Here is a 72,089-nt window from a genome sequence, read left to right as displayed (position 1 = left end):
AAACAAATAAGTGACCAAGAGACAAGCTTGTACAAGAAGCCAGGGATTGTGACATCATCAAACCACAAGGTGTGGACAAGTGGGAGCATTATGACATGTGCAAGGTGACATAAGCATGACATGGGAAGGAAGGAGGTGTGGTGGCTTTGTAACCACACAAATTCAAGGGCAAGAAGGTAATTGACTAAAGCAAGCACAAAAACCAAGCAACCAAGCCAAGCAAATCATTTTTCATCAAAATCAAAAAGAAACCAAGGCATTGTTCTTCATGCTCTCGGCCAAAACAGAATCAGAACACTAAAACTGCTGTATCTCCTTCATTTCTCACTCAAATATTGTGTTCTATAGCTCATTGGAAAGGTATTGAGATGGCCTACAACTCTTGTTCACAAGTCTCGTCCAAATAATCATGGTAAGACCCTCATTTTTACAGTTCTTTAAATCGAACTTTTAGAAACTTCAAAGCCTAACTTTGTGTTCTTGATTTCTTTGGAAAGATCAAGCTTGTAGGAGGCTCCCTAAGGCTTCCTAGCAACTTAACACCTCCCAAGGAAGGTATAAACTTCAAACCCTAGCCTTTACTTTATTTGTTAGTAAGTTTAATGGTTGGTGTTGTGAAATGAGAAGCATGGATTGTGATTATTAGTAGTTTGGTTTGATTTGGAAGTGTTTTGGTAATTGAAGCTTGATTATAGTTCATAGGTCTTGATTGTGGTTGTTTGAGTTGAAAACCTTGGAGATTATGGACTGATGTGGTATGGTTTAGGTGAAGTTTTGTTGTATTGATGGTTATGAGTTGGTTGGTGGTTAATTGGAGTAGTTTAAACATTGGTAATCGCGTAAACATAGCCGTCGTAACGTCCGATTTTCTTTGGACTGTTTTTGTGCATAACATTAGGACCCGAGAAACCCCTGCTAGATTATGACCACTGCGATGTTTAGATAGCTCATGTTACGAGCTTCGTTTTGATATGTAGTTCGTTCGATTCCGATGCACGGTTTAGGAGAAACGACCGTTTCAAGTAACGGCGTTTCGCGAACGAAACTTTTCCCCTCGCCTTACTTTGAAACATAGGTTAAAGACCAAAAAGGGTTAATTAATGTATGAAACATTTATGGTAAGTGTGTTAGGCAGTTGGTAAGACACTCGCGAAGGAATCGCTTTAAAACTCGTAAAGGTTAAATTATTAAAAATGGTGTAGCCGAGGGTACCCGAGCGACTTAAGCAAATCAGTGAGCGCAAAACAAGCGTTAGAGTCTAAGTTAGTTAAAGTATAGAATTACAAGTGATTTTGGTTTAATTCCAACTTACTTGTTGTTTATAGGTTACCAGACTCGTCCCGAGCCATTCGTAACCCCCAGTCGCTCAGGCAAGTATTCTATCCGTTATACTGTTGTTGTGATGTATACATTTGTATATGCATGATCTTGCGATAAATGCATATTGGTTATTTAGCAAATTCTTGCAATATATTGTAGCATGTGATATGGTATATATGCATGTCTGTTTCATATTCTTGAAATATATCTGTTGGTTCAGTTGATAATACCTATGCTAGAGGATAGCGGTAACTTGCATATACCCTTAGTATAGGGACCCAAAGGTGAAAATATTTTCTAAAACCGGGAGTCGAGGATCCCGAGTAGATTTTGTGTATATGGATATGGATATATATATATATATATTTATATATATATATATATGGTTATAGTTTTCCAAACTATTAATCGAATAAGGTTTATTCGATAACTTTAACTTTATTTTATTATTGAATATTATTTCGAAAATTATTCGAAGGCGTATGACTCCTTTTATTTATTTATTTGAATATTATTTGAATATTCATTTGAGGGCTTATGACTCTTTATATTATTTATTGAATATTATTTGAATATTCATTCGAGGGCTTATGACTCTTTTATATTATTTATTGAATATTATTTGAATATTCATTCGAAGGCTTATGACTCAGTTTATGTTATTTAATGAATATTATTTGAATATTCATTTGAGGATCTATGACTCCGATTATTTGCTGAAATATATTCTTTATTTTATTAAAGAATAAGGTGTTAATAATCAAACTTATTTTCGATTATTCAAATAAAGATAATACTTTCATATAAGTATATCTTTGGTTATTTAATACTCGTTTCAAGTATAAGTTTTAATACTTCTACTTCAATTATTTTTATAAAGATTATTCTTTATGGGAATATTATTTAAATAATAATATTCAGTCATTTTCTAAATATTCTGGGGACTGATTTACTTCATTAAATCAGCTTTACTCCAAACACTCTATAAAGTGTTTTCGAGTCTTCAAAATGATTTTTAAAGTCAGAGCGGATTCCAAAACTCATTTTTATATTTAAGATCTTCCTTTTTAAGGGGATTTAAATACTCGCTCAAAACCTGGGGAATCCGGCTCTGTGGTGTATTTTATATTCGCAACGAGGTTGCAGTTTTGGTAAATGAATTGATTACTTGCCCAACGTTCGGGAAGTAAGCCCATCTAATTGAGTCGGCATAAGCGACAGGCCGGGGTACGGTCTATGAAAGTGTAAGTGGCTGGGTGGCAGTCCATCAACGCGTGAGGGGCCGGGTAACGGTCTAGCGCGAGGTCCTAATGCGGCCAGGGTGATGACCGGTGAGGAATTCATCCATCTACAGTAGAAAAGGTTACTTATTGGTATCTTTGCCTGATCAGCAAGATATCTGGTTTATGCCAAAATTCTTTTCCTTTCCAAAATTCATTGGATGTTTCAAACTCTGTTCATACTTTACATAACAGAGGTTCCAGGAAATGTTTAAGAGATATATATATGTGGATATATATATATCGGGACTAAATAAAGTATCTCGTAACTTTATTTCATTCAATAATATTTCAAAGATTGAATCTATTCAAATCTTGTCTTGTAGTCTCATCTATGTGATGAACTTTTGAAACTGATTATAACTTGAACGGTGGTAGTTCAAGTAGTATTGGGAAAGATATAAGTATATTGGGGTATTTGGTAACCTCATCTTTTAAACTTATATCTAATTAATAATTGTCTTATGTATGACAAAGATTTTCAGAAAAACGTTGAGACAAGGTTAGATATATGAGATCACCTTGCAACGATATTTTTTTCATACAGTTACACACTAGGACTTTGTGTATATTATGCATGGAAGAGGACTTCCAATATTTTGAAAAGTATATATGTATATATACTGAATATTTTGCGACTTCATCGCATTAAGTTATCAACTTGGTTCATTTCTTTTGACCAAGACTTTCATGAGTATTATGAGTAGGCTCATATATTGTAAATCATTATACATATTATTTTGGTGGGCTTGCTGCTCACCCTTGCTTTCTTCTTTCATCACACAACAACAGTTAGGAAAGATGGCCAGACTCCAGCAGACCCAGCGCAAGCGCGTGGGAAGCGTCCCGCGTCTTCCCGTTGATGTTGTAGCTGCTATAGCTGCAGAGGTAGATCTATTGTAGATCAGACCATCTACTTTTGAGAATCAATTATGTATAATTATAACTTGTGGCAGATAATGGCAATTAACTGTAAATTTATCAAGTAATCATTTTGGGTTGTAATAACTTTTAAATTGTGGATTCAAAGACTTGTACTTATTTAAATTTCATCTCTGAGACTATAACGGGTTGTGGTGTGTGTTAGTGTGGGGTCACAGCATAAGGTTATTTATTATTAATTAAGTGAAGTGATATTATGGAAAGAAAGACCGTGACGACCCGGATCCCCGACCCCGGATCTGGGGGTGTTACAGAAAATGATTAAGAATGGTATTAACCTGCTATCGGTGCTTTGATTGAAACTCTTCTGCAATTTTATATGCTTCATGTCATGTAAGTATGTCAGGATCAGGAGTGTACTCCATGAATCATGAATGGTGATTATGTTACCTCCTTAGAAGGATTTGATACGACATGTATAGACTCCGTATGGTTAGATATTAAGATTTTATGGAAAAGTGAATGACGACAGTAGGTCAGTGGTGGACCATAGTAAGGCAGCAATGATTCTGCGAGTAGTGAGCTGATTACAACCATGAGAGTTGTATTGGAATGGGTGTTGAGATTGAGTACCACTAATCGGGTCGTGGTAGTGTATAAGTTATCATTGATAGACTAATTAAGTAGAGTATCTACCTAGTGAATAATTATTCTTTCTTATCAATAGAGAGTCGTATTATTATACGAGGAAGGTTGCGGTGCGAGCATAGAATCCTAGTAACGGTGATATATAGAATGAGATCCCAGATTCGATTTTCGATGTCGAGGGAGTTTCAAAGGTGATTGTGTATAAGCTCGAGGAAGAGCATGGGTCCATAGAATGATGGACGGAATAGAAATATTTAGGCATGGGAAATACGAGGCTATAATGCTTAATGTTGATTTATATACGTATATGATTTGTTCTCCTATGACAAACCTCTATAGTTCAGAGGTAGGTTCCAAGCCAGATATTTTATGGCAATAATTGTTTTTTATGAATATACAATTCTCTTCAATTTGTTCTTTTCTCTTCTTTTTATTTCATGTAAGCTGAGAAGAACAACCCTTCCAGAAGGGGAGGTATTGCCGAATGACTATCTATCTGTGTGATAGAAGCCGAGTAGGATACCAGCTATTGTTTAATTGCTTGTCAAGTACTAAAAGCTGGCCACCTTCTGTACTAACTATGCGATATAACAAGTGTTCATGATCTTAGTGATCTCTCAACAAATTCCTTTACTTCTATTTGATTGATCAAATTTTGGAAAATAGAAACAACTGAAAAAGGAGTAATAAAGTGGTGGTAGTATGCGGAATGGGAACACATTCGTGATACTAAGGTTGACGTGGTTATTAAAAGGTTATAGAACGCTAACGAGCAAAAGTATAACTAGTATAATATTAGGAACGGAAGGTTGTAGCGATTACGAACTAGAAAAGAATGGGTATTAAGAAGCAAAAGCTCTAATGCTAAACGCTATAATGAGAGTCTGTGCAATAGACTTGAAAGAATTTGGAATGATCACTTAACGCGGATTTAGTTATATCACAACAATAGATCATATGTCATTATCGAGGTGTCACCTTATGAGATCCTTGAGGGAAGATAATGTCGATCTCCCTTATGTTAGGATGAAGTTGTAGAGCGCAAGATGCTCGGACCCGCAGTAGTCCAAAGGACCAGGGATATAATAGATCTAATCAGAGGACGGCTGGTAGTAACCCAAGATGGACATAAGAGGTATGCTGATTTGACTCAAAAAAGGACAAAGAGTATGAAATAGGGGGCCTAGTAATGTTATAGGTATCCCCTTGGAAACCCTTGAAAAGGATTGATGAGGTTCGGAAAGAAAGGAAAGCTAAGTCTACAATTTGTTGGACCCTTGGATATATTAAGACGTTTGGGAAGTTAGCATAGGAGCTAGCCCTACCCCCGAACCTGTAGCAAGTTCATAACGTGTTCCACGTATCAATGTTATGGAAGTGTAATTCGGATGCCAGACAAATAGGGGCATATGAGCGCATAGACATGCAACGAGACGTAACCTATATGGAGCAACTAGGAAGGGTATAGAGTAAAAAGGAACGAGTGCTTAGGAGAAGGGTTATCAAACTAGTAAGAGTTTGATGGTAGAACCACAATGTGGGAAAATTTACTCGAGAGTTAGAAAGTGCAATGCTAAGAGAGTATCCCTATTCACTTTCTATCTGATTCCGGGACGGAATCCTTTTAAGGAGGGGAGACTGTAATAACCCCAATTTTTGGGAAATTTTTGAAACCCTTATGAATAGTGTTTTTGCTGAATGAGAAAACTTTTCATGCCACACTATGTAGGGGTTCTGATATGGATATTCTGAGATTTTATTAGTACTTTATATGGGATATAAGTGTATGTAAAGATCGTCAGAATCCAAATCCGAACACTTTGATTTTTCCCGGAAATTCACAAGATACATAGAGAATTGAGTATAAGGTAACAGGATAAAAAGGATTTAAATTAAAGGATTATAGGAGAGGATCATAAAAGGAATATAATATATTGAGAAAGATTAAGGGAACCTAAGTAATAAGATCCCGGGTATGATCCCTCAAACGATAAACGAGAACGAAAGATAAGCGAACCGTAAAACAAATAAGTGACCAAGAGACAAGCTTGTACAAGAAGCCAGGGATTGTGACATCATCAAACCACAAGGTGTGGACAAGTGGGAGCATTATGACATGTGCAAGGTGACATAAGCATGACATGGGAAGGAAGGAGGTGTGGTGGCTTTGTAACCACACAAATTCAAGGGCAAGAAGGTAATTGACTAAAGCAAGCACAAAAACCAAGCAACCAAGCCAAGCAAATCATTTTTCATCAAAATCAAAAAGAAACCAAGGCATTGTTCTTCATGCTCTCGGCCAAAACAGAATCAGAACACTAAAACTGCTGTATCTCCTTCATTTCTCACTCAAATATTGTGTTCTATAGCTCATTGGAAAGGTATTGAGATGGCCTACAACTCTTGTTCACAAGTCTCGTCCAAATAATCATGGTAAGACCCTCATTTTTACAGTTCTTTAAATCGGACTTTTAGAAACTTCAAAGCCTAACTTTGTGTTCTTGATTTCTTTGGAAAGATCAAGCTTGTAGGAGGCTCCCTAAGGCTTCCTAGCAACTTAACACCTCCCAAGGAAGGTATAAACTTCAAACCCTAGCCTTTACTTTATTTGTTAGTAAGTTTAATGGTTGGTGTTGTGAAATGAGAAGCATGGATTGTGATTATTAGTAGTTTGGTTTGATTTGGAAGTGTTTTGGTAATTGAAGCTTGATTATAGTTCATAGGTCTTGATTGTGGTTGTTTGAGTTGAAAACCTTGGAGATTATGGACTGATGTGGTATGGTTTAGGTGAAGTTTTGTTGTATTGATGGTTATGAGTTGGTTGGTGGTTAATTGGAGTAGTTTAAATATTGGTAATCGCGTAAACATAGCCGTCGTAACGTCCGATTTTCTTTGGACTGTTTTTGTGCATAACATTAGGACCCGAGAACCCCCTGCTAGATTATGACCACTGCGATGTTTAGATAGCTCATGTTACGAGCTTCGTTTTGATATGTAGTTCGTTCGATTCCGATGCACGGTTTAGGAGAAACGACCGTTTCAAGTAACGGCGTTTCACGAACGAAACTTTTCCCCTCGCCTTACTTTGAAACATAGGTTAAAGACCAAAAAGGGTTAATTAATGTATGAAACATTTATGGTAAGTGTGTTAGGCAGTTGGTAAGACACTCGCGAAGGAATCGCTTTAAAACTCGTAAAGGTTAAATTATTAAAAATGGTGGAGCCGAGGGTACCCGAGCGACTTAAGCAAATCAGTGAGCGCAAAACAAGCGTTAGAGTCTAAGTTAGTTAAAGTATAGAATTACAAGTGATTTTGGTTTAATTCCAACTTACTTGTTGTTTATAGGTTACCAGACTTGTCCCGAGCCATTCGTAACCCCCAGTCGCTCAGGCAAGTATTCTATCCGTTATACTGTTGTTGTGATGTATACATTTGTATATGCATGATCTTGCGATAAATGCATATTGGTTATTTAGCAAATTCTTGTAATATATTGTAGCATGTGATATGGTATATATGCATGCCTGTTTCATATTCTTGAAATATATCTGTTGGTTCAGTTGATAATACCTATGCTAGAGGATAGCGGTAACTTGCATATACCCTTAGTATAGGGACCCAAAGGTGAAAATATTTTCTAAAACCGGGAGTCGAGGATCCCGAGTAGATTTTGTGTATATGGATATGGATATATATATATATATATATATATATATATTTATATATATATATATGGTTATAGTTTTCCAAACTATTAATCGAATAAGGTTTATTCGATAACTTTAACTTTATTTTATTATTGAATATTATTTCGAAAATTATTCGAAGGCGTATGACTCCTTTTATTTATTTATTTGAATATTATTTGAATATTCATTCGAGGGCTTATGACTCTTTATATTATTTATTGAATATTATTTGAATATTCATTCGAGGGCTTATGACTCTTTTATATTATTTATTGAATATTATTTGAATATTCATTCGAAGGCTTATGACTCAGTTTATGTTATTTAATGAATATTATTTGAATATTCATTTGAGGATCTATGACTCCGATTATTTGCTGAAATATATTCTTTATTTTATTAAAGAATAAGGTGTTAATAATCAAACTTATTTTCGATTATTCAAATAAAGATAATACTTTCATATAAGTATATCTTTGGTTATTTAATACTCGTTTCAAGTATAAGTTTTAATACTTCTACTTCAATTATTTTTATAAAGATTATTCTTTATGGGAATATTATTTAAATAATAATATTTAGTCATTTTCTAAATATTCTGGGGACTGATTTACTTCATTAAATCAGCTTTACTCCAAACACTCTATAAAGTGTTTTCGAGTCTTCAAAATGATTTTTAAAGTCAGAGCGGATTCCAAAACTCATTTTTATATTTAAGATCTTCCTTTTTAAGGGGATTTAAATACTCGCTCAAAACCTGGGGAATCCGGCTCTGTGGTGTATTTTATATTCGCAACGAGGTTGCAGTTTTGGTAAATGAATTGATTACTTGCCCAACGTTCGGGAAGTAAGCCCATCTAATTGAGTCGGCATAAGCGACAGGCCGGGGTACGGTCTATAAAAGTGTAAGTGGCTGGGTGGCAGTCCATCAACGCGTGAGGGGCCGGGTAACGGTCTAGCGCGAGGTCCTAATGCGGCCAGGGTGATGACCGGTGAGGAATTCATCCATCTACAGTAGAAAAGGTTACTTATTGGTATCTTTGCCTGATCAGCAAGATATCTGGTTTATGCCAAAATTCTTTTCCTTTCCAAAATTCATTGGATGTTTCAAACTCTGTTCATACTTTACATAACAGAGGTTCCAGGATATGTTTAAGAGATATATATGTATATATACTGAATATTTTGCGACTTCATCGCATTAAGTTATCAACTTGGTTCATTTCTTTTGACCAAGACTTTCATGAGTATTATGAGTAGGCTCATATATTGTAAATCATTATACATATTATTTTGGTGGGCTTGTTGCTCACCCTTGCTTTCTTCTTTCATCACACAACAACAGTTAGGAAAGATGGCCAGACTCCAGCAGACCCAGCGCAAGCGCGTGGGAAGCGTCCCGCGTCTTCCCGTTGATGTTGTAGCTGCTATAGCTGCAGAGGTAGATCTATTGTAGATCAGACCATCTACTTTTGAGAATCAATTATGTATAATTATAACTTGTGGCAGATAATGGCAATTAACTGTAAATTTATCAAGTAATCATTTTGGGTTGTAATAACTTTTAAATTGTGGATTCAAAGACTTGTACTTATTTAAATTTCATCTCTGAGACTATAACGGGTTGTGGTGTGTGTTAGTGTGGGGTCACAGCATAAGGTTATTTATTATTAATTAAGTGAAGTGATATTATGGAAAGAAAGACCGTGACGACCCGGATCCCCGACCCCGGATCTGGGGGTGTTACAAATTAGATACCTATGCAGGAGTTGTACAGAAGGCCATGATTGCAGAGACAGAGAGCGAGATGTCACAGAAGGAAAAGGAAAGTAAGAAGAGGAAGTTTGAAGGGAATGAAGGTCAGTCACAACCAGGGAAGTTTCCAAATTTTAAGAAGGGCAAGTTTCATCCAGGGAGAAATTTTAATTTCAAAAAGCAAAATACAGACGAGAGAGGTCAAGGTAACCGTCCAGTCAATGTGAATCAGCCAAATTAGTTGAGGTTAACTTTTCCAGATTGTCAGGTATGTGGGAAGAAACATGGAGGAGTCTGTAATAAGTTGAATGTGGTTTGTTTCAAGTGTAATCAAAAAGTGCACTATTTGAGGGAGTGCCACAATCAGCCAGCGAGAGAGCCAGCAAACAAGGATCAGCCTATCAGAAATCCAGCGGTTAAGGTTCCAGCTATTGGATTTACATGCTTTAAGTGTGGGAAGCCAGGATATATAGCCAGGGATTGCAAGACACCAGCCCCAGTCAGTAATGCATTGAGAATTATGGGATCTTCCCCAGCAGTAAATGAAACTCCAAGGGCTAGATTTTTTGATATGTCTGTGAAGGACGCTATCCAGGATACTGATGTCGTGGAAAGTACGCTTAATTTGAATTCTTTATATGCCAAAGTGTTAATAGATTCGGGAGCAACTCGATCATTTATTTCACAAGATTTTTTTAGTAAGTTAAAATTGTCCAGTTGAGTATTTAAATGAAATAATGATTGTGGAATTAGCAAATCAAGAGCGTGTATCTGTTAATCAAGTTTGTGGGAATTATGAGATTGAGATTTCTGGTTGTAAGTTTTGTGTAGATTTGATACCATTTAAGCTAGGAGAGTTTGACGTTATCTTAGGAGTAGATTTGTAACGTTTAAGGGTCAGAAGCAAGTAAAGAAGTTTTTAACAATGATTCAAGCTAAAAAGTTACTACGGCAAGGATGCGAGCATTTCGTTGCTTATGTGATTGATAGAAGTCAGGAGCCAGCAAAATTTGAAGATATTCCAGTAGTCAATGAATTTCCAGACGTGTTTCCCGATGAGTTACCAGCACTTCCTCCAGACAGAGAAATTGAGTTTACAATCGACTTAGCACCTGGAACGGAACTGGTATCCAAGGCCCCGTACAGAATGACGCCCATTGAGATGAAGAAACTAGCAAAGCAATTGCAAGAGTGATTAGAGAAAAGAGTAATCAGACCCAGTATATCCCCGTGGGGTGCACTGGTACTATTTATCAAGAAGAAGGATGGAAGCATGAGACTGTGCATCGACTATCGGGAACTCAATAAGCTTACAATCAAGAAAAAGTATCCATTACCCAGAATTGATGATTTGTTTGACCAATTGAAAGGAGCCAAGTACTTCTCCAAGATCGATTTGAGATCGGGATATCATCAACTAAAGATTAAAGCAGAGGATATACCAAAGACAACTTTCAAAACAAGGTATGGACATTATGAATTTTTAGTGATGTCTTTTGGATTGACCAATGCCCCGATAGCATTCATGGACCTGATGAACAGAATTTTCAAGGAATACTTGGACAAGTTTGTTATTGTGTTTATAGATGATATTTTGATTTATTCAAAGACAGAAGAGGATCATGCAGAACATTTGAGGATAGCTTTGGAGATTTTAAGGAAGGAACAGTTATATGCTAAATTCTCGAAGTGTGAGTTTTGGTTATAGGAAGTTCAGTTCTTAGGACACATAGTCAGTAATGAAGGGATCAAAGTGGACCTAACAAAGATTGAAGCAATTACAAATTGGGAAAGACCGAGAACACCAACAGAGGTAAGAAGTTTCTTGGGATTAGCAGGATATTATCGCCGGTTTGTTCAAAATTTCTCAAGGATTAAAACACCATTGACGAAGCTTACACGGAAGAATGAAAAATTTATATGGAACGATAAATATGAAGAAATTTTTCGGGAATTGAAGTAAAGATTAATTACAACACCTATTTTGTCACTTCCAGAGGATCAAGGAAATTTTATGATCTATAGCGATGTTTCTCATGAAGGACTCGGATGCGTTCTGATTCAACATGATAAGGTGATTGCGTATGCGTCAAGGAAATTGAAACCACATGAACAAAAGTATCCTAGTCATGACTTGGAGCTAGTAGCCATAGTATTCGCTTTGAAGATTTGGAGACATTATCTATATGGAGAAAAATGCAAGATTTATACGGATCATAAAACCTTGAAGTACATATTCACGCAGAAGGAACTTAATATGAGACATAAGAGGTGGTTAGAGTTGATCAAGGATTACGACTTCATGATTAACTATCATCCCGGTAAAGCAAATGTCGTGGCGGATGCGTTAAGTCGGAAAGAAAAGTTGAATGTGTTGTCAATAACCGAAGAGATATACAAGGAATTTCAGAAACTGGAATTGGAAATTAGAATTTGCAAGCCTGATGAAGCAAAAGTGTATAGTATGACTTTCCAGCCGGAGTTATTAGAGAAGATAAGGAAGTGTCAAGCAGAGATGATGGATCAAGACATTAATCGTTTGGTAGGAGAGGAATTGTGCACGCAGAAGGACGATCAAGGTATTCTTAGGTTTTCTTCTAAAATTTGGATTCCACCAGTAACGGAGTTGAAGAATGAAATTTTTTAGGAAGCTTATAATTCAAGGTATTCAATCCATCCAGGAAGTACCAAGATGTATAGAGATTTAAAGGAAAATTATTGGTGGCCAGATATGAAGAGGGAAATTGCGGAATGGCTTAGCAGATGTTATACATGTCAAAGTGTTAAAGTAGAGCATCAGAGACCAAGTGGATTGTTGCAGCCATTGGAGATTCCAGAATGGAAGTGGGAACATATTGCCATGGATTTCATAGTTGGATTACCAAGGACGAAAGCCAATCATGATGCCATTTGGGTTATAGTGGACAGACTTACCAAGTCAGCTCATTTTCTGCCTATAAATGAAAGATTTTCACTAGACAAGTTAGTCCATATGTACCTGAAAGAAATCGTAGTTCGTCATGGAGTCCCTGTGTCTCTCGTATCCGATCGAGATCCGAGATTTAATTTGAGATTTTGGAAAAAATTTCAAGAATGTTTGGGAACGAGACTGAATATGAGTATGGCTTACTATCCACAGACGGATGGCCAAAGCGAAAGGATATTCCAGACGATCGAAGACATGTTACGTGTTTGTTCCATTGATTTCAAAGGAGGTTGGGACGAGCATTTACCCTTGGTAGAATTTGCTTACAACAACAGTTATCATGCCAGTATTGGGATGCCACCCTATGCAGCTCTTTATGGACGCAAATGTCGATCTCCCGTATATTAGGATGAAGTAGGAGAACGCAAAATAATTGGACCTGAATTGGTGCAACAAACGAAGGAAGTTGTTGAAGTGATCCGGAAGAGATTAATAACAGCACAAGAACATCAAAGGAAGTATGCAGATCAATCAAGGAAAGATATGGAATTCGAAGAAGGAAATCTGGTATTACTGAAAGTATCGCCGTGGAAAGGATTGACACGATTTGGAAAGAAAGGAAAACTGAGCCCAAGATATGTCGGACCTTTTGAGATTTTAAAGCGCATTGGAAAAGTAGCTTACGAGTTGGCGTTACCTCCGCACATGGAGCACATTCACAATATTTTTCACGTATCGATGCTTAAGAAGTATAATCCAGACTCCAGGCATGTAATCGAATACGAGCTAATAGAGCTTCAAGCAGATTTGTCATATGTAGAGAGTCCGATAGAGATTCTAGAGGGAAGAGAGAAAGTATTAAGAAATAAAGTGGTAAAGTTAGTAAGAGTATTGTGGAGAAATCCAAAGAATGAAGAGTAAACTTGGGAGTTAGAAAGTGATATGAGAGAAAAGTACCCTCATTTGTTTTCTTAGGAGATTCTGAGGACAGAATCCTTTTAAGGGGGGAAGGATGTAATATCTGGGATATATTGTGTAATTATTTTTTGCTAAAAAATAAATATTATGCATGTTTCGTGTTTATTCTGTAAAGTATATGTTAGGTGATATATGTGTTTGGATGTTTAAAAATAATATCAATTGAGTATTTTAATTTTTATATGTCCAAAATAAAATATAGTTAATCGTCATATCTTCCTACTTATTTTTATGTTCATTTATGATTTTATAGTAATATATGGATTTTATAAATTCTTTTTCCGAAGTATTTATAAACTATTTTATACAATTGGGAACCAACCGACGTCACCCGTTTTTACGTTTTTATAACCCCAAAACTCTTCCGAGAACTCATTCCTAACCTAATTGCAATACTCCGAGCATCTTCCATGTTTCGACATTTTCGATCCGGCGTACGGTTTGTCCTGCGCGGGTCCCGGCGCAATATTTTCGATACATTATTCGTTTCGGCAAATCAATAAAACTCGTATTTTCGATAAACGGGATTTTTTATTAAACTATTACAATTATCACATCGTAATACGTGTAACCAGGCGCTGCGACCAAGACCGCAGTATAAATTGTACTGATTTGGATAGTTATCCCGAAAACCGGTACCGTTTGGATCTGTTTTTATAAATAAACGTACCATTTTATATCCCGAATGATCCAACGGGATACTAATTTTCCGTAATTATAAATAGCCTTTACCGTAATTTATTTCATATCAAAAAAAATTTGCAAACAGTAATTATAGAATTTTCCAGAGAAAAACCCTAATTTCATAAAACCTACCGAGAATCAAACCTCAATTTCAACGTGTTACCCGAATCCGTTGGTGAAGCTCGAGTACTCAAATCAAAGCTCTTGAAGTATACTATCAGAATCTGTGTTTCATATCACTGCAGAATCAAAGGTTTATTTTATGTAATTTTATTTATTTTCAAATTATTTTGATTAAAAATATGAATTTTTGTTCGGATGATTGTTTGAATGATTTGATGCTTGCATGTTGTAGAGCTTGTTTTCTTGATGATTTTCATATGTCATATGACTGATTTGGAGTTCAATAACATGTTCACAATTGAGTTTAATTTTCGAATTTTAAAATTAGGGTTTATAACCCGTATGAATGTTCTTAATTGAAATTTAAGGCTTTTTGTTCGAGGGGTTATTAGGTGTTGAAATATAGTGGGTTGTGTTCCTTATAAAATTTGCAATCGATTGGTGTATAGCTCGTTAACAGAGGATTCCTGAATCGAAGGGAGTTGTGTTTTAAAGTTTACGTCGGGTCACCGGAAACCGGTGAGTTTCTTGGCCATTTTCCGGCTAACTCAGGGGTTATTAGAATGATTCGATTGCATGGTTGTGTTCCTGGTGTTGTGTAGATTAAATCTAGAGCTTGTGGAGGTGTGAGGATTCCGGGAACGCCGTCTTCGGCGAGACAGGACATTTTCCGGCGACGGGGGGGGGGGGGGGGGTGCAAAATTGCACTATAGTCCCTATTGTTTTGAAAACGATGAAGTTCAATCCCTGAACTTTCCAGAACTTGCAAATTTAGGATTCCTGTTTTAAAATTATTTAAAAATTATATTTTCTATTTATTTTAATTTTAAAAATTCATTTTTAAATTCTGGAAATGCCAAAAATTATTATTTTAATTCCAAAAGTTATTTTTAATTCAAAAATAAATCTGGATTAATTATTTAATTGATTTTAGTTAATAATTAATTGATTAATTGGTCAATTAATTCAAAAATTAATTGATTAATTGATTTAATTAATTATTAATTGATTTTAATTAATTATTTAATTATTTAAAAATGATTTAAAAATTCCAAAAAATAGTTTCAAGCTTTAAAATATTACTTTAAATTGTTTTCAAGGCTCGATAATTATTAGAAAATTATTTTGAAGCCAGATGTGGCCAACCGAACCCTGTTTATTGCTTAAAATTGATCCAACGACCCGTTTTAATTCCGAAAAATGTTTTAAAAATCATATTAAATAACCGAAAGCTTGTTTATGACCCGAGACTCCTTTATAAATGATATATCATTGATTGTTTGATGTGTTACATGTTATATGTGACTTGTTGTTTGACTGTCGATCTATATGTTCGGTGTTTACCTGTTTATAGCGTAACTTTAAATCCGTTAGTCGGATTTGGGTAAAACGAAGGGTAGATAGAAGTGTATACCGACTAGAATCGTATAAGTTGAGTATTGATTGATGCTTATGATATGTGAGCAGAAGAGGCAAGGCTTAGGAAAGGAAAACAGATAGTCGAGGAGTAAGACGGTTGTGATTGGAAGTTAGTGTAGTATAGCAAGCTAGTACCAGGCAAGTGTTCTGAACTTTCTCAAGATATATTGTAATTGATTGATAGTCCTGTTTTATATTGCAAGTGCTTTGAAGCACTGAACCCTAAACCTTGATTCCAGTTGTTGATCTTTGAGCCATAAATCTTATTCTTTCTGAACCATTGATTGTTGAATACCCGAGTACAAACCACAAATATACGATACTACTTTATAAATACATAAAAACTAAATACCAACCACTGAATCAAATGACTTACATATTCAAATCTTGTACCCTATGCTTTGAAGAAAAACCAAGTCCTATTAACCTTGAAACGTTGATTCCTTTGTTATCCAATTCTTTCATTACCTAACAACCATTCTTTGAAATTGCCATATTATTCCTTTGTGAAGATTGAAACCATTTCGTTATTGAACATCCAACATTGTTTGTGATTTTGTTTATTGCTTTACATTGATTATTCTGTTATTATGTTAGAATTGGATTGTTTTATAAAATTATGGACCAGATTCATGGTCAGACCCTGATTGGTGGTCAAGTTAGGCCAATGTGTGCCTTGGATCCAGTAATTAGAGCAGAGCTGTGTGCCTTGCTCGGGGTTAGTGCGTGACTGATCAGCAGCCTAACCTTGGTTTTTTAAAATGAAAATATAATATCCAATTCTAAATCATTAATAATTGTTCACTTAACACCTTAACCCTTTTCACTTGATGATCATTATTCTCAGTCTTGTCATTGTGACTTGCTGAGCTAGTTAGCTCATTTGTGCGATGTTGTTTATGTTCTTTTCCAGTTAAGAAGGAACCAGTTGGATCCCCAATCCAGTGCGAGAGCTAGGGGTCCAGGTTGATCAAGTTAAGCTAGCTAACAACTTTTGAGATAGTTTAAGTTTGTAAAAGTTTGTAATAATGTTTAATGTTCAGTTCTAAGTTTCAATAGTTGGGATTTAGATGTTTGTAATATAAATGTGTATATGTGGCTTGTGTACATACTTTAACCTGTTACGTTCCGTGGTAGTTGGTAAGTAGGGTCACTGCATATTATTATTATCTTTATTTTTGCTATAAACATGTTATAAATAAGGTGTGTGTGTGTGTGTGGACCCCAAACTTCTGACCCGGGTTTGGAAGGCGTCACATATAGTACCAGAATATGTGAGTTCGGAAGCTCAGCGAGCGAAGCGGTTTCAACAAGGGTTGAAGCCAGAAATAAGGAGTGGATTTGTAGCTTTACAACTCAAGACATATATACTTCGGTAGTTCAGGCTGCCTTAGTGAGAAGAAAAGGAAGTTTGAAAGTGGACCTGCTAGGTCAGAATCAGGTATAGCAAGTCAGAAGTTCCAGCGCTGGTCTGGAAAGAATAAGAATAAGAATTTCAGAAGACAGAATTTTCCCAGGCTAAGCCCAGTACCACTTCAGTTAGTTCTACCCTGACAAGGTTTAGCAAGCCAGTGATTGATTGTAAGACATGCGGGAAGAAGCAAAGTGGGCAATACCGAGAAAATATCAACTGCTTCAAGTGTGTCCAGAAGGGTCATTATTCCACGGAGTGTAAGTCTGAGACTCAAGGAGTAACTTATTTTAATTACGGAAAAGTGGGGCATATTGCTAGGAATTGCAAGTCAGTGACCCAAGGTAGTGTTGGAAGGAGCGTGTCCCAAGGATCAGCAACTAGTACTGTTAGAGCTAGAACCTTTAAGATGACCAAGAAATCTCCAACTCATGATTCCGATGTAGTTGCAGGTACGCTTTCTCTTAATTCTAAACCCTGTTAACATTTTTTTGATTCGGGGTGTCTAAATCTTTTATATATATGGACTGTGTAAATAAAATGCAATAGATGTTGGAAGAGTTAGATGAACCGTTGACTATAGAGGTGGCTAACAAAAATAAAGTACCCGTAATTCAATTCTGTCCTAAGTGTTCCATAGAGATTTTAGGATATACTATCCCTGCCGACCTGATACCTTTTGAGTTAGGAGACTTCGATGTTATTCTAGGCATGGATTGTTTATTTCTGAATAAGGCAACTATTGACTGTAAGAAAAAAGAGTTGTTATGTACACCCCAGATAATAAAAGGATCAGTTATCAAGGATAGAGGCAGGATAAAAAGTTCCTTTGAGTATTGCAAGCAAAGAAACTGTTGCGGCAAGGGTGTGAAGCGTATTTGGATCATGTGGTGGATACGAAGAAAGAGACCCCTACCTTAGATGAGATTCCCATAGTAAGAGAATTCCCTGACGTTTTTCCAGAAGAATTACCAGGATTACCACCTGAACGAGAAATAGAGTTCTCTATTGATCAGATGCCCGGAGCTGAACCAGTCTCCAAAGCTCCATATAAAATGGCCTCAATGGAAATGAAAAAATTGGCCAAACAACTTCAGGAACTATTGGATAAGGGAGTTATTCGACCCAGTGTTTCTCCGTGGGGTGCTCCAATGTTATTCGTAAAGAAGAAAGATGGAAGTATGAGATTGTGCATTGACTACAGAGAGCTGAACAAATTGATAATAAAGAACAAGTATCCTTTATCACGCATCGACGATTTATTTGATCAACTTTAGGGGGCATGTTATTTTTCAAAGATTGATTTAAGGTCTGGCTACAACCAACTAAAGATAAAGCCTAAAGATATTCCCAAGACTACATTCAGAACAAGGTATGACCATTATGAGTTCTTAGTGATGTCGTTTGGATTGACAAATGCACCAGCGGCTTTTATGGATTTAATGAATAGGGTGTATAAGGAGTACTTGGATAAGTTTGTTATTGTATTTATTGATGACATCCTCATATATTCAAAGACTCCAGAAGATCACGCAACAAGTTTCTTGGACATGTTGTGAGTAAGGAATGTATCAAGGTAGAACCAGTGAAGATTGAAGCCGTATCAAAGTGGGAGCAACCGAAGACTCCGACGGAAATAAGAAGTTATCTTGGATTATATGGATATTATCGAAGGTTTGTAAAGGATTTCTCGAAGATTGCATCCCCATTAACCAAGCTAACCAGAAAGAGTGAGAAGTTCATTTGGACGAAAAAGTGTGAAGAAAGTTTCCAGGAATTGAAAAGAAGGTTAGTGACAGCTCCAGTATTATAATTGCCAGATGAGACGGGAAACTTTGTGATCTACAGTGATGCTTCTTTGAAAGGATTGGGTTGTGTACTAATGGAGCATGACAAAGTTATCGCCTATGCTTCCAGACAACTAAAGCCTCACGAGCAGAAATATCCAGTTCATGACCTTGAGTTGGCTACTATAGTGTTTGCTCTAAAGTTATGGTGTCATTACTTATATGGAGAGAAGTGCGATATTTATACGGATCACAAGAGCCTGAAGTACATATTCACGCATAAGGATTTGAACATGAGACATAGAAGGTGGTTGGAACTGATTAAGGACTACGATTGTTCGATTAACTATCACCCAGGTAAAGCCAATATGGTGGCTGATGCCTTGAGCATAAAAGAGAAATTGAATATGGTTCGGATTGCGGACGAACTAGCACGAGACTTAGAAAAGATGGAGATTGAAGTTCAGGTACCAAGTGAAAGTCAGGAGCAACTATATGAAGTTACCTTCCAGCCATCATTGATGGAGAAGATCAAAAGGTGTCAAGAAGGAGTTATGGAGCACAAATAGATAATTTGACTGGAGAAGAATTGTGTACTCAAAAGGATAACCAAGGTTTGTTTAAATTTTCTTCCAGAATTTGGATTCCTAATGTAACGGAACTGAAGAATGAAGTATTATATGAAACACACAACTCTAGGTTTTCTATCCACCTTGATAGCACTAAGATGTACCAAGATTTGAAGAGAAACTTTTGGTAGCCAGGAATGAAGAAGGATATTTCCAATTGGGTTAGTAAATATCACGTGTGCCAGACGGTAAAAGCGGAACATCAACGACCAAGTAGATTGTTACAACCTTTGGAGATTCTTCAGTGGAAGTGGGAAGAGATTGCCATGGATTTTGTAGTGGGATTGCCAAAAATGAGAGCAAATCATGACTCTATTTGGGTAATCATTGATAGGTTGACCAAGTCAGCGCATTTTCTTCCAATCAATGAAAGGTATTCTTTGGAAAAGTTATTTAAGTTGTATTTGGTTGAGATAGTGACCAAACATGGGGTTCCTGTGTCCATTGTGTCAGATCGAGAGCCGGGATTCAATTCTAGATTTTGGATCAAATTCTAAGAGTGTTTAGGAACTAAGTTGAATATGAGCACCGCCTATCATCCTCAGACAGACGGTCAAAGTGAGAGAACGATTCAGACCATAGATGATATGTTGAGAGTTTGTATTTTGGATTTTAAGGGAAATTGGGACTAACACTTACCTTGGATTGAGTTCTCGTACAATAATAGCTACCATTCCAGCATTGGAATGCCGCCTTACGAAGCTTTGTATGGACGTAAATGTAAATCACCATTGTATTTGGATGAAGTAGGAGAGAAGAAAGTGTTAGGCCTTGAGTTGGTTCAGCAAACCAGAGATGTGGTAGCATTAATTCGAAAAAGGTTAAAAGCAGCCCAGGATAGGCAGAGAAAGAATGCAGATTTACATAGGAAGGATGTGAACTTCGAAATAGGAGCACTGGTGTTACTAAAGGTATCACCATGGAAAGGGTTAGTACGATTTGATCAGAAAGGTAAACTTAGCCCCAGATTTATAGGACCATTTGAGGTTTTGAAGAAAGTAGGGAAGGTTGCTACGAGATAGCGTTACCACCATAGTGGCAGCACATTTATAATGTGTTCCACGTATCTATGTTGAAGCCCTATGCTCCTGATTCGAATCAAATCATAGAATATGGAGCGATTGAGCTTCAGCCATATTTGACCTATGTGGAACAACCGATTCAAATCTTAGACCGTAAAGAACGAGTCCTTAGGAATAAGTCGATCCTCATAGTGAAGGTTTTGTGGAGAAATCCTCGAGTAGAAGAATCTACTTGGGAATTTGAGTCAGACATGCTTCATAAATATCGTCATTTGTTTAGCTAAGTCAGATTCTGGGGACAGAATCTTTTTAAGGGGGAAAGGATATAACGACTCGTGTATTTTCTTTATTTTAATATTTTAAAGGTGTAGTAATTGAATAAATAATTAAATAAAATATGTGAATTGAATTTTGGCAGCAGTGTGTTTATTTTTACTATTTATCTTTGATCTGTTGGTATAGGGGATTTAATTTTTGTGGTTATTATTGAGTTATGTGGTTCTGTTATGCTTTTAAAAGTGATTTTTTTACAGTTTTAATTCCATAAATATTTGGACTGTCTCTAAATTTTTTTTATAATTTTATAATTTCAATAATTATTTTTAGGACTTTATAAAATTGAGAAATCAATATTTCACTAATTATTTATCTCTGAATGATTTTCTGAGTGTGTTTATTTCTAAATTTCATATCTAATTCCAGAATTTTTCAAAAATCACGAAACTCATATTTTATTAAGTCTGTATTATTCTGAGAATTTTAAAATTATTTTGGAAATTTTCGGGATTAATTTCACCTGTGCGTTGTTTCGTTTAATTGTTAAAGTTGGTATAAAATTACGTTTCAAAAATTATCTTAAAATTTTGAAATTTATGTTTTTGTTAACTTCAGGATATTTATATCATTTTAAGACTATTTTGGCGATTTTTTGAAACTATTTTAAGGACGACTTGGTTCGTTAATTTCAGATTTTGGGACGAATTTTGAGTTTTCGGGTATGTAGGGGATACGTGTCAAAATCTTATAAAAGAAATTGACAAATATCCAATAAAATTGATACGTGTCCACAGCCCACAAAACATACACTCGCAACATCACACGCAGTCTCTCTCTCCCCCTGTTTTCTCTTTATACTCTCTCTATTTTTTCTGTTCTATCTTATTTCCCCTCTTCCTCGTCGGTTTCATGCTCCCATTCCGTTGCCGTGTTTATTCCGGTGGCTTGGTCTCGGTTCCGGTTCCACTTTCCTGGTATATATATATACATACAACAGTGTATATATTATGTAAGCAATTTGGTGTGTCTGTGTGTTAGTGTGTGGTGTGTGCGGCGTGGCCGTGTTTGGTAGCCATGTTTTTCTGGCCGTGTTCTGTGTTCCCTGTTTTGCTCGGTTGGGATTTGTTTTCGGCCTGTTCATTCGGACCTTGTTATTATTATTGGGCCTCTCGACAGTGAGGCTGGTTGTGTGCAGTTGGGCTGATTATTTAATTCTGATTCGATTCTTTTAATTGCAGGAATTATTTGAATAAACATTCGTGATATTAAAATTCGTGTGGGAATTTTTTTTTTAATCAGTGAAATTTTTGCGCTGAAATTCGAGTAATCGAGTGCCCCGAGAATTTCGCCGCCGTCCGCGATGAATTTTTATGAGCGCTAGCGGACGGTGGACGTGATGACTTTGTTCTAAGTCCTAATTTTTATAAATAATAAAACAAATTTGTATAAAATATTTTCAAATTTTAATACTTATTTATATTTCGAGTTGTATTGAAATTTGAGTTGTATGGAATTATGAATTGTTTTGTGATTGTTGAGAATGACGTCGATTGTAATCGGCGGGTAGGCTTATAAACAAAAGAGTTGCTACCAAAATTTTCAAAAATCTATTTGAAATACGATAAAAATGTACTTATTTATATTAAACATTTTACTACTATTTATATACAGACTATGTGATTACGTGATTACAAGTATAATTGCTATACGAGTCAGGTTGTCAGATTAGGTTGTTAGAGTTTGAGGATATCAAGCATATTGATATAACTGATTAAGGTATTCTGTATTTGTAGATCCCAGTCGAGTTTCGCCAGGACTGAAGTCAGAATAAAAGCTACTTAGGGTTTCCGAAAGCGTTGCAAGGAAAGTACCCTAACCATTCTTTTATGGTTCAGTACATATGAATAGCTAATGTTTTAATCTAGAAATAGAACAGAAACATTTTAAGTTACGTATCCCCTGTAGTTATAAATCATTATTTTCAATCTGTTTTGGGGAAAAGTAACTTCGAAAGGTACCTATCTCGAATGAAATGATTGGCGAACTAGATTTTATATGTGTGATGTTAAAATGAAGGGTTTTGAAATGAGATAGGTACAAGTGATTTTGAAAACTGGATAAAACGATCAGATATGGGATACATAGGGGCCATAATAGGCCTATTGAGGTGGCGTAAGAGGCTAATTCGGTTGCGCGCATTATTAACCGATTAGTCCAGCAGGTCAGAGACCTATCTAGTCTCTGAGTTCCGGAACAGGTAAATGGGATGGCAGTTAGAGCCGTCTGGTGTTGATAGCTTGATCAGCTATCTTCACATATCCGTTACGTATCTGATTTGGCTTTGTGATTCCCGTAAGGGTATAAGTACTTGATACAGTGGTTTTATAAATGTGAATAGCATGCTTAAGTTGGACTCAGGTACTGACACAACACACTACTACGTTTGTTTTGTTAAAAGCATGCTAGTCAGCGATATCCAGTTATTCCAGCTTTTCATTATATAATGTTGTTCATATGATTACAGCTCTGTTCCTATCATTGTTTACATTACTGTTTTTATTTTGTTATTCATATGTTGGTACTGCTGAGCGACTATGCTCACCCTTGCAACCTGTTATATATATGTATCGCAGATGCCTAGAATACTAATCAGACCTTGGCAGAACCGTGTTTCAGCCCCTTCAAGACCCGGCTTCTTAGAGGTAGTTAGTATCAGACCACGTGCGGTCTGATGAGTTGTTGAATAAGTTAGTTTGTATCAGACTTTTGAATAAATGGTTTGTAATAATGTGTAGCTTGGATCATACTTGAACCTAGATCGGATCTTGGTTCGGGGTCGAGTTAGTTATTTTAATAATAATCTTGTTATTTATATTTCTGGTATTTGTGTTAAGTGACGTTAACTCCTTACCCCGGGGTTGAGGCCGTCATAATTACCATATGTTGTTGCATCAGATGGAACATTTGGTTCATAGTTTCATTAGCCTGTCCCTCAGAGTTGCTGTTGGAGGTTTCAGTTCTGGTCTTTCTTTTTGGTGCCATTTTTCTAATAATAAAACAAATGATTCTTTTTAATGATTTATTAAACAATTGATAATAGATAAAGAAACAATTTGTCTGGTATTAAAATAAGAAATTTAAATGATTTAAAATTTACACAATTAATTGAAATGATTTTAAAGTTTTAAATGATAATGATTATACATTGTTTTAAATTAAACAGAATTTAAAATATGGAAAACTGTAAAACAATAAATTAAATGTAAATGCTGTAAAGACTGGAATATAAATAAACAAAAAGAAAAGTTGAAAAAGTTTATTTTATTTATGACACCAACCTCAGGTGTAAGTGCTTGGTACAAAAGTCTACGTCAGATCTGTCATGGCTACTGCTGATACTTGTCAAAACTAGATACTACACACATACATATATAAACATACCATACCATGCTGCCTCTATCTACATATGTCACATATAATACAACAACTAGTCTCCAACTGTCAAATATCAAAACCCTGGCGGAATGCGCCTCAATTTATCATGAAGTATCTCAATAACCGACTGTGCCAAACGGGTAGCTCTCTGATACTCTGCATAAGAATGGGGCCCATCATACATAAAAGCATCTAACTCAAGAGTGGCACTATACACTGTCGACTGAAGTCTCTGCCTCATCATGTAATCCGGCTGAAGTGCAGCTAACGGTCATCTATCTCTCTGGTCAAACAAACCCATAATCTCTCTACACTGAGATCTCCAATACTCAACATCCTCCCTCACAACACTATACTCATGATACGGTACCATATGTGGCTCTACAACCTGTCCCACAGACTCCTGCGATGGAACTCTAGGTATCCCTGCCATCCTACTTGTGGCAAACCCATCTATAATCCCACGTCGTACTCATCCATCCCCTCAACTGGGGCCATCTAAAACACCTCTGGCTCTGGAGCGTGTACATGAAATGGAGGTAATACTGCTAATGGATTCTTTGGCTCAATCTCTGGAATGAACTGATACTCTATCGGAAGTGGAGGTGGAAGCATCAGCTCAAAGAACTCTAAAGGATCAAACATCTCCATGGGATCTGGTATCTGCTTTAGAGCTGTTGGTGCTGGCTCCCGAGGTAGTGATGGTGGTGGTGGAAGTGGTGGATACATCTGTGGTGACACTGATGGTATAGCTGGTGCAGCTGGTCCAGTAACAATCCTATCGGAAGACGCTTACGATGCCATCTGATAATATAACAAGGAAAGAAAAAGGGTCACTTAGCAATCCAAGAACTTATACATTCCTAATCTAAGACTATCTAAATCCTAACATTCCTATTCCTATCTTATGTGATCTTCCTATTTTATCTTAATCCTAATGTTCTTGTTTTCAGGGACCAAACCTACAGCTCTGATGCCAAACTGTAACGCCCTCCAAACCCGGGGTATAAGTCTGGGGGTTACCAGCTAATTACCTAACCGGTACAACCTGTATAATAATTAAGCAGATGTATATCTAAACCCCTTTAATACCAACCATGATCTTTTTAGGTTGAAGTATGAAAAAAAGAACCAAAATCTACTTTTATTACAATACCATTTAAAATTCTCACATAAACTCTCTTTATTACAAGCCATTGTCTAACAAGTTTTAACTACAACTTTTCTTTATTCAAACACACCCATTAACTATCTACACTACACCTGTTCAGGCAAATCAATGTCCAGGCTCTACGGCCCAACACAAGGATCCTGTTAATTCCCGGTCCTTAGGATCAAGTCTGTATCTGATCCCAATCGTCACTATCCAGTCCCTAGAGGAGCAACCGAAATAATCGGTATGCTTTGATATATTCCAACACCAGAATATATCAAGATATATGTATATATATGTATAACTATTGGAATATGAATAGAGGATTCAACAAATTGGGAGAAATCAGGAATCGAAATGGAATATGAATTAAGGAATAATAATTGTGTGTCAGTGTTTGTGAACCGGAGTTAGAAGTGTGCAATAGTAATAAGAATCTGAAGTAATTGCACTATTCTGAAATTAGAATAGGGAATAAACTTACCTTTTACGCGATCTACTCCAAGTACTTCACCGTCTCCTATCACTGACTTGACTCGCCTTGTTGGCTTCGCTTCTATCAAAGAAATAGACTTATTTAGTCATCCCGAATTTCAATCGCGTCTCAAACCGACTTCACATAGCCCTTATCATTTACCCGAACGTGTATTACTAACTCATATAATAATTATAAAAGATAAGACTAGATTAAGCACATAATTCACATAACACATAAGTCTCACAGGCATTCTAGGTTTAAAATATATTTTTTTAGAATCGAAATCGACTTGCTATTCGCTTTACTAAAAAATATCTGACTCATTTTCCTATTTTTCGGAATTTATTGGGCTCGTCTCTATATGTAATAAGGCTTACAAGTAAATAAATATCAAAAGTCGACTCACTTGTAAAAGAAATTAAGATTTAAAACTATTTTTAATGAAAACATATCATTTTCCTGAGTCGAAGGGCTTTCGTTTCGCTCAAATCGGATAAACGATTCAAATATTATTCAATAAATACAGATAAATCAATTTATTATTCAATATAAATAATTATTCCTAATTATTGAACCCTAAAAATATTTTTAATTAATTATTTGGGAAAAATCAGAATGAAAAATGATTTTGCATAATTTTTGGAATTAAAATGAATTTACTATGATTTATTGAAAATAATTTGATTAATTGTCAAAATAATTTTTAAATAATTAATAAATAATAAATAATTAAAGAAATAAATAATTTCAAATTTTAGAAAATATTTCAGAATTATTCATAACATAAATCAATCAATTAAATAATTAATTAATTAATTTATAAAATAAATAAAACTGATTTTTATAAATAATAAAAATAAAAATAAACTAAAATTGCCAGAAATATATGTTAGAATTGAATCTTCTGAAAAAATGGATCAAAGGCGGGTCAAAGTCGGGTAAAAAATCGGGTCACCAAGAATAAATTCGGGTCTGCAAGAACCCAGAATCCGACGACAATCCAGCCACCGGAAAAACTTTCCGGCCACCCTATTCAGGCTAATCCATATATGGTTTGGTTAGTTTTTCAACTAGATCGATCCCAAACCAGTTCAACAACTTCAATCAATCATTTAATCACCAAAATCATCTCGTAATCTTGACCTCCGATCAAACCGACTCCAATTCCAGCCAAACTTCGAAATCACAAAATCGTACATGAAATCTCGAGATTAATAGCTTAAAATAAAGCCTGAAACATGTAAAATCAAACCCATATATCCATATATACCTCAGCTATCTCTAAAATAAAAAACGATTAATTGAAAATTAGCTATAAACCCTAGAAATCAAATTCATCTATTCAAGTATTGTTTGTTAAATTAAATACCATGAATCAACTGTATACATCAAAAGGAAGCTATATCAATCATCAAATCATCCTAATAACCCTGGAATCAAAAAGACCCAATTCGAACATAAACCCTAGAAATTGAAAATCAAAATACGATTTAAAACATGAAATTGATAGTATAAACAGAAAGAACAGATCAAAACCTTTGATTTGAGTACTTGAATCACTCGATTTGGTGCATAAATCAGCTTGAAATCACAGTTTGATTCTTCGACCCGATTGCAAAGATCCGACCCGAATTTCATAGAATTATCTGATTTTTCTGATATTTAATTATTAATTATAATTAATTAAATAAAAAATTAGGCTATTTATAATAGTAATATTAATACTCCTAATTAAAATTAAGGCCCTAATTATACATCTTTTAAAATTAATTGGCCCCTAATTTTGTAATTTTTGAGTATTAAATTTTAATTTTTAAATATTTTATATATACAATATATATGCCAAAAATTCCCAAAAATTGTGAATAATTCAAAATTGAAAAGAAATGTAATAAATGTAAGTCCTATAATTTTATAAAAATAAAAATGTGATTTTTGTGGGGTTTTAAACACCCAATGGAGTCCGGAAAATTCATTTTTTGCGAAACAAAAAAATTTATAAAATATCTAGATGTTCAGAATAACGCGACAGTACAAGACATTCTAAGGAAAATAAGGCCAATTATTTTATTTGAAATATCAGCTATTAAAACATAGTTCGACTTGTATAACTTTTGATACGAAGGCTTTAAATAAGAAATAAAATATCCAAAAAATACCTTGAAAATACCCGGACAATATAGAATACATATAACACGTAACAATTAGGGTTTTATAACTAATTACATATAAATGACATAATAAAACACATAATTTATTTTTATTACGATAAAATACAAGCGTAATTTCCTAGTCGTTACAAGTGGCCATGGGAGTTTTTGCAGATGTGCAATCCATTAAGTCAAACTTCTTTAAAAGATCATAAATATATTTAGTTTGACTAATGAATATTTCATCACTAACTTGCTTAACTTGTAAACCAAGAAAGTAAGTTAGTTCTTCCATCATGCTCATTTCATATTTACTTTGCATTAATTTGACAAACTTTTTGCAAAGTTTCTCATCTGTAGAGCCAAATATAATATCATCTACATAAATTTGAAAAAATATACTAGAGCCAATAACATTTCTAAATAATAAAGTTTTATCAACAGTATCTCTTGTGAAATGATTTTCTAAGAGAAACTTTGACAAAGTGTCATACTAGGCTCTAGATGCTTGATTCAATCCAAAAAGTGCTTTCAAAAGATAGTAGACATATTATGGAAAGTTGGGGTCTTCAAAACCAGGAGGCTGACTAACATTGACCTCCTCCTCCAAATCTCCATTCAGAAATGCACTTTTAACATCCATTTGATAGACCTTGAAATTGGAATGGGATGTATAGGCTAGAAAGATTCTGATGGCTTTAATTCTTGCAACAGGAGCAAAAGTCTCATCAAAATCCATACCTTCTTGTTAACAGTAGCCCTTAGCAACCAATCTAGCTTTGTTCCTGACTACTATGTCATTTTCATCCATCTTGTTTCTGAATACCCACTTGGTGTCAATAGGATTCTTTCCTTTAGGCTTGGGTACTAGTTTCCAAACTTTAATCCTTTCAAATTGGTTTAGCTCCTCCTGCATAGCTAAAACCCAATCAGGATCCAACATAACTTCTTCTACCTTTTTAGGTTCTTCCTGAGACATAAAGCTGCTGTATAGACATTCTTCTTTAGTTGCTTTCCTAGTTTGCACTCTTGAAGATGCATCACCAATGATTAATTCAAAGGGGTGATCTCTAGTCCATTTCCTCTGTTATGGTAGATTATCTCTAGATGAAGAGGCCTCATAGTTGTCTTGATGTGTGACTTAGTTTTGATTAAAAGAAACTCCCCCTAAGTTTGTGGATCTTTGACTTGAAGTTGAGATTCTTTTTGATTGTGATCTGTATTAGCTTTCAACTCCTATTAATGGCTCGACGGATGATGCAGATTGTCTCTCAACGGATGATGCACTTGGTCTTTCGATGGATGTTGAATTATTTGCTTCATTTGCTGCAGATTTTTCTATATTATCCATAGATATTGTTTCTTGATCACTTTTATTATCAGTATCATCACAAATCATCTCAAGATTATCAAATTTGAGGTTTTCATTGGAATCTCCATCTTGCAGTCCTTTAATCTTCTTATCAACAGACACAACATGTACAGATTTCATAAGAATGTTGGTTATGAGATTATAGACTCTGTATGCTTTTCCAACTGCATACCCAACAAAAATACCTCCATCTGCTTTGGCATCAAACTTTCCATGCTGCTCAGTTTGATTCCTTATTATATAGCATTTACAGCCAAAGACATGAAGAAAGTTTAATATTGGCTTCCTATTCTTGAACAATTGGTAGGGTGTCATGCATTTTGCTTTATTGACCAAAGAAATATTCTGAGTGTAACATGCAGTATTCACAGCTTCTGCCCAAAAGTATGTTGGTAACTTTGATTCTTCTAGCATTGTTCTTGTAGCTTCAATAGGAGATCTGTTCTTCCTTTCCACCACTCCATTTTTTGTGGGGTTCTTGGTGCTGAAAACTCATGCATGATCCCATTTTCTTCACAAAACAATCTCATCACATAATTCTTGAACTCGGTTCCATTGTCACTCCTGATTCTTCTAACTTTGAGATCAGGATGATTGTTGACTTGCCTTATGTGATTGATGATGATTTCACTAGCTTCATCTTTGGATTTGAGAAAATATATCTGTTATGGATAAAAAACTAAGGTTATTATTTGCTGTATTTATTACTAAGATTCGGGAGCTCAAGGCCTTTAATGGCTGCTCTCGTGTTTCGTAGCTTAATTCTGCCTTTACGAGATGCCTACGTATCTCTGTGAATTAGAGAATCAAGCCAAAAAATGTAGTTCTGATTTGTGGGGTGAGACCCCTTATATAGATGTTAAGAGTCCTTGAATTGGACTTGGTATAGGAGACTTGGTGGGCAAGTCTCATAATTAGAATGGACTTTGGAGTCCTAGATAGTAGGAAACTGATTCCTTATCCTTTTAGGTCCCCTTGAGGCCAATCTACAAGGATTTATATCCCCACTAGGACTTATCTTAATAGCTGTTTTCCTCCTTTATTTATTAATTATGAAATTAATAAATAATCAGGGCTTTTAGGCCTTCTTTATTCCATCAGGCCTGATCTGGTGCATCAGGCCTGATCAATGTGTTGACCTTTTTGGTCTGAATGTCATACATCTTCTTGTTGGGCCTAGCAGCCCACACCTTGCAATATTTAATTATACAATCAGGATTTAAATATCCCTATCATTTGCCCCCCAACTTTTGGGAAACATTGATTAGGTTTCGCAGAAGTTAAGTCTATTCATTCCCTTACAGGGTTTCGTTTTTGCGTAAAGTGTGGAGCGACCTACACGTTTACAATGATTGTTCCTTCATTGTTTTATCTCAACCATGGAAAGGACTTACTTTTGGCGCATATATATGATGATGATATCATTTTTGGTTCTACAAATGACAGACTTTGTAAAAGGTTTGCCAAGCTAATGCAGTCAAGATATCAAATGAGTATGATGGGAGAACTTAGCTATTTTCTGGGCCTTCAAGTCAAGCAGAATGAAGAAGGAACTTTTATTTGTCAATATAAGTACACCGGAAATTTGTTGAAGAAATTTGGAATGCAAGATTGTTCAAGTGCATCCACTCCTATGGCCACTGCAACAAAATTGGATAAGGATACTGGTACATCAGTAGATATTACTGATTACAGATGTATGATTGGCTCACTACTCTATCTAACTGCAAGTAGACCTGATATCATGTATGCTACCTGTCTTTGTGCAAGATTTCTAGCAGATCCAAGAGAACCTCACTTAACAGTTGTGAAAAGAATTTTCAAGTACTTAAAGGGTACAATTGATCTAGGATTGTGGTATCCTAGAGAATCAGACTTTAAGCTAATAGGTTACTCAGATGCAAATTTTATAGGATGCAAAATTGACAGGAAAAGCACAAGTGGAAGCTGCCAATTACTTGGAGGCAGATTAGTTTCTTGGTTTAGCAAGAAATAGAAGTCAATTTCCACATCAACTGCAGAAGCGGAATACATTGCTGCGGGAAGCTGTTGTGCATAAATTCTTTGGATGAAGAATCAGTTACTGGATTATGGGTTAATATATTCTAAAATCCCTATTTACTGTTATAATCAAAGTTCTATTGCTATGACAGGTAATCCAGTTCAACACTCAATGACAAAGCACATTAGCATCAGGTACCACTTCATACGGGAACATGTGGATGAAGGTACAGTGGAATTGCATTTTGTTCCAACAGATCAACAACTAGCAGATATCTTCACAAAACCACTGTGTGAAGCTACTTTTACAAGATTGGTAAATGAACTTGGAATGGTTTCAGGTTCTTTCTCTAAATCTGCTTAGTTTATGTTCTGATACATCAGACTTTATGATCATTATTTACATATATTACTATCTTTGTGTAATATGTGCTTAAATTGAAATTTTCTAAGTGCTGATTGTTGTTTGATGTGAATTTCTAAACTCTGATAGTGATATGAATGTTTCTGTGACTATTCAATCCAATGAGGATAACGGTGCTAGATGCTGACCTAGTAGTCTTTAATATACTAATAATCCCATATTTGAAGTAATTGTTTATGTGGAAATCTTTTAACACAAGCAAATTCTGATATTGAGCTTGGTTAAAGTTTACTTTGTGTATCTTATTACTAAGTCAAAAACTAGAATAATGCTTCTTATCTGTTAAGTTCTGATGTTAGTAAATCTGATGGATGTACTAAGTGCTAATAAGCCTCACTTATCAAAAGAAAAAGAAAAGAAAAGAAATAAATATCAGGTACTCCTTTGAGATCCAGAGAAAAATATATGTGGAAGGGAAGACCCAAGTGCATTGCTGGTATTAAGTAATATGCATTAGAAAAGCAAAATAAAATTTTCTTGGTGACTTTTCACATTCTCTGATTACTGGAGAAATACTCTGATAATAGCATAACTTCTGATAAGCAGTTGTGACTCACTTACACTGAGAAGCCACTGTAAAAAGGAATTTCAAAAGATGCATAAAATGAGCACAAAACAGTTGAGGTGGACTCATGCATGAACTCATTCTATAGTAGGCTTCAGACTAATGACAGATTTTAAGCAAATTTTTTAGTTATGCCTTATTTCTAAGATGTACTGAAGTGAATCAGACTTTACTCTTTGTCTGATATTTAGCTTATTGCACACACATACACTCCATATGAATGATGAAAATTACTGTGGTCATAAATGTTGTTTTAGATTAACAGTTTAAGTGTCAGTTGCATAAATTCTGAGGACAAGTTCTGATGGAAGTTCTGATGAAATCATATCAGTATTTGTGTGAATAATTATAGAAATACACATTAACTTTTCGAGTTAAGGAGCCATATTCTGATGACTTTTAAATTCTGATAATAATCAAGTTCTGATGCTGACGTGGTAGTATTTATTTACTTGGTTTATTTTTTGGTCATTACTTGAACGGTCATATTTTCTCAGAATATTGGTTTATGTGAGATAAAGCAGTAATAATCATTTGTTTAGTGGGAACAGTTTTTTTAAATAAAACTGAACGTGCAATGTAATTATTACGTATTTACCATGCCCATTAACTTTTGCCTTAACTGCTGCATGGCTGACAGGTGTAAAGGTCTGTTCCACTTCTCATTAATTGCTGTCACGTGGGGCGTCTAAGTAAAAGAGATAAAAGATTTTCAAATCTTTTATTTCCATTTTTATTCTACTCACTCTTTCTCTTTTCTTATTCTCTCTCACATTTTCTCACGGTTTTCTTTACAGACATTTTCTCAAACACCTTACAGGCACTCTAACTGCTCACTTATTTCTGATGGCGCCCAAGGATTTAATTGTTGATGGAGCCAAGTTTGTACCAAATAACTATGCTGCAATCTTGAATAAGGCTGAAGTTCCATCAGATCTGCACTTTGTGCAAGATTTATTAGCCAATAGTGAGATTGGGTATGCTTTGACCCAACCTCAAACTATTTCAAGCCAAAAAGTGCTGACATTTTGGCGAACTGGGCTTTTTGATGATGGTGGTGCTACTGGTACTCCTGGAGCAGTTCGTAAAGCTCTCCACTTACCTGAAGGTTGCACATTTTCAACAGTGGAGGATCCTGTCTTACAGCAGCTTATGGCCAGTTTGGGCTATGAGAAAAGTTTGGGAAAGCTGGGTCAACTGAAAATATCAAATATAAGAAAAGAATGGAGCTTTTTCTTTGATTGTATCACTAAGGCATTCGCCAATAAATGCTCCAACTTTGATGCTATTCCCATCATGTGTCAGCAAATCGGGTATGCCCTTATTCATCAAACTCGTTTTGATTTTGCAAGTGTTGTGCTAGGTTTCATAGGGGATAGGATGATAGAGGAGAGGAATGTACTATCCTTTGCTAGATTCTGTCAGCTTATATATACTTTTTGTTGTGCTGATGAACCCCAACCTACCAGTGATTTAATTCCACCCTTTAAGCTTGCAAAAAGGGCTTTTAATGATTTTTTAAATGCTGACATTAAGAAACAAGTGCAGAGACCCTTACAGATTCCTCAGTCAGTAAAACAAATCTTGGTAAATGCTGATCCACAAACATATACATTTGTTTACCCTGATGTCCAACACACCAACTCATCATAACCAACACAACAGCCATCATAATATACCACAACTACACAAACACCTCAAACTTCTCAACCTCAATCAACTCAACCCTCCATCAGAACATATTACAAACCAACACAGTCATCTCAACCTCAACCTTCAGCACATCCTGTGAAGCCTTCATCTTCAAAACCCAAGAGGACTAAGATAGTACCTCAGTCTCAACAGAAGAGAAGGAGAATTGTTCTGAGAGATGAGTCTGATAATGAGGAACAGGTTCCAATATCAGAACTTGTTGTTGTAGAAGCTGAGAAGATCTCTTCTCAGAAAGATACTGAAATTGGGAGTTCTAGGCCCCTCAAAAGGCTTAGAAAGCTAAATTCTGATGATGAAGCTCCCAAAGTCTCTAATTCTGCAAAGAGACTTAAAAAGCAAAGAGCCAAGAGGGTTGTAAGTATATCATCACACTCTGAAGAAATTCTGGAAGCAGCAGCTAAGGAAGGGGGTCAGGAATCTCTGATCCCAACATAACCTATAGTCATTGAATTACTTCCCACAGCTGAATCAGACTTTACTCAAGCTCCAAAGTCTTCTATTCAAGAGCAAGTGTCTACACCTCCTGTGTCTCAATAATTGATCCAGTACATACTGAAGACCCAGGTAGAAGTGTTGAAATTGATATTCATAACTTGATTGTGCCTGAGCATCTGTACTTGGAAGCTCCACCAACTCAACTCACTCCACCTACAACACCAATTCTAGATGCTGATTTCAATGAAGATATTCCAACAACACCAATTCTGAATCTGGATGATGAAAATCAGATTTTAGGTGGGCATCAAAATTTGGATATTGATCAGAACTTAGTTGCAGATCAGAATTTAGAGGATGATGTTGAAGCCTCTATAGCCTCACATACTGTTATTTTATCAGAGGATGCTGATACTGCAGGCTCTGTAAGTTCTGATGCTGACAATGTTGAAATTACTGGTAAAGCTGCTACAAATGTAGATGCTGATACAGCTGGTCCTTCAGGACATGCACCTCAACAAACAGTTAACAAAGCTGATTTGATCAAGAAGTTTGTTAGAGAGGATGCACCAGTACCTTGGAGTGAAACTCCTAGAGGAAAGGAGTGGACTACGGAATGGAACACAGTTAGTTTTGTTCCTACTGAAAAACTTCTTGCTGAGCACCTTGCCAAAGCTGATGAAATGCTGATAAATGATGATTTTAAGGCACAGCTGAGAGTTACTGCAATGAGTACAAGGCACCTTCAAGGTTAACACTCAATAACTCATGACAAGGTGAATAAAATTCAAGAATCTCTGATCCAACAAGATATGAATATAAAATTGGAAAGAACAGATTTTTCAAGCCAGCCTTTGACCGAATTGGGTATATTGAAAAGACTCAGGAGAAGCAACAAGATCAAATTTCTGAAATTCTAAAGAATCAAGCTTCTCAGCAAACTCTACCCAATGAGATCCAATCCTCAGTGAGATTGCTTGTCTCTTTTCTTTTACCTGCTGATGCCAAAAGGGGGAGAAAGTAATTAAGTCCAAATGCAAATCTAGTCAAGTACTGAAGGGTAAGGATGATGGAAATGATGACCAGGGAAACTATGGAAAGGGTAGAGGTCATGGTCAAGGTAAAGGTTCTTCATCAAAGACAACTGAAATTTCTATACAAAGAACAAGTTCTAATGCTGGGAGAGGAATAAGTTCTGATACTGGTAAAAGGATAAGTTCTACTGGACATTTGGAGCTTGATGAAGAAATTTCAAAGAGATTATTTCTCAAAGAAAATACAGGAATGGACTTTGAAATTCTAAAGAAAGAAGAAGCTAGACTTAAAGCAGAAAATGTCAACTCCAAGTCTAAAGCTTCTGTTGTTGAAAAGAAGCCACCTAAGCCTAAGGGCATTGTGATAAAAGAAAAGACAAATTCTGAGGCAACCAAAGCCAAATCACAAGTGGAGGTAGATCCAAGATCCAAGGGAAAAGAAAAAATTGGTGAACCTGTAAAAGTATATGTGCCAATCATGGATGAAGAAATAATTGATGAAGAAGATGTTAGTCTTACTCTGATGAAAAAGAAGATTTCTCAGCCAACCTCTGACATGGCTCAAGTTGTTCAGAGTCAAGATGTAGTAAGTTCTGATATGACAGTGAAGCAAGCAACCTCTGACATAGCTCAAGTTGGCTTGATATTAGAAGATAAGGAAAAGGAAACCTCTGACATTGCTCATGTTAAACCTTCAAAGATTCTACTACCAGGATTCACCAAAGCTCAACAGACTCAACCTTTGAAGACTATATCAAGTGGTTTTGAAGCAAGAGTTGTTACAGGAAAGGAAGCAAGAGACAAATCAGGATTGGGTAGTTCTAAAGAGAAGAGAATACACAACACTACCAATGATCCAACTTTCTTAAGTGAACCAGGAGTAGGAGCAACTCCTGAGAGATTGAATCAACTAGAATCTGTACAAATGGTTTACCACTCTGTTTTGAAAGAAGATATCATGTTATACTTTATGACAGATGGGAGGGTATTCCAGATCAGGGAGAATGCAATTTCATTGAAGTATTTTGAAGAACTGGAACATGTTCTATTTTTACTTCAAGTGAAAAACAGATCAACATATGGTGCTACAGGGTGTTTAAAATCAAATATTCAAAGACAGAAGAAACTTTAATCTGTAAAGTCTAACAGCCCATACTGTCCTAAGTACAGATGTCACAGTGGAGAAATTATTGAAATGAATCATAATACTGCTAAAATGATCACTACATTTTCTGGTATTAAGGGACTTGAATTCAATCTAGAGTCTGACAAAGCCTATATCATCAAACTAGATCAGGATATAAGGAAAGCTAAAATAAATGATCTCAGGGCTGATATCTTTCAAACTGGTGAAGATACAGTTGAATTGAAAAATGCTAAAAGGAGGATGGTCAATGAACTTGAATATGCTGAGAGATGTTTGTTGAAGAACTATCTCAGAACAACTCCTGATATCAAAGAGATCAGAAATTGAAGCCAAGTCAAAAATCTACAACTGCTTAGATTCTGAAGTGTATACAGACTGAAGCTGATATCAAACCTTGAGGATGGTAAAGCTATAAGGACTGTAAGTTGTAGTTATCTAGTCAAATTCTCATACATTTGTACTTAATGTTTTTGACATCATCAAATATCTGTTAAACTTGTATATTATGCTAATTTACAAGTTGGGGGAGATTGTTAGATATATTTGTGATGTCATGTCTAATATGATTTGTGTTTAGTTTTCAGATCTTATTTAACAGGAAAAATCAGGACTCAACTGGAAATCAGTACTTATACTGAAGTCAGGACTTAAGCTATCAGAACTTAAGTTGTCAGAACTTAAGTTATCAGGAGATATTTATCAGGAGATAATATCAGGACTTAAGGAGACGTTCAGATAAGGAAGGCGGCTGATTGATAGGAAAGAAGATCAAGACAAACATAAGAAGAGATATGCATGGAGAAGAATTCTATGAAGAATAGAATACTTGGAAGAAAAGATAACTAGTTGATATATATTAGGAAGCTGAATTATATTCGATATCAATTAGAAGATTATCTTGTAACTGTGTAGTATATAAACACAGACATAGGGTTTACACTATATGTGTTATCTTAATCGAGATTATTATTCATTATAACCCTAGAAGCTCTCATGATAATTTGTTCATCACTGAGAGAGAACAGTTCTTTGTAACAGAGTTTATTGTGTTGAAGAAAATCTGTGTTTTGTTACTTGAGTTCTTATATTCGATTTGATTGTAGTAAATACTGTATTCAAACCCCTTCTAAAGTGTGTGTGACCTAATATGACGTCGAAAGAGATTTGTCACGACATGACTTTTCAGCCAGAACTATTGCGAAAAATAAAGAAATGTCAAGAAGAAATGATGAGTCGAGAGAATAATCAACTGACGGGGGAAGACATATGTACGAAAAAGGATGAGCAAGGAATATTAAGATTTGCATCAATGATTTGGATCCCTCAAGCAACCAAATTGAAGAATGAGGTACTACAAGAAGCACACAACTCGAAATTTTGAAAAAGAAATTTTTGTGGCCAAACACAAAAAGAGAAATTGTAGAATGGGTATCCAAGTGTTACACTTGTCAAAGAGTAAAAGTGGAACATCAAAGACCGAGCATATTGATTCAGCCATTGAAGATTCCTGAGTGGAAATGGGAAAAAATTGCCATGGACTTTATAGTAGGTTTGCTTCGAATAAAATCCGGACACGATGCCATATGGGTTATAGTCGATCGACTTACAAAATCGGCATATTTCTTACCCATCAATGAGAAGACTTTATTGGATAGGTTGGTTCATATGTATGTGCGCGAAATTGTTTTATGACACGGCGTACCGGTATCGATAATTTCAGATCAAGATCCACGATTTAATTCGAGATTTTGGAAACAGTTTCAGGAAAGTTTGGGCACAAAGCTAAATATGAGCACCGCATATCATCCTCAGACGGATGGTCAAAGTGAGCGAACTATACAAACAATTGAAGACATGTTGCGCAGCTGTGCAATCGATTTCGCAGGAAGTTGTGATGATCACCTACCACTCGTAGAGTACTCGTACAATAACAGTTACCACTCTAGTATCAGAATGCCTCCATATAAAGCTTTATATGGAAGAAAATGCAGATCTTCGACAAATTGGGATGAGGTAGGAGAAGGAAAAGTTCTCGGCCCTAAATTAGTTCAGCAAATAAAGAAAACAGTCGCCTTAATTCGGAAGAGACTAATTACTGCTCAAGACAGACAAAGGAAGTAAACTGATCCTGCCCGAAAGGATGTGAGTTTCCAAGTGAGTGAAGCTGTATTGCTGAAAGTGTCACCATGGAAGGGTTTGACTCGATTTGGGAAAAAGGGGAAATTGGCACCGCGATATATTGGTCCTTTTGAAATTTTAAATCAAGTAGGAAAAGTAGCCTATGAGTTAGCTCTACCTCCTCAATATCAGAATGTACATAATGTATTCAACGTGTCTTTGCTCAAAAAGTATAATCCGGATGTCAATCATGTGATAGAATATGAGCCGCTAGAAATTCAGAAAGATTTGTCTTACGTGGAGCAACCTATCACTCGACTGGCAAGAAAAGAGTCCCAAAGTCGAAGAATCGACATGAGAATTAGAGACAGAAATGCGAGTCCGGTATCCTCACCTATTCCCTTAGATTCTGGGGATAGAATCTTTTAAGGGGGAGAGGATGTCATAACTGGTATTTTATTTATCCTGTAATTGATATATATATATTAATTGAGCTAATCTATAAAATTTTTGTGAATATGTGTTTGTGTGATTAAAATTATGCTAAATAATTGTGTGATATTATTTAGAATTTTTTAAAATAATGAATGCATTATTTGCTATTTATGTGGGTTATAAAATGCATTTTATTATTTAAAAAAAATAATTTTTAAAACTAATTTATTAATAAATTTCAAATTTGATCTTATTAAATTCCTAAAATTCTAAGCTATTTTATGATGCCACTCTTGTAATTTATAGATTTATATTTTTATTTATAAAATTTATTCTTTATATTTAATTACATTAATAATTAGTAGATTACCAATAAAATCTTGCATAAAACTTCCACTCAATAGGAGAGAAGGGCATTGTTGACATTTCCAAGCCCACTAACACTTCTTGGACTAGACTAATTACCCTTATAACCTTGCATGCAATCCTTGTTAGTTAAGGGAGAGGGACAAAGAAATAAATTATTGTAATATATAATAGATGATGTCAAAGATTACTGGAGCTAACAATGTCATTGGCATCTCTGATTATAGTATGAAGCAAATCAAATGGACACCTGATCTGAGTAGAAGATTAATGAAAAATCATTTTCAGTAACCAGTTAAGCTTACCCTAAGTAAGTTGTATTGTTATCTAAATTTGTATTTTGTACATGTAACACTTAAAGTCTGTAAAAATGCAAAGGAGCAGACTGGAGTCTTTTTCCTAACACAGTATCAAGCCTAAGGATTCTATCTGGAAGAAGATCAAGAAGATTATGCCTCATAAGGATTTTGAAGAAGCATGGAGTTGAATAAATCTGTTTGAAGAAAAATATTATAAGTATCTCTACAAGTCACAGATTTAATGTTATAGAGAAGTAATTCGAGAACTCCAGAGAGTACCGATGGATGAACAATATCTACTCGACGGATGAGCGATATCTACTCGACGGATGAGCTATATATCTACTCGATGGATGAGCAACATCTACTCGATGGATGAGCAATATCTACTCGACAGATGAGCTATATATCTACTCGACGGATGAGCAATATCCACCGAGAGTGGAGAAGTCAGGAAAGCTACTCGAGAACTCAAGAAGATATCGACAAACCAATTTTAAAAAACTGAAGATTGGAGATATCGACAAGTCATTCCTTTACTAGAGAACTCAGAGTTATCGATAAGTCATAGTGAAGATGTGAAGACTAGAGATCTCGACAAGCTGAAGACCTCTACAAGTCAAACTCAAAATGGAATGCTAGAGATCTCGATAAGCCTATGTACTTATCGAGATGTCAAGTTTCTTATTAATTCAAACAGGAGATCTCGAAGTACAGTCTCAAAGTACAGAATTGCAGATCAGTTCAATATCCAAGATAAACAATCAACAAACAATCCAACAGCTGGATTAACAAGTCTACAAAAAGCAGCTTGAAGAGCGTGCAAGATCAATGACAAAGATTAACTGACAGAGGAAGATTAAAGTAAACACAGGATACAAATATATGCTAAGCCAGAAATGGAAGATCTGCTTTTCTATAAATAGAAATGACAAGTGACAGTTTAGAAAAGCTAATAGCATGTTTATTATCCACTGTGTAAACCAGCAGTTAACTGAGTTATAAAGTTAACACTGGTCCCCTAGTTAGAAGTAACAATTTAGATCAAATCTCTTGTATAACTCTCAAAAAGAAGTTGAGCTCTTTAACATCAAAGAGCTTAGAAATTTTGTAGCAAAACAGTCTTAATTTTAATATAAAATTAAGTGAGTTTTGAAGATCCGTGTTCTTTATTTTATGCAAGTTTAAATTCTGCATGAACACTTTTCTATGCAAGATTTAATTTACTTTGTTCAACCATTAACTTTCAAGAAAAACCTAAAATCAGAAAACACATTCACCCCCCCTCTGTGTGTGATTCATTACCTAACAAGTGGTATCAGAGCAAAATCTGAAAGTAAATAGATTCAAGATCTTGGAAGAATGAATACACAGAAAATCAGTAGCATCAAAATTTCTACCTTTTACAAAGCTAACTATACTCTTTGGAAAAAGAAAATGATGTTGTTTATCAAGATGACCAATCCATTCTATATTCAGATCCTCAAGAATGGACCCTTCATTCCTGTGGTAAGAGTTGAGGAATATACAGATGGAGATATGGTCATACCAGATCATTATGCTCCTAAAAATCCATCTGAGTATTCTGACCCTGAAAAGGAGAAAGTCTCCCTGGACAACAGCTTGCAATTGATATTGATTGAGTCACTTGACAATGTGATGTACAACAATATTGTTAACAGTGACACTTCCAAGCAAATATGGGAGAAGATTGAAATACTCTGTGAAGGAACTGAGGAAGTTAGATCTAATCAAAGAAGGATACTGATTTCACAGTATGAGGGTTTCATGGCTAAGCCTAAGGAAAGCATTATTAATGTGTTTGAAAGATTCAATAAGCCGATAAATGACTTGCAGCTTAATGACAAATAATATGAAGCTGAAGAGGTGAATCTAAAGTTCTTGCTTACTCTCCCTGACCATTTGGAACAGAAAATATCAGTAATTAGGGTAGGGAGAGACTTGAGCAGAATAACTATGGAAGTTCTATATGGAATTCTCAAAACCTATGAACTAGAGATGATTCAAAGGCAATCATTGAGATCTGGCCAAGGACATGTTGTAGATGGTTCAAGTGCTTTAATAGTAAATGAAGGCCAAACATCTAATAATGAACCAAGATCTCATATTCCAGTTGCCTCAACAAGTGAGCAGAAAAAATTGATTCACAGAAGCAAGTCATACTAGAATTGGAAAATGATGAGTTCTATACTCTTGAAGAACTGGATAAGCTAGATCAGTCAATGGCCTATCTAGCTAGAAAATTCTCTAACATTAGAGTAAGGAAGCCAAGATACTTCAAAAATAAAGGACAGTCCTTTAACAAAGATAACAGCTGGAAAGAGAAAGGGAAGTACAATTCTGATAGCAAGAGTGGTTAAAAAATTGGATCTGTTGACAGATCTAATATAAGGTGCTTTAATTGTGATGAACTAGGCCACTTTGCTACAGAATGCAGGAAACCCAAGAAGGCAAAGAAAGATAAAGGGTATCTTAAACTTGAAGCAAAGTGTGAAGCTCTTCTGAAGAAACAACAAAGCAAAGCTTATATTGTAGAAGGTAAAAGTTGGGATGACTCTGAAAATGATGAAGATGAAGAACTAGGAAACTATGCACTCATGGCCTTGGAGCAAGGAGAGTCATCCTCATCTAAATCACAGGTACCAACTCTTACCTCCACTGATTTAAATGTGAATCAATATAAGGAAACTGTTGAAAAGAATGGCACAGAAATGTTTCACATTTATACAAGCATGGTTGCTGCTAACGAAGAAGTTAGCAGATTAACAAAGTTAAATGAGAAGCTTGAAAGTGAAAAAAAGAAGCTGAATTGTTGACAGTGGAGCTTGAAGCCTTGAAACAATAAAATGGCTATTTAAAAAACAAGCTAAGTGTGCAAATGAGATTGAGATTTTGCTAAGGGAAAAACTGGGGAAAAGTGAAGTAAAGTTGAAGTCCTTCAAGAATGCATCTGAATTGGTTGGTCAGTACCATGAGAAAAAACAAACCATGTAAAAACATTGCCATTGGTCTTGATTATGATGCCTTAAACAGCAAAATGAAAAACACTGGTGACAGAGGAAGATCAACAAAGAGTGAAAATGTTCCAGCAATGTTGAGAAATATTGGGTCACATGTATTTAAGACTTGTGAAGTAAACTTCAGTAAAGAAGAATTGATCATCAAGCAAGAAATTGCAGATGAGGACAATGAAAAGAAAAATTCAAGTTCAACTCAATCTTCCAAGGCTGAAGAAAATCTTATGGACAATCGAAGTACCAAGACTCCTGTCAAAGAAACCAAGATTGAAGATGCAAGAAAGAAGAAGAAAAATAGAAATGGGAAAAAAAGGGATAACCAAAAGCAATAATCTGGCCTATCTTGCAGATGTTCCTGGAAAGAAGTGTGGAAAATGTGGTTCTACAAATCATCTAACCCACCTTTGTAAAAAGGATGTTAGTACGCCAATAGAAGGAGCTTGCAAGTACAATGAAGCAGATTTAATTGATTCCTACTCATTATGTGATAAGTTTGACTGCATCCCTTGTAACTTGAAAGTGATGAAAAGTTGCCATAAATCGAGAGTAGATCTTAAAGAATCAAAAATTTTATCTACATAAGAAAGGGATAGTGCACAACAATCATTGAATTCTACTTTATCTAAAACAAATCACTCTACTTCTGCTAAATCAGTTAACAAGAAGAAAGTACCCAACACTGCTTGGGTCACTAAATATACCTGAATCTCATTGTGTGCAGGGCAAAGTGAAGAAAGTCATATGGATCATTGATAGTGGATGTTCCAGACATATGACATGTGATAAGGCCTTGCTATCACAATTTGAGGAGAAAGCTAGCCCATTGGTGACCTTTGGAGACAACAACAAAGGATTCACAATGGGATATGGCAAGATTGTTTCTGAAAATATTGTCATTGATGATGTAGCACTAGTAGCTGTTCTTGAGGTGAATCTTCTCGGTGTTAGCCAATTTGCAGAAAAAGGCTTTGAAGTTTTATTCAACAAAGAAGAATGCACCTTTATCAGCAAGAAAACTGGTGAAATTGCTTTGAAAGGAGCAAAGAAAGGAAGCTTGTTTGTTGCAGACTTGGAGTCAACAAATGAGGATGGTATTTGTTGCTTCTATACCAAGGCATCAGAAGAACAAAGCAAGTTATGGCATAAGAAGTTGTCTCACTTGAATTTCAAGGAAATTAACAACTTACTCAAAAAGGAGTTAGTGAGAGACATGCCCAAGCTGGAGTTTGCTCAAGCTGAAGTCTGTGAAGCTTGTCAGAAAGGAAAGATGAAAAGATCTAGTCACAAGTCAAAAACTGTGAATTCCATTAGTGCACCCTTGCAGCTTATTCACATGGACTTGTTTGGGCCAGTAAATGTCTTATCAATTTCAAGGAACAAATATGCACTTGTGATGGTGGATGATTTCTCAAGATACACTTGGGTAGAGTTCATGTACTCTAAAGATGAAACTTCACATATCATATTGAGCACATCAAGAAGTTAGAAAAATAGGCTGAAGATTACAATTGTGTGGAAAGACTGAGAAGTGACAATGGAACAGAATTCAAAAATGCTACATTAAGTGAATTCTGTAAAGGCAAAGGCATTGTTCAAGAGTTCTCAGCTGCCAGGACACCTCAACAAAATGGAGTAGTTGAGAGAAAGAACAGAACATTGGTTGAAGCTACTAGAACAATGCTGCAAGATGCAAAATTGCCAACAAGTTTCTGGGAAGAGTCTGTCAACACTGCATGCTATACTCAAAATAGATATCTCATTAATAAGGCATATGGCAAGTCACCCTACTCAATCATGTCCAGAGAAAGCCTACTGTAAAGCATCTTCATGTATTTGGAAGCAAGTGTTACATTTTGAAAGACAACTCTGAATATGTGGGAAAATTTGACTCAAAGGTCTTTGAAGCAATTTTTCTGGTATATTCTCTGGAAATAACAGCCTATAAAGTCTATATGATTGATCAAAAAAAGATCATGGAAAGCACATATATGACCTTTGATGATGACTAGTGTCCAGGCTTGGAATGTCTTGATGATAATGAAGCTGAAGCCCTTGCATTTGAAAACCTCAACATTAATAGTGATTCTAATGGAGAAGTTGAAGTTAATGCACAACAAATGATGAACGAAGAGACTACTGAACAAGAAAATCATGGGAATGGAAGCTCATCTCAAACACCTGAATTTGATAGCACAAACTCAGGGGGAGAAAGAGAAGAAGGATCTACCAGTCACACCAATAATGAAGAAAATGATGAAGGCACAAGTCAACAAACTCACACAAGGAAGTGGGATAGAAGTCACTCCAGAGAAGCAATTATTGGTGATCGTCCTGCTGGTGTGAGGACTAGAAGTGCAACTGCTAATGAGTGCCTACATGCATGTTTTCTGTCCCAAGTAAAGCCTAAGAAAATTGATGAATCTCTATTGGATCCCGACTTGATATCTATTATGCAGGAAGAGCTGAATTAGTTTGAAAGAAGCAAAGTCTGGAAGTTAGTTCCTGAAACCAAAGAATAGAAGCATTATTGGAACAAAATTGGTGTTCAAGAACAAAATGGATGAAAATGGTATAGTTACTAGAAACAAAGCAAGGTTGCTTGCCAAAGGCTACTCACAAGAATAAGGGATTGATTATGATGAAACTTTTGCTCCTGTTTCAAGACTTGAAGCTATTAGAATTTTTCTAGCATTTGCTGCACATTCAAATTTTAAATTGTATCAAATGAATGTCAAAAGTGCCTTTCTGAATGGTGAGCTAGAAGAGGAAGTTTATGTGTAACAACACCTGACTTTGAGGATCCAAAATTTCCAAATTTTGTGTATAAGTTACTCAAGGCTCTATATGGACTAAAACAGGAACCTAGAGCTTGGTATGACACACTATCAGATTTCCTATTGAAACATGGTTTTACTAGAGGAACCATAGACAAGACTCTCTTCTACAAGAAACATGGTGAAGATATGTTCCTAGTTCAGATCTATGTGGATGATATGATCTTTGGTTCTACTAATAAGAAGCTGTGCCAAAGATTCTCCAAGCTTATGCAAAGTGAATATGAAATGAGTATGATGGGGGAATTAAGTTACTTCCTTGGACTTCAAGTCAGCCAAAGAAGTGATGGTATCTTCATCAGCCAAACTAAATATGTCAAGGATCTTTTGAAAAAGTTTGGAATGGTTGATTGTTCACCTGCATCTACACCTATGTCTACTGCAACAAAGTTCGAGAGGATAAAAATGGCAAGAGTGTAGATATCTCAAGTTACAGAGGGATGATTGGATCATTGCTTTACTTAACAGCAAGTAGACCAGACATTATGTTTGCAACATGTCTGTAACACCCCCAAATCCAAGGTCGTGAATTCGGGTCGTTACGATCACTTATCAATTAAATAATTCCCTTTTCACAATATTACTCGACCTTTTATTCAAACTCACACACACAGGTTATATGCTTGGAAACAGTATCAAATAAATCATCTCCACTTATCTACCTGATGGGGCTGGCGCACAAAAAGCCTACGGAACTCACGAGCGTTCCTTACCCGCCTACGGACAACAATCCTGGTCTGATCCAAGCTAGTAGTCTGTTGTGATATGATATATAAAAGCAAGGGTGAGCATTATAGCTCAGAAAGGTATATATCCCCATAATTAAGTATGTAAGGATAAATAAAACCAATAATTATACTTTGTATCTCCAAAGCATTCTGAAAGTTTATATGCTTGTCAAATTTATAGTATTCTCAAAATCAACTACAATAGTATATCCACTGAATACTTGTATTCATCTCTTTCTCAAAATCATTTTATACTCGTACTCATTTTATTTCAAAATCTCAAGATGTTACTCGAACCAAGATTCTCAAATGGGTGTGATATATATTCGTCAACATCCCAATTTAAAACTCAGCCTTATCGGCCGATATCTCAAATGGATTTGATATATAATCATCAACATCCTTATTTAAACTCAGCCTTATCGACAGATTTCTCAAATGGATTTGATATATATTCATCAATATCCTTGTTTAAAACTCAACCTTATCGGCTCTCTGTTGTAAATTTCACAACAGTTTATTTTCCAAAATGGAAGAAAGGGACTATACTGGAATAAACCACGGATCGGTGATCAGCCGAATACGAAATTTTCTCTACTAGTAGAAGAAATACAAACCTAGCCGCCTTTGGGCTCATCAAGACACTACACGGTGGTTGCCCATTACCGTGCAAGTCCGAAAGTCAATGGTAATATAGACCATATACCCGTACAATGCGCCACTCCGCGCTTGCATAATGCACCACTCCGCGCCTGGTCACTGCACGATACCACTCCATGCCGGGCAGGCCACATTCTAGTCCCAAAATAATTATATCTTTTGCTCAAAATCCTTTTTCGAAGGAATAGGTCGTTAAAAGTTGACCTTTAAATCAGATGATTTGTTCATCACTTTGAATTCAAAATCCTTTTTCGAAGGAATAGGTCATTTAAAGTTGACCAGTAAATAAGATGATTTATTCATCACTTTTAACTCAATTGATCTTTGGGAGTTGTCGGAGTGTTGAATTTAAAATTATTTTCAAATCCCTATCTGTAGTAGGGTGACCCATATATTACTCACTTGTTCTTTGTTGAACGAGGAAGCAAAACTCTTATGCTTCTAGACTAAGTTCCCTAAGGTTTTGATACGTTTCAAATGATTAATCTCTTTCAAGAGTTTTGAATAATTAAGAAAGTACATTTGGGAACTATGTGTATTTTTAAATAAGTTTTTAGAAGTCCGAAGATACTAAATATCTAAGGTCTTATAATAATTTAAGATGGATTCGATGAATTGATAAAATCTCATAAATAAAACATCTTTGTATAAGGTTCAATGAATTAATAAAAACCTTAAATACAAAATATTTCTGAATAAGGTCCAACGAATGGAGACACCTTAATCAAATAATCAAAATCGGATTTGGTATCCTAATATTGCTCTTTGAATAGTTAAATCTTTATTAAATAACGTGAAATGATTTATAAACTATTCAGTATATTTTTAAATACTTTCTGGATATTTAATAATCCCTTAAGTATCGCTTTATAAAGTAATAAATCAAGTAAGGGTGTCCCTTAAATAAATAAACCAATATTTCTCGAAGTTTAAGTCAAAATCTCAATTGTTCGCTTGATATATATATATATATTACGCGAACGTACTTTATTTATCGAAATAGAAATCTTTCGCGTTCGGCTCTCTCCGGAATTAAATCGTTATTAAAATATCTTCGACTCCTATTATCATATATTATATTTGAAATACGTTTCAATTTCTCATACTCGTGTAAAACGAAATTTGTTTTCGTAAACAATCGCATAATTCGTATGCATTGATATCATAGACAAGCATATATATTTAAACTGTAAATCATGGCATCAATATCACAACAGTATATATATAGCATGGATAGTATGAGATAGGGTTTCGAAAACTTTCCTCGAGTAATCGAAGTGGTATAGTCTCTGATGTTTGGTTGGTGATCTATAAACAAGAACCAACGGTCTAAGTTAGTACGCGATTAACGTCTTGCTCTTATTAAGCAACTTTCGCAACTACTCAAGTATAACGAATCTCCGATCGTCACATTCTCAACACTTATATTCTCACTTTATAACATGGTCGAGTTTTGAAATTGATCGTTCGCTTTAGAAAGTCCATTTCGAGTTTTAAGCTCGAACGTGAGAAAAAGCGCGTCAAAACTAGGTTTTTATGCGTTTCTCGCTTGCGCTCGCTTTACTAAAACATTTTTATAAAATCGAAAAATTAATATTTTCTCAAAATTATTTTTGGAAAGTCTTCTCTACTGTCATATCCATTTTTCATAATGTTTGCAGAATCTCAAAATTATTTTAAGTCCTTCAAATTCACCATGCAAGTGGACTTAAGTGCAGTTGGCTAATCGTAGAAATATTTTACACTAAAATGACCATAACTCTTAAACCGTAAATCTCCTTATGATGATCTACACATGTATAGAAACTACAAAACAATATATATCTATTTATGGCTAGTGATTTTCAAATTTTAACAATTTTCATGGCCGAATGTCCTGCAGAAAAAAGATCAAGTGCAAGAATGCCCAAACTCAATTTCTACCACTTGATCTTAACACAATCACTACCTATAACCATCACAAACACAAGTAATTCTCAAGATCCACCCACATACACCTTATATTCTCTATCCAATACCACATACATGGATTACAACTCAACATCTCAAGCCATTAGCAAGAACATAATCAATACAAACTCAAACAAATACAATCCTTTGGATATTAACACTACAACAAATATAACTCTTAAATCCAACCATAAAACCTTAAAGGGTTGAAAGTTATACCTTCTTGAACACTAGGAAGGTTAGTTCTAGGATTATTGAGGCTTGGTTTGCTTAGAAAACACTTAAAAGGGCTAGATCCTTAAGAAACAAAACCAAGAAACAAGTTAGAATTTCGGAGTTACCTTTCAGCACCTCATTCAAACATTTGTATAAAATTGAAAAAGAATAATTTGAGGTTGAAATTTGGTACGAAGCTTACCCATGATATAGAGAAGCTATGGTAAAAATTTCATGATATTTGAATGAGTATATTTTGAGTTATGAATTTTTCTTTCTCCCTTGCTCAGAAAATCCGAACTGCTGGAATGAAAAATGGGAGAGCTTTAAGTGAGGGAAAAGGGGTTGTTTTCTTTTGTGGCTAAAGTGTGGGAGTGTATAATGAATATATGGGATGTATGCAGCAGATTTGACAATAATTTGGAAAAGGTATGGGTTGGTTTAATTGTGTGGTGAAGTGAGAAAAGGGAGAAGTATGGCTTGTGTACTTGTTTGTCTCCCATCACTATTCAACACTATTCCACTAACTATTCTAGTTAGCTTCTAATCATCTAGTTATACTCCTAAATACTAGTTAGGACTTGGTTATGCATGGACAACTTGTATGGGATTTAATTATTCATTCGTTTATTTATCGTAAACGCAATCGTCGTTCCATTCCGATAGGTTCCACGTATAACGACTTGTTTCGTAGCGATTTCTTTTATCGCTTATAATCCTATAACCAATTACATTCCTTATCTTGATCATAGAAACACCTTGATATATTATTTATTTCACGCAGTATTCCCGGTTCTACGCCATTCTTTACGGATACGAAAACACGTAGTATAATCGTGAATCTTCGAATTTCGTCGGCTTTTACATTCACTTATTTTCCTCGATAAACAAGAATATGATCTCGGATTCTCAAAATTCCACTATTCATTTTATGATGATCCCCATACGTATTACTTAATCAGCTCAAGTTACTATTTACAGAAGTTTTAAAATATTATAAAAATCAGGGTTCTTAAAGTCTCCCCCTTAAAAGGATTCCGTCCCGGAATCAACTCACAAATAGATGGGGGTACCTTTCTCGCAGGTGGCTCTCTAATTCCCAAGTCGACTCCTCGACCTTGGGATATATCAACAAGACTCTGAATAGCTTGACACTCTTGTCCCTGAGTACTTGCTCTTTTCAACCAATGATTTCAACTGGTTGCTCAATGTAGGACAGACCTAGTACTTACTCATGTTTCACTATATTCTTGGTATCCGCATTATACTTTCTCAACATTGGCACATGAAAAACACTATGAACCTGTTGAAGGTTTGGAGGTAAATCCAATTCATATGCCACGGTTCTATTTGTCACAAAATCTTAAAGCACCTATATATCGGGAACTCAGCTTCCCTTTCTTTCCAAATCTCATCAGTCCTTCCCATGGTGACACTTTCAAAAATACCTGGTCACCCACTTCATACTCTCTGTCTTTTCGTGCTAAGTCGGCATATTTACGCTGTCGGTCTTGGGCTACCGCTAAGCATCCTCTGATCAACTCAATTATGTCCCTCGTTCTTTACACCAAGTCGGAACCTAGTAACTTTCTTTCACCAACTTCATCCCAGTACAAGGGTGAATGGCACCTCCGACCATACAGCGCCTCATGTGGGGGCATTTCTATACTCGCATGATAACTATGATTGTAGGCAAACTCTATCAAAGATAGGTGTTCATCTCAATAACCTTAAAAATCAATTACATAATTTCTCAACATGTACTCCAATGTCTGAATGATTCACTCACTTTGTCCATCGGTTTGGGGATGGTATGCAGTACTCACATTCAGTTTTGGTTCAAAAGCATTCCTGAAAACTCCTCAAAAAAATCTGGAGTTGAATCGGGGATCTCTGTCAGATACGATAGCTACAGAGACTCCATGTCTTATCACAATTTCCTTGATGTATAGCTCTTCTAATCTATCCACCATGTAGGTTTTCTTGATTGGAAGAAAGTATGCTGACTTGGTCAGTCGATATATAATTACTCATATTGCATCACGGTTAGCCTTAGCTCGGGGAAATCCTACCACAGAATCCATGGCTATTTGTTCCCACTTTCACATCGGAATTCCTAAGGGTTGTAGGAGTCCCCTCGGTCGCTGATGTTCCACCTTCACTCTTTAATAGGTAAAACACTTATTGACCCAATTGGCCACGTCTCTTTTCATGTTGGGTCATCAATAATATTCCTTTGGATCTCGGTACATCTTGGTACCTCCAGGATGAATTGAATATCTAGAATTATGTCCTTCGCGTAAATTTCATCTTTTAATTCTCGAACATTCGGAATCCAAATCCGGTTCGCATACCTCATAATTCCCTTCTCATCTTTCTCACATTTGACTTCTTCTCAGTCAAAGATTCTCGCTCTTCATTCGTCTTCTTTTCCTGAAAATGTCCCATCTTTTCTAACCATTCCGGTTCTAATTTGATCTCAAATAGTCCATCAGTCCCTTTATCGGTGACTTCACCTCTATCTCCATCTCCTCGAGTTCTCTCACTAGTTCCTCCGGCGTTGTCAACATCTTGAGTCTCTCTTTACTACTAAGGGCATCGGCCACCACATTGGCCTTCCCTGGGTGATATAAAATCTCACCGACATAGTCTTTCATTAACTCTAACCATCTCCTCTGTCTTCTGTTGAGTTCTTTCTGAGTAAATATATACTTAAGGCTCTTATGGTCAGTGTAGATCTCACAATTTTCTCTGTATGGATATTGTCTCCAATTTTTCAAAGCAAAACTATTGCTGCTAATTCTAATTCATGAGTAGGGTATCTTACTTCATATTCCTTCAGCTGCCGTGAGGCATAAGCAACCACTTTCCCATGCTGCATGAGCATGCATCCTAATCCTTTACGTGATGCATCACTATAGATCACAAAATCACCCTTTCCATCGGGCAATGCCAGCACGAGGGCTGTTACCAAACTCCTTTTCAATTCCTGAAAACTTTCCTCACATTTTTCATTCCACACAACCTTTTCCATTTTGCAAGTAGGCCTAGTCAAAGGTCCTGATATCTTAGCGAAATCCTGTACGAACCTCTTATAAAACCGGTTAATTCCCAAAAAGTTCCTACTTCCGTAGGTGTGGTTATTCTTTCTCATTGGAATACTGCCTCAATATTGGTAGGGTCAACTAACACTCCTTCACTGCTCATCAATTGTCCTAAGATCTGAACTTCATTTTACCAGAATTCGCACCTTGAGAATTTGGCAAACAACTTTTCTCTTCTCAATGCTTCTACCACTATCCTCAGATATTCCACATGTTCTTCTTCCGTTTTAGAATAGACTAAAATATTATCAATAAAAATAATGACACACACTGTGACGCCCTCCAAACCCGGGGTCTAGATTTGGGGGTCACTTGCCAAATAACCAAAATAAAATAATCACAGCGGAATAATATAATAAATATGACCCCTTGCATGCAACTGGATCGATCACAGGTTATAGTATGGAACATGCACTATTACAAACCAACTGATATTACAAACCATAAGTCTAATTAGTTTTACAACTTATTCAAATTTTATTACAAACCTCTAGACTAATTAAGCGCCCCAAGCTGTCTATCTGGAAACACACCAACTATCTACAAGCACACAACTTCTAGTCCGACCTGGAACTCAAGCTTGCCCTGGCCTAGCTGGAAGAATCAAGATATGAAACAAGTATGAGCGAAAGAAATGCTCAGCAAACAGTAAATAGCTTATGATTTAGAATAACAACAGTATATCTGATAAACAAAACTCAACTACAATAACTGAACAGTATCAAAACTGATATAAATTTGTTAATAAACAACATTTGCAATATATTATGTTTTGGGATTGGAATCCTCGAACGACGGTGTGTTGCCGCCGGTGATCAGCCGCGGAGCAACACCGGTATGCTGAAGCATATCCAACTAAACAAAAGGTACCTGAGGCACATATTGGCCTAGCAAGGTGTTATATCCTGTATAACACATAGCTCATACTGGACCGCCGCCACGGCCTCTTACGCAACCATCCATCCCATAAAAACAATTTTCCGTCAAAGGAGTCGAATCAAATGACACCCTTAACCACATAACTCCCCATTTCTCATGGTCCGGAGTTTTCTCAACACCCAATGGCGAAATGACCAGAACAATTAGTTATTCGCTAATCTCAATTCAAAGCTTTGCTGTATAGAGTAATTTATAGCGAAACATAAAACGTTTAACTATTCTGACTTAGAATAGTATGGATAATGAAAGAATGAAGTTCAGAGTCAATATCAATTGAATGATAAATAGAGATATAGGTACTTGCATAATATAATTCGAAATGAACATCACTTGAACGATAAGTGAAGTTAGGGGTACTTGCAGAATAGAATTCATAATAGTATCACTTGAACAATAAGTGAAGGTAGGTATACTTGCAAAATATGATTCGAAATAAACGTCACTTGAATGATAAGTGAAGTCAGGGGTACTTGCAGAATAGAATTCATAATAGTATCACTTGAACAATAATTGAAGGTAGGTATACTTACAAAATATGATTCGAAATAAACGTCACTTGAATGATAAGTGAAGTCAGGGGTACTTGCCTGGTATGCTCAACAACTTCTTACTATAACTCTGCTCATAACTGCTGGCTAATATCTCCGTCTAACACTTGACTGCGCTCCTTGCTACTCGATTCTATAAACAAAAGGACTATCTTAATTGACAAAACCAAACTCAATCGACGTAACTATACGTCTTGACATCTACCCGACCATTTATAACTAAGCATGGCATTTTAAACTGTAAACAGATAGCATGCATACCACGTAACACATAATCATGGCATTCGTATAACACGTAATCATATATTTCATGTAACACATACGTCAGATCATTAAAAAAAACACGCCTCGGTGCGTTCAGAATGAAAATCAGTTCAATATTAACATTTATCGATCAAATATTGACTCAAACTGATACACAAATCAAATGACATTACAATACAATAGAAATTCGATCTCAAAAGTATTTTTTATTGGAAGCGCAACATTTTTCTGAGTCTGTACGCGTTCGTTTCATATTAAACGGACGAACGGTTTGTTTACACGTAATTAGGTTTTGTAAAATTACATATCCTCGTTCGACGTCTCCGATAATTATAGGTTACGTTCCCGTATTTTCGGAATTAATTTCCCGAAAATCGGGCAGCGTCTCCTTTGCTTATCGGCCTACCCGTCGAACATCCCGACGTCGAATCAATCACAATCAAATCCAAACCAACTACAATCCAATTCACATATTCTCCAACACCAATTAAATATAATTAATTACATTTTATGTTTTTATTCATATTTTATATTTATTTATTTATAGAAGTTATGACTCAGAACATCGTCATCACCGTCCACCGTCGGCTCACCAAGGCTCATCGCCGACGGCGGCAAAATTCACGGGTACCCAATTATTTCGGGTTTCCAACGCAAAATTCCACCGATAAAATTTCCAAAATAATCGAAAATAAATAAATACAAGAAAAAAAATTCCAATAATCATTAATGTTTCATTCGAATCTTCACTGTAAAAATCAAGGAGCCATTTCGAACAACAACACACAGTAACATCACAGATTATCCACGCATATATATACAACGCGTATGTATATGAGCATAAACTACCAAAAAAACGAGAGACTACCATTATCGGAACCAACAAGGCACGGCGACACAATACTACCGCACACACCAACAAACTGGTATACACACACATGCATATACGCGTATGTATATACATATATATATGCACAGAATTGATAATACCCAGAGAAGCGAGCAGCAAAATACTGGTGATTACCGGAATCAACAGGCACGGAAACAACGACTCCGGCAAGAGGATATGAACCCCCCCTGCGCGTGTTTGTGTGTTTTATTCCCCCCCTGTTCTTTCTTTTTCTTTTTTTATAATATTTGTTGTACAATTCGTTGCAATACACTAGTACAGTTTGTTGTACAATGTCTGGTTATTCAAACACATATTAGTAGATACTTACTGAAATTCTGATACCCGGTTAAATCCAAAATTCAAAACTAACGAACAAAGGTGCACGCGAAACAATTTTTAAAAATTATGAAAATAATCTTAAAATGTCGTAAATATCCCAAAGTTTACAAAAACATGAATTTTGAAATTTTAAAACGATTTTTAAAATGCACTTTATATCTGCTTTTATCAATGAAGCGAAATAACGAGCGCGTGAAATTAATCCCGAAAATTTCCAAAATTATTTTAAAATTCTCAGAATATTCCAAACTTAATTAAATATGAGTTTCATAATTTTTGAAGAATTATGAAATTAAATACGGATTTTACAAATAAATGAAATCATAAAAATCATTTAAAAATTAAATAATCACTGAAATATTGATTTCTAAATTTTATAAACTTATAAAAATAATAAATAAAATTATGAAGTAATAAAAATGATTTTAGAGATAATCAAATATTTATGATAGTAATTCTTTAACAAAATCACTTTTAATTATAAAAACAAAATAACACAACTAATTACACAAATGATACTCGAACACCAATAATCTCACCTGATTAATAAAGATATTAAAAAAAATAATATCCAGCTGATAGAACCCATACACATTTATTTTGTAATTACTGGGAAAATAATTAATAAATCCATAAAGCATTATAAAATCATACACCGGTCCAAAAATTGCCAAAAAATCCCGAAAATACGTAAAATGCATTCAAACGCGTATAAAATCAAATAAAACAGATATCTTAATAAAGATGCTGATAAATACGCGTCCCGATTGCAGATGGATTCATATAATTGCAGTTTAAGCATATTTTAATCAATCGAAAAATTCTCTGGCCCACACAGAAACATACATAATCGTTATAACATCTCATATCATGGCATTAATCACTTTAAATTTATAAAACATATAATATTTATTTATTTAACATATAATATTCACATAATTTTCCCGGTTATTATACACACGTCCAAATACTTTTTAAACACTCGATTCACAACGTCCATGAAAGCTACTGGGGCATTCTTTAGCCCGAACGACGTCACCAAGAACTCATAATGTCCATACCTCATGCGAAATACGGTATTTGTCCCCTGTTTTAATCTTCAGTTGGTGATATCCCGTTCTTAGATCGATTTTTGAAAAGTGTACAACTCCTTCAAGTTGGTCAAACGAATCGTCAATTCTAGAGAGAGGGTATATGTTCTTAATAGTCAGCTTATTCAGTTCCCTATACTCTGTGCACAATCGCATACTGCCATCCTTCTTTTTGACAAACAACATTGGTGTGCCTCATGGTGACACATTAGGTCTCATCATTCCTTTGTTCAACAGTTCTTGCAACCGTGAAGTCAATTCTTTCATTTCAATCGGGGCTAGCTTATATGGGGCTTTTTGAAACTGATGCCGTTCCTGATGCTAATTCGATAGCGAACTCTATCTCTCGGTCAGGTGATAATCTTGAAAGGTCTTCGGAAAACACATCCTCAAATTCGTTAACAACTGGTATGTCACATACATCGGGGCTTCTCTCTTGGTACCCGCCACGTATGCTAAATACGTTTTGCTATATTTCCTCAATAATTGCTTCGCTTGAGCAATATTCAAAAATTTCTGGGTTTGACGCTGACCCTTAATTACAATTTCCTTGCCGTTAGGCATTCGGATTTTAACTTTCTTTCCTTTATAATCAATTTGAGCACCATTGCTCGACAACCAATCCATTTTTAAGACCACACCAAATTCTCTCAGCCTGAAAGGAATTAAGTCCAACTTAAAGTCCTTCCCTCCTAGTTCCCACTTGCAGATTAGATGAATCTCATTAATTGGAACAACCTCTCGATTCACTATTTCTATTCGCAATAATTCTTGCGTTGGAATCACATTAAGTTTTAACTTGGCCAAAAATTTCGCGATATAAAATACTTAGTTGCTTCAGAATTAAATAGAATATTTGCAGTAACCAAATTGAGTAAAAGGTTACCTGCTATCACGCCCTAGCTGGGTTGGGGCAGTTGCTAGAATAATGTCCTGGTTGGTTGCAATTAAAGCACCTTGGTAGCTCTTTTCCCAAATTACATACCCCGGGATATTTCTCCCCAAATGACTTATGATCTGGTAGGGGTGACCAAAAGTGGTTATGAAATGTAGTCCTATATTGACCACCTCCCTGGGCGATACTCTTGCTTACCGGTTCGCTAAACCTGGTACCCACTGCGGGTTGGGACACCGCTCCCCTCTCAGTCCTAATCGGAAACTTTTGTTTATCGCTCTGCCGCCTTGGCTTCCGAACTCCTCTTCGTGCTCTCTTCCTCTTTTTGACTTTGCTCACTCTCTGCCTCTACAATCGAGGCCTTTTTGCACATAGTCTGTTATCTCAAGTAATGACACTCGGTCCTGAATCCATTGTTTCAGCCCTTGCTGAAATCTCCTTGCCGTTTTCTCTTTCGTGGTCACAAACTCCGGCACGAATCTCGACATTTCAATAAATTTGGCTTTCTACACAGCCACTGACATCTTATCTTACTTAATCTCTAGAAACTTCAACTCCATCTGAGCCTCCATAAACCTGGGAAATATTTTTTCCCATGTGATAATCACATCAGTCTCCAGGGTTCCTTTAGGTTCTCACTAATAATTTGCTTCTCCTTTCAACATATAATTGGTGAACACAGTCTATTGCGTCTCTTCTATGGGCACTATCTCAAAGCTCTTTTCCATTTCTTTCAGCCAAGCTCTGGCCTTAACAGGTTAGCAGTCCCTTGAAATTTCTGGGGGTTTTAACCACTTAAAGGCCTTAAAGACATTATTAACTGGAACATGATCAACCTGGGTTGAGGGTGACAATTTAAATTCTCTCGAAGAAGATTCATAATTTGGTCCATGGGGTTTCCGCTCTGGCCTTCCCCCTCGTTAGTATCCATAGTTTCTTCTTCATTGTAATCCACTAAGTTGAATTCATTATATTCGACTTCCTCGTGTTCTTGGTTATTTTGGTTTACCAATTCAGCAGGGTTTGCTCTAGTTTCCCAATATGTCGGGGTGGCATTGTTATGCTAAATTAAAAGATCACCAATATAACATTATTCGCGTCTCTACTCATTATGCTAAAGTCGCTTAATAACTTGCTTTGTCATAAATACATTCTTCATTCCTCTTTAGTTACTCGCAACATTGTTCCCACGCACCTGATTTGATGTGTTAACAAAAGATGACATCCTGTCGAGAATATACACGTAGCTCCTAGTGACATCCCACTCTTGGAATTCTGCGTCAGACTTATTGGTCTTCTCCTCCAGTAGTTCGGAGCTTGTTGCGTTGATTGCAGGAGCATGAAACTTTTCAGAAAATATTCTGTCGATTCTCGTTTTTCGTGCCGAACCATAATGGCTTAACGGATGAAATGATTTCGTATTATCGCATAGCATTCTCGATTTGGGACACGCTAAAATCTTCCTTATAGGACATAGATTCCTCAATGGTATAGCGAATACCCTTCTTGGTAGAATCGTTGTTCGTCATGTATTGAACCCTTATTATCGGAACAATACTTTCAACCAATTCAGGTAACGTAATGACCTTAATAGTAAAAGAATTAAGCATGTTGATTCTTGCCTAATATTTCTCCTCAAGGACACTCTATAAAGAGCTATGAGTGGCAAGACTCGAGTTTTCCAATCAACCCATGGTATTGGGGTATCGTTTTCATCCCGCTTTCTCCGGAGACTTAGCTCCACTTCTATATCAACATTATAAAAATCATGTACAATTTTCTCCTTTCCCCATTCTATCGATCTTAAACGATTCCATCAATTTTCGTATAACACTTAACATAAACACTTCAACATAACTCCTGGTAGTCCATCAACAAACTCTATCGGCTCAACCAATGGACTCTCTTTTGCATATAACTCTTAGCACTCTTTTCTCTGAGTGCTACAACTCATTCTCTTCCCTTAATGTTGGCTTTTCAATTGACTGTTAATAACTCAACCAATGCCTCACCTCTTAAGGCTAAGGTCCCATTTTACTCTTACTGTTTCCAAGACTTATAGCCTTTGGCTCTGATACCATTTCTGTAACACCCCCAAATCCAAGGTCATGAATTCGGGTCGTTACGATCACTTATCAATTAAATAATTCTCTTTTCACAATATTACTCGACCTTTTATTCAAACTCACACACACACAGGTTATATGCTTGGAAACAGTATCAAATAAATCATCTCCACTTATCTACCTGACGGGGCTGGCGCACAAAAAGCCTACGGAACTCACGAGCGTTCCTTACCCGCCTTCGGACAGCAGTCCTGGTCTGATACATGCTGGTAGTCTGTTGTGATATGATATATAAAAGTAAGGGTGGGCATTATAGCTCAACAAGGTATATATCCCCATAATTAAGTATGTAAGGATAAATAAAACCAATAATTATACTTTGTATCTCCAAAGCGTTCTGAAAGTTTATATGCTGGTCAAATTTATAGTATTCTCAAAATCAACTACAATAGTATATCCACTGAATACTTGTATTCATCTCTTTCTCAAAATCATTTTATACTCGTACTCATTTTATTTCAAAATCTCAAGATGTTACTCGAACCAAGATTCTCAAATGGGTGTGATATATATTCGTCAACATCCCAATTTAAAACTCAGCCTTATCGGCAGATTTCTCAAATGGATTTCATATATAATCATCAACATCCTTATTTAAACTCATCCTTATCGGCAGAATTCTCAAATGGATTTGATATATATTCATCAATATCCTTGTTTAAAACTCAGCCTTATCGGCTCTCTGTTGTATATTTCACAACAGTTTTTTTTCCAAAATGGAAGAAAGGGACTATACTGGAATAAACCACGTATCGATGATCAGCCGAATACGAAATTTTCTTTACTAGTAGAAGGAATACAAACCTAGCCGCCTTTGGGCTCATCAAGACACTACACGGTAGTTGCCCATTGTCGTGCAAGTCCGAAAGTCAATGGTCGCATAGACCATATAACCGTACAATGCGCCACTCCGCGCTTGCATAATGCGCCACTCCGCGCCTGGTCACTGCCCGATACCACTCCGTGCCGGGCAGGCCACATTCCAGTCCCAAAACAATTATATCTTTTGCTCAAAATCCTTTTTCGAAGGAATAGGTCGTTAAAAGTTGACCTTTGAATCAGATGATTTATTCATCACTTTGAATTCAAAATCCTTTTTCGAAGGAATAGGTCATTTAAAGTTAACCAGTAAATAAGATGATTTATTCATCACTTTTAACTCAATTGATCTTTGGGAGTTGTCGGAGTGTTGAATTTAAAATCATTTTCAAATCCCTATCTGTAGTAGGGTGACACATATATTACTCACTTGTTCTTTATTGAACGAGGAAGCAAAACTCTTATGCTTCTAGACTAAGTTCCCTAAGGTTTTGATACGTTTCAAAAGATTAATCTCTTTCAAGAGTTTTGAATAATTAAGAAAGTACCTTTGGGAACTATGTATATTTTTAAATAAGTTTTTAGAAGTCAGAAGATACTAAATACCTAAGGTCTCATAATAATTTAAGAGGGATTCAATGAATTGATAAAATCTCATTAATAAAACATCTCTGTATAAGGTTCAATGAATTAATAAAAACCTTAAATACAAAATATTTCTGAATAAGGTCCAACGAATGGAGACACCTTAATCAAATAATCAAAATCGAATTTGGTATCCTAATATTGCTCTTTGAATAGTTAAATCTTTATTAAATAACGTGAAATGATTTATAAACTATTCAGTATATTTTTAAATAATTTCTAGATATTTAATAATCCCTTAAGTATCGCTTTATAAAATAATCAATCAAGTAAGGGTGTCCCTTAAATGAATAAACCAATATTTCTCGAAGTTTAAGTCAAAATCTCAATCGTTCGCTTGATATATATATTACGCGAACATAATTTGTTTATCGAAATAGAAATCTTTCGCGTTCGGCTCACTCCGGAATTAAATCGTTATTAAAATATCTCTGACTCTCATTATCATATATTATATTTGAAATACATTTCAATTTCTCATACTCGTGTAAAATGAAATTTGTTTCCGTAAACAATCGCATAATTCGTATGCATTGATATCATAGACAAGCATATATATTTGAACTGTAAATCATGGCATCAATATCACAACAGTATATATATAGCATGGATAGTATGAGATAGGGTTTCGAAAACTTGCCTCGAGTAATCAAAGTGGTATGGTCTCTGGTGTTTGGTTGGCGATCTATAAACAAGAACCAACGGTCCAAGTTAGTACGCGATTAACATCTCGCTCTTATTAAGCAACTTTCGCAACTACTCAACTATAACGAATCTCCAATCATCACGTTCTCAACACTTATATTCTCACTTTATAACATGGTCGAGTTTTCAAATTGATCGTTCGCTTTAGAAAGTCCATTTCGAGTTTTAAGCTAGAACGTGAGAAACAACGCGTCAAAACTAGGTTTTTATACGTTTCTCGCTTGCGCTCGCTTTACCAAAACATTTTTATAAAATTGAAGCATTAATATTTTCTCAAAATTCTTTTTCTACAGTCTTCTCTACTATCATATCCATTTTTCATAATTTTTCCAGAATCTTGAAAGTATTTTAAGTCTTTCAAAATCACCATGCAAGTGGACTTCAGTGCAGTTGGCTAATCGCAGAAATGTTTTACACTAAAACGACCATAACTCCTAAAACGTAAATCTCCTCATGATGATCTACACATTTATAGAAACTAAAAAACAAGATATATCTAGTCATTTCTAGTGGTTTTCAAATTTAAATAATTTTCATGGCCGAATGTCCTGTAGAAAACAGATCAAGTGCAAGAATGCCCAAACTCAATTTCTACTACTTGATCTTAACACAATCACTACCTATAACCATCATAAACACAAGTAATTCTCAAGATCCACCCACATACACCTTATATACTCTATCCAGTACCACATAAATGGATTACAACTCAACATCTCAAGCCTTTAGCAAGAACATAATCAATACAAACTCAAACAAACACAATCCTTTGGATCTTAACACTACAACAAACATAACTCTTAAATCCAACCATAAAACCTTAAAGGGTTGAAAGTTATACCTTCTTGGACACTAGGAAGGTTATTTCTAGGATGATTGAGGCTTTGTTTGCTTAGAAAACACTTAGAAGGGCTAGATCCTTAAGAAACAAAACCAAGAGATTTTCGGAGTTACCTTTCAGCACCTCATTCAAACATTTTTATAAAATTGAAACCGAATAATTTGAGGCTGAAATTTGGTAAGAAGCTTACCCAGGATATATAGAAGCTATGGTAAAAATTTCATGATATTTGAATGAGTATATTGTGAGTTATGAAATTTTCTTTCTCTCTTGCTCAGAAAATCCGAACTGCTGGAATGAAAAATAGGAGAGCTTTAAGTGAGGGAAAGGGGTTGTTTTCTTTTGTGGCTAAAGTGTGGGGGTGTATAATAAATATATGGGATGTATGCAGCAGATTTGACAATAATTTGGCAAAGGTATGGGTTGGTTTGATTGTGTGGTGAAGTGAGAAAAGGGAGAAGTATGACTTGTGTACTTGTTTGTCTCCCATCATTATTCAACACTATTCCACTAACTATTCTAGTTAGCTTCTAATCATCTAGTTACACTCCTAATTACTAGTTAGGACTTGGTTATGCATGTCCAACTTGCATGGGATTTAATTTCTCATTCATTTATTTATCATAAACGCAATCGTCGTTCCATTCCGATAGCTTCCACGTATAACGACTTGTTTCGCAGCGATTTCTTGTATCGCTTATAATCCTATAACCAATTCCATTCCTTCTCTTGATCATAGAAACACCTTGATATAATATTTATTTCATGTAGTATTCCCGGTTCTACGCCTTTCTTTACGGATACGAAAATACGTAGTATAATCGTGAATCTTCGAATTTCGTCGGCTTTTACATTCACTTATTTTCCTCGATAAACAAGAATATGATCTCGGATTCTCAAAATTCCACTATTCATTTTATGATGATCCCCATACGTATTACTTAATCAGCTCAAGTTACTATTCACAGAAGTTTTAAAATATTACAAAAATCAGGGTTCTTACAGTCTCCCCCCTTAAAAGGATTCCGTCCCGAAATCAACTCACAAATAGATGGGGGTACCTTTCTCGCAGGTGGCTCTCTAATTCCCAAGTCGACTCCTCGACCTTGGGATATATCAACAAGACTCTTAATAGCTCAAGTTAATCATTTTAGGACAAATGACATTGATGTGAGGTACCATTTTATTAGGGAACATGCTACTAATGTTACCATTGAGCTCATTTTTATACCAACAAAAAACAACTAGCTGACATTTTTACTAAACCTTTGGATGAAACAACTTTCACTAGACTTGTAAGTGAAATTGGGATGCTCAATTCTTCATCCTAAGGCAAGAACTCAACTAGTGTTTTGTAGCAGATTAATCTCCAGTAAATCAAAATTAATTTGATTAAATTGGAAATTAACTGAAATATGAAATATAAATATTTTAGAAATCTCTGCATATTTTTTTTAAAATTCAATTAACTTGGAATTTTTCAAATTCTGAGTAAACTGTTTAGTTGTTAATTTACATCCTTAATATGTAAAATTAACTCGAGGTAGAATTACAAAAACCAAAAGTATTTAGAAAACTGAGTTCTCGATAAGTATAAATTATTTTCTCGACAAGTAATTTTAGGACTTCTCGAGTGAGTCCTCGATAAGTCAATTAACGGACTTCTCGAGTGACTTCTCGATAGGTTTAAAATGATTTATCAATAAGTCCTTGTAGAGTTCTCTAATAGTGTTCATTCACAGAGTTCTCTACAAGTACAATTCTTGACTTATCAATAACTCAGAACTGAGATAATTTAAATTGATAAATTATTTTGGTAAAATACTTTTGGAAAATTTATTCTAATTTTATTTTGAATTTATTCAAATAAAAGTTAGAATTAATTCAGTCCACTTTTTGGACAAACTGGGTATTTATTTGACATTTCGATGAGTCATGTTTGAGTTCTCTATAAGAGTAATTTAAAATGATTTCTCGAAAATGTACTTCACTTCTCAAAATCACTTCTTGATAGACAACTCCAAATGTCTATGTTTGAGTTCTCGATAAGTCATCTACTTTTACTATTAAAACCCAGACTTCTCGATTACTTTAACTTGGAATTTCTTGAAATTCTAAGCAAACTAAATATTTATTGACTCATATTCTAACAATATGAAGTTACTAAATAACAGATTAAAAGAAGCAAAAAGTATGAAAAACTGAAATAATTTAATTCATAAATTATGTTCAGCAAAATACTTTTAACATACTTTGTCTATAATTACTTTAACTTATTGATACATTTATGTGCTTATATTTTTTTTAATATGCGAGTCTAATGTAAAGTAGACTAGTAAATTATATATGATGTTTTGAGAATGTTGATAGTGGTTAAATTTATCTAACTGTACGCTGATAGGAGGAGTTACTTTTTGTGTAGGGAGTACTTGTTTATCTGCATGGGGAATAGTCATCCTATAAAGTGAACTGATATTCTTGAGTACTTGCATGGGGAATAGTAACTAGTCATTTCTAACTGTCAAGTATGCTTATGTGATTATTACTCTTATTATCTGGGCAACTCAAAAGTCTATTAGTTTCTATCTTTACTCCCTCTATAAATTAAAACGATTCACTCTTTATCATTCATCACTACTCCTATTCTCAACAAACATCTAATTTCAAACTCACCTCCTGTTCATCTCTCTCTCTCTCTAATGGATGCCCCGGTCTTTTACAGACTTATTCATGGAGCTTACCAGCCTGTCCATCATCTAGATGAAGACCAAATTTACTTTGATCTTCGGACTACGTGCCCATCTCAGGGGGTTATTTGCAGCCCCTTTGATATTCCACGAGAGATCTTTGATGAACTCTCATGGGATGATCAACTCAACATTCTTTTCTTTGAGATGGAAGTCTCTCTGGAGCAGGAGAGACATGCTAGGGTAGCTGAGCAGCAGCGCCTTGCTGCTCTGGAGTTGCAGGAGAGGATCATTTCTTTTGCACACTCCATGTCCAGAGCTTACCAGCGCAGGGCAAGGAGGTTGGAGGTAGAGAAGAAGAAGCCCAAATTAGAGTAGTTAGGATTAAGATTTACTTGATGTAATTTGAATCTTAATGTACTCTATGTTTAATATTAATGAAAATACTCTTCTTCTCTATCAACTTGTGTTTGGTTGCTTGATTATTTATGTCATTATTGCCTTGTATCTACAAATTATTTGATTACTAGTTTTCCTGTCATAATGCTTGCAACTGTATGGCTCAATGCTTATGCCTAATCAAAATCTTCAGATATGTTCAATGCATCACAGGTTCAACATATTTCACTCAGACAACAACAGGAAATTCAAATTTTCAATCAACATGTACTTGTATTTAAATGCAGCTAAAACATCTAAACCAAACTACAACTCTCCCAAATACAGCAACATAAACACAAACTCAAACACAATCCCACTCAGGTGACTCTCAAAAGAAACCTGTTGTACAAAAGGATAGCTATTGCAGAATGTTCTTCAGAGTGTTTTGTTGTTTGAGAAGAGAAACCACCAAACATGGAAAATTTGTCAGTTTACTGAATATTCCATGAGTATTCCTAATGCACCTTCATGTGCAAAATAGTCTTCACAGAATGCAAGGTTTGAGGGTATTACTCCTGAGGGGGAGCTATCTTAATCCTCTCCAATTCAATTGAAGGTTCCTCATAAAGGAATAACTCCCCTCATAACACTAGCATAAGCTGCTTTAGCAGTCACAGATAGATGTACTATTGCCTATGACAATGTCATGAGAATGGCAAGTATAGCACATTTATGTGCCAGTGTGTTGCAAGATACAGAAGGGTTTGAGGCTGGTGTACATGATAGTAACCTAGTAAAATCCCCTCCAATTCAGTTGGAGGTTCCCACTATAAGTGAGGAACAACTCATTATCAAAACCACAGAGTAATCTGTGAGTCAAACTTTGACCCTAGTCACAGGTGTTCTAAATGATTCATTCCCTTACAAATTCAAGTTAATACTCTCTTTTCTGAAAAAATGAGTATGATTAGACCTATATGGATTACCCCTAATCATATGATCACATACAACTCTTCTCAACCACCTCTTATTTCTGTAAGTCAAACAATAACTGAGCCTTTCATGTGAGAATAAGAGAAGAGATTGAGAAAAACAGAGAATAAGAGAGGCAGGATCCTTCCTGACAAAAGGAGAGGTAGATGAGTGCATGGATTTAGTAATCCTTGTGAGGGAACTCTAACTCTCAAAAGTCATGAGACTAGTGCAGTAAGAAGTAGTGAGACTACTTATTCAAAAGAACAGAGAGCTTAGGACTTTTATCTCTGTCAGACTTTTTCTGCAGATCTAAGTGAAACTTCTATTCTATTTGATAAAGTCATCACCATAAATCTCACTGAAGCTTGAAGCTGTAGACAGTGTTCCAAATGGACAATAATAGCAGCTTGAACAATGTGCATCTAGCTAGATCTTTCTACCTGGAGATAATGTCAAAAAGGGGGAGAATATATCTAAATGCCCAAACAGCTAATGGATGTTGCCAGATAATAAAATATTCTATTTTTTTATAGGGGGAGTAGAAGTAGAATAAATCTAAATGCAATGCAACAAAAGAAGACCAGATGGGAAGATTGGTTTATGCATTAAGCTAAAGTTTTGACATCATCAATCAGAACTTGTGCATAATTTCACAATGAACAAGTTGGGGGAGATTGTAATATATAATAGATGATTTCAAAGATTACTGAAGCTAACAATGTCATTAGCATTTCTGATCATAGTATGAAGAAAATCAAATGGACACCTGATCTGAGTAGAAGATTAATGAACAGTCATTTTCAGTAATTAGTTAAGCTTGGGGTCAACCCTAAGATTATCTAAATTTATATTTTGTACTTGTAACACTTAAAGTCTGTAAAAATGCAAAGGAGCAGACTGGGGTCTTTTTCCTAAAAGAGTATCAAGCCTAAGGATTCTATCTGGAAGAAGATCAAGAAGATCATGCCTCAGAAGGATTTTAAAGAAGCTTGGAGTTGAATAAATCTATTTGGAGAAAAATATTCTAAGTCAAGATCTCTACAAGTCACAGATTTAATGTTATAGAGAAGTCATTTGAGAACTCCAGAGAGTAACGATGGATGAGCAATATCTACTCGACGGATGAGAAATATCTACTCGACAGATGAGCTATATATCTATTCGATGGATGAGCAACATCTACTCGATGGATGAGCAATATCTACTCGACGGATGAGCTATATATCTACTCGACGGATGAGCAATATCCACCGGGAGTGGAGAAGTCAGAAAAGCTACTCGAGAACTCAAGAAGATATTGACAAGCCAATTTTCAAAAACTAAAGGTTGGAGATATCGACAAGTCATTCCTTCACTAGAGAACTCAGAGTTATCGATAAGTCATAGTGAAGATGTGAAGACTAGAGATCTCGACAAGCTGAAGACCTCTACAAGTCAAACTCAGTATGGAATGCTAGAGATCTCGATAAGCCTATGTACTTATCAAGATGTCAAGTGTTCTATTAATTCAAACTGGAGATCTCGAAGTACAGTCTTAAAGTACAGAATTGAAGATTAGTTCAATATCCAAGATAAACAATCAAAAAACAATCCAACAGCTGGATTGACAAGTCTACAAAAAGCAGCTTGAAGAATGTGCAAGATTAATGACAAAGATTAACTGACAGAGGAATATGAAAGTAAACACGGGATGCTAAAGATACACTAAGCCATAAATGGAAAATCTGCTTTTCTATAAATAGAAATGACAAGTGACAGTTTAGAAAAGCTAATAGCATGTTTATTATCCACTGTGTAAACCAGCATTTAACTGAGTTATAAAGTTAACACTGTCCTCTAATTAGAAGTAACAATTTAGATCAAATCTCTTATATCACTCTCAAGAAGAAGCTGAGCTCTTTAACATCAAAGAGCTTAGAAATTGTGTAGCAAAACAGTCTTAACTTTTAATATAAAAATTAAGTGAGTTTTGAAGATCCGTGTTCTTTATTTTCTGCAAGTTTAAATTCTGCATGAACACTATTCTATACAAGATTTAATTTACTTTGTATAATCATTAACTTTCAAGAAAAGCCTAAAATCAGAAAAACTCATTTACCCCCCCCCCCCTCTGTGTGTGATTCATTACCTAACAATTACCCAATCCACTACCACCCCCCACCACAACCCTCCCCCCTCTCTCCTTTCTCTCTCGGCCGAAGCCCTCACCCCCACCCCTTGTCCATTTTTCTTCCTCCATTCTTCAAGTTTCTTTCAAAAATCACTCTCTTAAACCTTAAACCTTTGGTTAGTAAGTAAATTATATGATATAGTACTTGGTTATAGCTTGCATGTTGGAGTTTAAGGTAAGCCTAAAGATGAAGACCTTGATTCTTATGAATTTAAGGTCCAAATCATAAGACAAAATTGTCAAGAGTGGAAATGGTTATTGGACAAGTGTTTTCACTCCCATGATTACCATTACACTCCCTCCATTCGGAAATGACTCCTTAGGAGCCGAATGAAATGAGTTTTGTTGATCAAAATTTGTTTTAAAATGCTATGTGATGAGATCATGCTTTAAGTGAACTTGTTATGTGTTGCATGTTGTTCAAAACCAAGTTTTGTGTTGAATCATCTACTTCAAAACCCTTGCATGTCATGGAATAGTTGGTATATTATGTTGACAGTGGTTGCATGTTAGTTTTATGCATAAAAACTTGTAGTTCTAGGGATGCATGTTGAAAACTAGACTCTATGCTTGATTATTGGCCTTAAATTGATTGCATGCACTTGATTATGATTTATTTTGATAAGTTTGAGTATTCCATGTTCTTAAGTAAGTTTAATCAGTAGTTATAATGCTTTTAAACTTCTATTTATGAAGCAAAATTATATTGTATTTTCGAAACCAAAGAATAAGTGCTAATATGTTTATCATACCTTTGTGTCATTCAATTTTGTTGTTATTTTTGGAGCATTTGATGAGTTTATTTGATAGTTAATAAAGAGCTTAAGTGTGTCATGATATTAAGTCTTGAATGATCTCATGGGGTTTTGGTTTTCACTCAAATAAGGGAGATAAGGTGGAAGGAGTTAGAATAGATTTTCAGCATTTTCCGTATTTGAGGTTTGGCTTGTGAGTGGGAAATGAATGAGCATTTGTTAGGCACTAGAAGGCCCAAGCTACCAGGGGTTAGGAATTGACCTATAGTCGATCCCTAAAGCTTTAAATCAGAGAAATAAATCCATTTAGTTAGGTGCACAAGTCGAAACTTGAATTCTGCTAAAATAGGGTCAGATTGAGTTATGAGCAAGTTTGAGCTTAGAAAGTGATGTCATGGGTAGGCTCTCATTAGGCCTTGATTAGCACTGATATGAGAGAGTATGTGGGAGGTTTAGAATCCATGGTTTGGAGGTTTAGAGTTAAAACTAAGGGTATAAAGTGAGAGCAAAATAGGGCAGTTTGAGTGTCGCTGGAATATGAGAGAGTCAGCTTCGGGAGTAGGCCCAGGGAGGCCTAAGATAGGCCTTGGTGTTATTTCAAGTGCACAAGTTAGATTTAGTTCTGAGATTCCAATGTAGTAATTTGAGTGGCAAACATGGAGTGGAAGGAGATCAATGACCCTAGAAATCATTCAATGTCACCTAAGTGTCGCACTTTGGAGCATTTTGACTTCACACTTAGTTTTTGCATTCTTAGAGGTAAGACCTGAGTTGACCATTGAGTTCATATGATATTTAGAGGTCAGTAGGAGGTTAGGCCTTGGTTGTGGTCAAGTGAAATGAGGTTGGCTTGTCAGGGCACTTCGAGTTTGGAGAGATAGTTGGGTTGCACTAGGCTAGTTAATCACCTCGAGTAATTTGTGTTGGTGGAGTGTGATCATTCAATACTTAATAGTGCACTATGTTTAAATAATATGTTATGTGATTAAATTTGTTATGTGCTTCTAAATGATTACTTGGGACATGATCCGATTATATGTATACTAGGAGTCGAACGTGTAAGTAGGCCTAAATGCCACTATGATTTGAATTTTCTAACCAGGATGGAGACTTTGTGAGAGTGTATCTTGATGAGGTCTAATATTTTGTGTAGGCTCAGGAGAAGATAGTAAGCTTGCCGTCAAAGTCGAGTAGTGCTCCCGGTTGCTTCCACGATCAAGATGAGAGTTAGTCCAACCTTCTTAAGGCAAGTGTTTTCACGATCATTAATATTGTTATCACTATGATATATCGTTAAAAATACTCTGATATTAGATTGGGATATTTCAAATGATGTGCATGCTTACGGTTATTGGACTTGTTTTAAGTCTATTTATGCACTTAGAAAAATCACACCCTTATAAACTATAAAACCACATATGCTATGATAGTGTAATCTCTCTTGATTAACCGCCATTTTTTTTACTCTTACACCTCCGAGTTACCAAATCTTTACATAAATCCTTAAAATCATACCCAATCTTTGTCACTAGATATATCCCATATATAACCCTCAAATATTAGATCTCTATCTTGTGGAATAATATTATGATTATTTTTCAATACTTTCTTCCCTGGTTGTCAAACCGTTGCTGACCATCTTTGAAAACCCTGCTAGTGAGAAGTTAAATCATTCTGATAGGAGTTTCATCACTCGAATCTTTGATTAATGATTTAAACCCCTTTTGTTTAGATCTTTGTAAAGTTCTCCTTGGCATTAGTTTTATAAAAGATAATTGCTCTTTAAAAGAATGTTTTCATGAGATTGGTGAATTAAACTAAGACGCAAGTCCCTTTCACACTTATTATATTAGGCTTAAAAGATGCCTAGGGATCCCATTAAATTGTTAAGAACCCAGCGAGATTCGGGATTGCTTCGCGGCTGATCACCGGCTGTAATCCGTAGCGTCATAAAATGATTTTGAGCAATGATTTGGTTATAAATGTTTTGACTTGAATAACGATGCCATACACCTCAATTTCCAGATATAAATTTCTATGATGTTAAATTCTGTCTTATGATATATTTTGCTGAGCGCTTGGCTCACTTCTTGCTTTTCATTCATGTTATTTCAGCCAGCAAGTATAGTTAGATTCAAGAATACTGCTCGTAAGTTTACCGGTGGAGATGTTGAGGCTTATGTGAGAGCTCAGGTAGTATATTGGAGTTTGTGTAAGGACCGATAACTTTATATATATAAGTTGTAATAGTTGTAGTGTTGGACTGTTCAAACAATAAATCTTTGCGATCTTGGATTCTGTTGTGTAACAGCCGTTTGTAATAACTTTATATTTATTCAGTTGTAATTTGTTAGTGTTATTTTGGGGCTGTGAGAATATAAGCCTTAAGTTTTTCCCACGAAATACTAAAGGCGCTAGTAAGGGAAGTCGCTTAAGTCTTGTTAAACAATTATAACAAATATATCAATATATGGCCAAAATAAGTGCGTTTAAGTTTAAAGAATAAAATGCTAGCTTTGTAATTTAATTCCC

The sequence above is a fragment of the Apium graveolens genome, chromosome 4 (assembly GCF_009905375.1).
Source record: "Apium graveolens cultivar Ventura chromosome 4, ASM990537v1, whole genome shotgun sequence".
In the NCBI taxonomy this organism is placed as follows: domain Eukaryota; kingdom Viridiplantae; phylum Streptophyta; class Magnoliopsida; order Apiales; family Apiaceae; genus Apium; species Apium graveolens.
Note: the sequence above shows the minus strand (reverse complement) of the source record.